At 30.8% G+C, this 72,089-nt stretch overlaps 7 protein-coding genes across 9 annotated transcripts in view; 4 read left to right on the top strand and 3 right to left on the bottom strand.

Annotated features, from left to right (window-relative positions):
- Window positions 1–17,749, top strand: part of LOC111713739 (band 7 protein AGAP004871) — a 20,745-nt gene extending 2,996 nt beyond the window's left edge. Inside the window, exons 4-10 of the mRNA XM_023488679.1 lie at window positions 1–33; window positions 1,872–1,941; window positions 4,106–4,161; window positions 11,463–11,541; window positions 13,854–13,955; window positions 16,037–16,138; window positions 16,356–17,749. The exon at window positions 1–33 is cut by the window's left edge and continues 48 nt beyond it. Of these exons, the coding sequence (XP_023344447.1) occupies window positions 1–33; window positions 1,872–1,941; window positions 4,106–4,161; window positions 11,463–11,541; window positions 13,854–13,955; window positions 16,037–16,129 (433 nt within the window). The 3' untranslated portion in view covers window positions 16,130–16,138; window positions 16,356–17,749. The remainder of the gene's footprint in view (window positions 34–1,871; window positions 1,942–4,105; window positions 4,162–11,462; window positions 11,542–13,853; window positions 13,956–16,036; window positions 16,139–16,355) is intronic.
- A 15,651-nt stretch (window positions 17,750–33,400) lies between these two features.
- On the bottom strand, window positions 33,401–36,075 carry LOC111713746 (uncharacterized protein DDB_G0290685). 2 transcript variants are annotated; one of them, XM_023488686.1, is made up of 4 exons: window positions 35,965–36,075; window positions 35,265–35,708; window positions 33,924–34,952; window positions 33,401–33,793 (listed from the first exon to the last, which is right to left on the bottom strand). In XM_023488686.1, the coding sequence occupies exons 1-4, from the start codon at window positions 36,032–36,034 to the stop codon at window positions 33,486–33,488; spliced, it is 1,851 nt and encodes a 616-aa protein (XP_023344454.1). In that variant the 5' UTR covers window positions 36,035–36,075; the 3' UTR covers window positions 33,401–33,485. The 2 variants fall into 2 exon arrangements, with proteins under 2 accessions (XP_023344454.1, XP_023344456.1); XM_023488688.1 differs by having other exon boundaries at window positions 33,936–34,952.
- A 5,239-nt stretch (window positions 36,076–41,314) lies between these two features.
- On the top strand, window positions 41,315–44,240 carry LOC111713745 (uncharacterized protein DDB_G0290685). The gene is made up of 2 exons (XM_023488685.1): window positions 41,315–41,445; window positions 41,940–44,240. The coding sequence occupies exons 1-2, from the start codon at window positions 41,376–41,378 to the stop codon at window positions 44,189–44,191; spliced, it is 2,322 nt and encodes a 773-aa protein (XP_023344453.1). The 5' UTR covers window positions 41,315–41,375; the 3' UTR covers window positions 44,192–44,240.
- A 1,611-nt stretch (window positions 44,241–45,851) lies between these two features.
- Window positions 45,852–48,231, top strand: LOC111713744 (serine protease inhibitor dipetalogastin). Of its 2 annotated transcripts, none has more exons than XM_023488684.1 (3): window positions 45,852–45,956; window positions 47,029–47,145; window positions 48,075–48,231. In XM_023488684.1, exons 1-3 carry the CDS (start codon window positions 45,887–45,889, stop codon window positions 48,200–48,202), a joined length of 315 nt encoding a protein of 104 aa, XP_023344452.1. In that variant the 5' UTR covers window positions 45,852–45,886; the 3' UTR covers window positions 48,203–48,231. The 2 variants fall into 2 exon arrangements, with proteins under 2 accessions (XP_023344452.1, XP_023344451.1); XM_023488683.1 differs by having other exon boundaries at window positions 47,029–47,151.
- A 2,422-nt stretch (window positions 48,232–50,653) lies between these two features.
- LOC111713742 (uncharacterized) lies at window positions 50,654–57,776 on the top strand. Its single transcript, XM_023488682.1, has 7 exons — window positions 50,654–51,779; window positions 52,097–52,157; window positions 52,680–52,813; window positions 53,421–53,599; window positions 54,344–54,444; window positions 55,927–56,007; window positions 56,928–57,776. Exons 3-7 carry the CDS (start codon window positions 52,743–52,745, stop codon window positions 57,054–57,056), a joined length of 561 nt encoding a protein of 186 aa, XP_023344450.1. The 5' UTR covers window positions 50,654–51,779; window positions 52,097–52,157; window positions 52,680–52,742; the 3' UTR covers window positions 57,057–57,776.
- A 57-nt stretch (window positions 57,777–57,833) lies between these two features.
- LOC111713741 (sodium/potassium-transporting ATPase subunit beta) lies at window positions 57,834–65,571 on the bottom strand. The gene is made up of 7 exons (XM_023488681.1): window positions 65,169–65,571; window positions 63,550–63,719; window positions 63,112–63,192; window positions 62,575–62,685; window positions 61,116–61,248; window positions 59,670–59,833; window positions 57,834–58,610 (listed from the first exon to the last, which is right to left on the bottom strand). Exons 1-7 carry the CDS (start codon window positions 65,508–65,510, stop codon window positions 58,565–58,567), a joined length of 1,047 nt encoding a protein of 348 aa, XP_023344449.1. The 5' UTR covers window positions 65,511–65,571; the 3' UTR covers window positions 57,834–58,564.
- A 2,522-nt stretch (window positions 65,572–68,093) lies between these two features.
- Window positions 68,094–70,565, bottom strand: LOC111713740 (uncharacterized; the record flags this gene model as incomplete). Its single annotated transcript, XM_023488680.1, is given in 3 exon segments — window positions 68,094–68,293; window positions 68,572–68,663; window positions 70,432–70,565. Coding segments are annotated over 3 exon segments (325 nt in total), but the record flags the coding sequence as incomplete, so codon positions are not given.
- Between the last annotated feature and the right edge of the window lie 1,524 nt (window positions 70,566–72,089).

Raw genomic sequence — 72,089 nt, 5'->3', positions numbered from 1 at the left:
TTCCACTAGACTCCTAGCACAAACTACACTAAGGAATATATTCTTTTTAATCGCTACCTCAGTTGAAAATTTCGGTTAAAATTGTCTTTTATAGCGACGAAAAACTCCAGAAAAAATAATAATAATAAAAGTAACATAAAACACCAAAATTGCTTTTTAATATGTGCGATTAAAATTACTAAATGAGGAACATTCGTATTTGAGACTTTTTCGAATTCCTAGATTTGTAGTATACATTTCTTCAACAGTTTACATTTCTTCAACAGTATACATTTCTTCAACAGTATACATTTCTTCAACAGTTTACATTTCTTCAACAGTATACATTTCTTCAACAGTTTACATTTCTTCAACAGTATACATTTCTTCAACAGTATACATTTCTTCAACAGTATACATTTCTTCAACAGTATACATTTCTTCAACAGTATACATTTCTTCAACAGTATACATTTCTTCATTTCAACTGTATGCATTTTTGAATCCGGAAGTGTTTTCTGTAAAAAGTTTTGATTCAATTTTCTCTTTATCTTTGAGGAAAGTTTTTCAAAATTTAGAAATAATTTCTGATATCATTGAAACTAGTTTTCCCAGTGCGAAACATGAATTACTTTTAACTTTTGTTTCAAAATTCTTATTAAATTAAATCTGAAATAAAAAGTATTTAAATTGTAAAAACGAAACACCCACTTTTGATAAAAATTTCTCTTGTAAACGCCTACTCCATAAAAATTTCTGGAACCAGTATCTATCCAGGTACAGTTCAGTTTCACTTTCGCTCTTAGTAATAAGATAAGTCGTAGCATAGTAAAGGTTTTAGAAAAAGCCTTTGATAACGATCGATGTTCAAACCCGGATACAATCTCGTTAGCTATCAATATCAATAGGAAGCTCGTAACTATCAATGTCCAATCGAAGGACACGATCCTGTTAGCTATCGGTGTCAATACGGACACTAGCAACTAGCAATAAATTGATCAATGTCTCAAACAGGACACGATCTGCATGCGGCTACAATCCTGTGAACTATCAACACCACTACCACTGGGCGCGATCTCATTTGCTATGTCAACCTGGACAATAGCGATCTATCAATCAATGTCTTAAACAGGACACAATTCACACGGCTACAATCCGGTGAACTATCAACGCCACTACCACTGGGCGCGATCTCGTTTGCTATGTCAACCTGGACAATAGCGATCTATTGATCAATGTCTTAAACAGGACACAATTCACACGGCTACAATCTTTTGAACTATCAACGCCACTACCACTGGGCGGGATCTTGTTTGCTATGTCAACTGGACAATAGTGATCTATTGATCAATGTCTCAAGCAGGACTCGATCCACACAGCTACAATCCTGTGAACTATTAACACCACTATTACTGGGTGCGATCTTGTTTGCTATGTCAACTGGACAATAGCGATCTATTGATCAATGTCTCATACAAGACACAATCTCAATTCGTATGTTTCAATGAAAACCAAATTACTTTCAACACTGTAATCAAAGCAGAGTTTCAGTATCAACTGTATTTGAGTTTTATATGTTACAAGTTGAAGTTAATAGACGAAATTACAATTCATACATCGTTATCTATATCACAAATAAAAAATAACAAATTACAGATTTACTTATATCACTACGGCAAATATCTTCTCTGATAATTAAAAAATAAACCGCGCGAAATTTGAAATTAAACAATATCATAAAACACACATAATAATAAGATCCATTCCCCCTGAAAATCAAAGCCTCCACTTTTACAGGGGGGCTGAGCCCTTGTAGCCCCCCCACTAAATACGCCTCTGAGTCCACCCCCCTGCTCCCTCCCTACTAGAGAAAAGAATGTATGTGGTGGCAGAAATATACTTGGTACGAAGAATCTTCATGAAATCTTATCAGATAGAGAAAGTATTTCCGGAAACATGCAGGTACAGAGTTCATTGAGTACATACAGTTCATAATGTATATAAAGTTCTTAATGTACATAAAAGTCATAAAGTTCTTACAGTTTTTAAAGTGCAAACTTTATCGAAGACATACTGTTTATGAATTATAAATGTTCAAAAAGTACAAAATTCACAAAGTTCATACAGTTAGTAAAGTACAAATTTCAAAGAGTACATAAAGTTCATAAAGTACAAAGTTCATGAAGTAAGAAAAGTAAAAAAGGTACATATAGCACAGTTATTCACGAGTACAAAGTTTATATATGTATATGCATATGTATCATAGAGTAGAGAAGAGTTTATCGGAAAAGGAATTCAGAGTTAATTATGAAAAGAATAGTTTACAGAATGCATAGGAGTACTCGATTAAAGGGACTGTGAGCGTTATTTCAAGTAACTCAAATGCCTGATTTACCACGATACCCTTGAAACTTTAATCTTATAAATTATATGGAAGAAACGTTTAATTCTGAATTTCTATTTCTAATTCTTCTAATTTTAATTCAAGCTTGATTAGACAAAGCTTTTAAGGCTATACTTGAAATTGAATTTACAGTACCTGTAAGTACCTTTAAGTACTTTAAGTAAGTACTTCATACTACTTACTACCTACATTAAGCTTATTGCAGTAAGCCCTATGATTTCGGCGTAATCTCTAATTTCTATATTTTATCTCCTTAACTTACAAATCACGGAATACAGATTAGAAATTAATTATTTGTTATATCCAATTAAAAAATTCTGGAAAGTTGAGGTCCAATGTTTTTGGACGTCACGTGACCCCAGAGGTGTAACTATTATACTTTATGCAGATCATGCCACATTTACTCCGTGAAAGTAGGGTTTCTAGCGAACAAAACGTTTCGCGAAAATGAATGAAGCGAAAAATGCGAAAACAAAGCGAAATTATCGCGGAATAAGATTATATATCTTTAATGTGCAGATGATTTAGGATTATATATCTTTAATGTGCAGATGATTAAAAATTATATATCTTTCATGTGCAGATAATTTAAGATTATATATCTTTAATGTACAGATGATTTAAGATTATATATCTTTAATGTGCAGATGATTAAAGATTATATATCTTTAATATGCAGATGATTAAAGATTATATTTCCATAAAACGGAAATGGTGCGAATGTAATATCCTGGAGTAAATAAATATAAAAGACTTAGCATCATAATAAGGAACAGTGTGCGGGCAAACAAACAAACATAATTAAGAACAGACAGACACCATCTTACCAACACAAACATAAACATATACCATAGTCGGTAACTTTTGAATTGATGGAACTGGTTTAGATTACTTTTATTGATTCAAAAGTTAAAAAGTCCAAATAGATTATCAAGATACAATTTAGGTGGCAACAGAGAAATGAACCAATTATACACAAGTGTCAAATATAACAAGGAAAACGAAATTATCTCACATTAGTTGACATGTTTTCTATGATTAATGAAAAAGTGTAAAAACAGAAACTAAAGAACACATAAAATTGCACTTATTTTACTGTAAGAAAAGCACTTTTTTCTAAAATTATCACTATTTTTAATAATTTTGTCGGACACATAGAAAGTGGTCTGTATTTCAAAGTACTTGGGGGACGATATGTTGGCCGCTAGATGTCTCATGCTAAATTCTTATCTGATAGATAGACATTTCTCCGTACATTTCACAACCAATTTTGGAGACGTCAAGTTGTCGACCAATGTAGTTTATGGAAGGAACGGCCTCTGAACATTGAATTTATTTTAATAGGATAGAATATAGAGTTTATAGAGTACAGAGTTCATTAAGTATTGAGTTAAGTATTGAGTTCATATAGAGTATAGAGTTCAGTAAGAGTATAGAGTTCAATAAGAGTATAGAGTTCAATAAGAGTATAGAGTACAAATAGAGTTATTTATAGAATCAATAAAATACAGGCTTAATTAACAGATTAATACAGATTTTAAGCTTTAATTTTAATCTTAATACGGTTTTTAGGGGTGTGCACAAAAAAAATCGGCGTGCTTATGCGCATCAAAACTTCACCCCCATAGGCTAAACCTCCACTTCACCCCTTTTCAATAAATTACGTTTTTTTAATTCAAAATGAGTTTGAAATTAATTTTTTGTTAAAAAATTGTATTTTAGATTGTTTTGGACGAAGCAACTGAGCCGTGGGGAATAAAAGTTGAGCGTGTGGAGATGTAAGCAAATTTAATTATTTAACCTCCAGGGTGTCCCAAATTCTTCAGAATGCTCTTTTTTTAACTTATTTTCTCAGCAAACGAAAGTTTTTTGGACATCCTTTTCTTAAAAAGAATGAGCTTAGATTTAAATAGGTTTAGATTTTCTGCTTTTTGAAAAGAGTTTTGTGACACTCTGTTTAGTTTTGGGGGTTTATTTAGACAACAAATCTCCGACTTTTTTCATTCAACTTTGAGAGTTATACTGGACACTTCTCAATATTCTCCGACTCAAATATCAGCTTTAAAACATGCATGTTACGGTTTTCAAATCTTACATCTTGGTAACAAAATTCCTTTAACTTTGGTGGAAAAAAGTTTAATAAGTTATGATTCACCGAGTCCCGATTTTTAAGAAAATCCTTTGATAAAATGTCGTCTTTTAAGTCTTTTATTTTAAGTCTTTTATTAAAGGGATTGTCCTATTTATCTTTGAAAAAGAAAGACGTATTGATATCGACGTTTTTCTTTCTGAAATTGAACAAACTAGTCTACTAGTCTACTAGTCTATTAATCTACTTGTCTAATAGTCTACTAGTCTATTATTCTACTAGTCTACTAGTCTACTAGTCTATTAGTCTACTAGTCTACTAGTCTACTAGTCTACTAGTCTACTAGTCTACTAGTCTACCAGTCTACTAGTCTACTAGTCTTTTAGTCTTCTAGTCTACTATTCTTCTAGGTATACTAGTCTACTAGTCTACTAGTCTATTAGTCTACTAGTCTACTAGTCTACTAGTCTACTAGTCTACTAGTCTACTAGTCTACTAGTCTACTAGTCTAATAGTCTACCAGTCTACTAGTCTACTATTCTTCTAGGTATACTAGTCTACTAGTCTACTTGTCTATTAGTCTACTAGTCTACTAGTCTACTAATCTACTAATCTACTAGTCTGCTAGTCTATTAGTCTACTAGTCTACTAGAATACTAGTCTACTAGTCTATTAGTCTACTATTTTTACTAGTCTACTAGTCTACTAGTCTACTAGTCTACTAGTCTACTAGTCTACTATTCTACTAGTCTACTAGTCTACTAGACTACTAGTCTAATAGTCTACTAGTCTATTAGTCTACTAGTCCACTAGTATAGTAGTCTGCTAGTCTACTAGTCTACTAGTCTACTAGTCTACTTGTCTACTAGTCTATTACTCTACTGGTCTACTAATCTACTAGTATACTAGTCTACTTGTCTACTAGTCTACTACTATTTACTAGTCGACTAGTCTACTAGTCCACTAGTCTACTAGTCTACTAATCTACTAGTCTACTAGTCTACTATGTACTAGTCTACTAGTCTACTAGTCTACTAGTCTACTAGTCTACTAGTCTACTAGTCTACTAGTCTACTAGTCTACCACTCTACTAGTCTATTAATCTACTTGTCTACTAGTCTACTAGTCTACTGGTCTACTAGTCTACTAGTCTACTAGTCTACTAGCCTATCAATCTACTTGTTTACTTGCCTACTAGTCTACTAGTCTACTGTCTACTTATCTACTAGTCTACTAGTCTGCTAGTCTACTAGTCTACTAGTCTATTAATCTACTTGTCTACTAGTCTACTAGTCTACTATTCTACTAGTCTACTAAACTCGTAGTCTAATAGTCTACTATGTACTAGTCTAACAGTCTACTATTCTAATAGTCTACTAGTCTACTAGTCAACTAGTCTATTAGTCTACTAGTCTACTAGTCTACTATTCTACTAGTCTACTAGTCTACTAGTCTACTAGTCTACTAGTCTACCAGTCTACTAGTCTACTAGTCTTCTAGTCTTCTAGTCTACTATTCTTCTAGGTATACTAGTCTACTAGTCTACTAGTCTACTGAATTTATTTTTATCCATCTAATCCCGGTCCAATCTATGCAATTATCTCAAGCAATTTTATACGGAAGCCATTTTAAGCATTAAAACCTAGTTTAAAAGTTTTATTCTCTGTAAACTTTAAAATCCGGGAATAAAACTGAAATTTTGAGTTCTAAATGTTTTCATTTATTTCTACCATTTGACTACGTTAAAGGAGAAGGGGGGAAAGGGCCTTAGTGAAAGGAGAAGGGGGGGGAGTGGTGAGAATTTGAAAGGAAGTATTTAATTCAGCACAAAAAGCACTCACCGCATGTTAACTATTTAGTGAGCAACGAATTTAAATATTTTCAAAGAAACAGATCATGTTTTTTTACTTTAAAAATATTTCAACATCAGCCTTAAATAGAACCATAGTTTTATCATTAAAAGTTAAAGAAACTATAGTGAACCATATTTATTTTGGTAAAATTTCTGTTTGGTTTGGTAACTAGAGACTAGAGAGGATCAACTGTTTAGTAAGGATTGTCGTCTTCCAGTCCAACTACAGAGGGCAATGGCAGCTGAAGCCGAAGCTGCAAGGGAGGCTAGAGCTAAGGTATAAAAATAAGAATGTTAACAACTACCTAATTGGTTGCTGACAACAATATATCTGGAAGGTGATCGCTGCTGACGGAGAGCAGAAGGCTGCGAAGGCTCTGCGTGATGCCGCTGAAGTTATGAGTCAAAGTTCGTCAGCACTTCAGCTTCGTTATCTTCAGGTTCATTTCCTTTCAAGAGGAACGCCATTTTGTATTTTCTTTTATCAAAACAAGTTTTTTGTGTTAAGGATAAATATACTGTAAAAAAAATGAAAAATGAAGTGTTCTCTTAACTTTTGCCTTGTATTTTTAAAAAAAGGTTTTATTTTTGGCGCCTTAAAAAGAAATTCTTGTTCAGACCTTGAGTTCTATCAGTTCTGAGAGAAACCATACAATTGTATTTCCGTTTCCTATGGAGGTTGCACGATACCTGCTTCATGAAGATTAGGAGTCTCCTTAGTTATACATTAAACCATGAACTATTCTTATTTAAACACATATATCATCTAATATCTATTTACACAGATATACAAAAAGATCTAGGTATACAAAAAATACAAAAAATACTTTGTTTAAAATTCTAGAGCATTTTATCCTTCTGTTGAATTCAATGCAATTGAAATGTTGTAATCCTATATTTGTATCCGTTTCTATGGCAAGCAATGAATGATAATCTAAAATTTTAAAAATATACTGCAGGAAATTTTTCAATTTAATGATAAATATGTGTTGTGAATTCAGTCTGTGGGTTCAATACATGTTTTTATTTGTCTCTCAAGGTTTAATTAAATATTATTTTACTTGATCTTTTGCAGAATTTTGCTAGAAGAATCTGAATAATTGAATACAGATCTTATGCTGCTGCAACCAAGCTTAAACTTCTAATTTACTGAGCTTAACTGAGAAAAGGAAAGATTAGGATATCATAAACTGTTGGCTCGATCTTGTGGCGTGACATAATGGAGTCAACACAGATTATGGTTTCAACTAAGGCATGAAATAAAGTTTTAACAGAAAATTTAAACAAAATTATTCATTTTTATTATTTTTAATCCTAGTTTAAATCTTTCAAACAGAAAACAGTGTGCCAACAACGACATGAAAATTATATATTATAAAGAAAAAGCAGTTCTTGAGATAAACAGCTTTCTGTTAAAAAGTTGTTATTGTATTCTTTTGATGTAAAATTATGCATTGTTATTTAATTTCCAGGGGCGTGAACATCGGGGTGGGTGCAATGGGGCTCATTTCCAGGGGCGTGAATATCGGGCTGGGTGCTATGGGGGCTCATTTCCAGGGGCGTGAACATGGGGTTGGGTGCTTGGGGGACTCATTTCACTCCCTAGATCAGTGAACTTGTTGTTTCCAGTGTTCTCCCCCAACACGTCCTGGACGGATGAAAAGTAAGCTCCCCCGCTTGACAAATGCATACGCCCCTGGTAATTTTATACATAAATCAAAACCAACAGTATTTGATTGATCTTAAAATTTTGTCTCATTTTTTTGGCGGGGGGAGGTGTTCTCTACGAAAGCGTGGCTCTGTCTCTAATATGATAATAAAATGTATTTCTGGTTGCCAAATTATCAAAAGAATTATCATTACAGATGATTTGAAGGGACTCCGCTGCAAATACTATTTTATTCCTTTATGTTTGAAACTTTTAACTAACTTATGACTTTATGAGTTTGAAAAAGAAACAATTTAACCTTAAAACACTTTTATTTATGTGCGAACTGCGAATTTATTTCAAAGATGAAGCTGATTTTGAAAAAATTAAAAACCCAACATTGCCATTTTTTTCTCGTGTCATTTATGTGAATTTCTTACATTATTGAAACAGTTTTTTATACTTCTGTTGTGTTCAAGCTTAACGTGTAATCATTTAGAATATATGTAAACACATATCATAATTTTAAAGAAATAAATCTCTATTTGGTACATACATATATCTTAATCTTAATTTTTTGTTGGGATTTAAACAAAAAACTATTTTTTAACATAAAGTAAATTAGGTATTTAGAACAAAATAATATTTCCTGTATTCTATATTTAACAAGAATTGTATCTGATGTTGATCCAAAGTTAGATCTTCAATACTCCGATATGGAAACTAAACAATAACCTTACAGGAACCAGGAATTGTAGATGTTTCATTACCCCCAAACTGAAATTATATATATTATCTGTTGAAACGTTTTGTGAGCACGTTTTAAGTAAGAACTGCGATTCCTAACACATTATCTGCTTTAGTACGCTATTGTGACCTCATAGAGCTCCTTTAGATTTGATTGTACGTCCTTGGGTCGAATTTAAAGAATTTGAGCCGCGTCTCAAACATTCCACTTGAAATTGTTTTCAGTGTTTCGAGATTTGAGCCGGCGCTTAATTGGAACCAATTTTCAGCGGTTCAGCGACACGATTTAAATTTATTAAATTCGGTCTCAAGTTTCAGAAAAGCTTATTTGTATGCATAGTAGAAATTTCCTACTTTTATAGCTTTTCAATAAGAAGAGCTGTGATTGATTTCAAAAAAACATGAATTTACTTATTTTTGACCCTCTCAATAGTTCCCCTTCATCAATCAGAGTGATGTAAACAGAGTTTCTTTGATTTTTTCAGATGTAAATAATTTTCTCATCTTAATAAACATGTTTGTGAACTGTCTGAAATAAAACTACTTATACAGTGGGAGCCAAAAACTGCGAGACAGGAAGAAGGGCAGCATAGGCTGAATCTAAAGAATTTGAGCCGCAGCTTAAGTTTGAGACGCGGCACAAATATGGTTGGTTTCATTTAAAAATGTATTCATGTTTTAGGATTTAAGCCGCCACTCAATTGAAATCGGTTTTTGGCGGATTTGAGACACGGCTCAAATTCATTAAATTCTTACTCAGTTGTGTTGTACTGTTTAATTTTCAATCTACAAGTAAAACTATTTGTTTGAGAACAACATCAAATAATATTGCTTCATCGTCGAATTCTTATTCCACAATTTTATGGCTCCCACTGCAAGTTACCTAACCGATATTGTAAGAGTAGTGATTAATTAAAACATTGATAAAAATTGCACAGATTCTGTTTTGTGAATAATTGGATTATGCAGATTAAATTAATCGTTGTAGATTAGCGCTAGTTTACAGTAGATTAGCGCTAGTTTACAGTAGATTAGCGCTAGTTTACAGTAGATTAGCGCTAGTTTACAGTAGATTAGCGCTAGTTTACAGTAGATTAGCGCTAGTTTACAGTTGATTAGCGCTAGTTTACATAACAGTTTTCACCTCAGAATTATTTTTCCTAGTTTAACCACTTAAAGCTATACATGCAGGTTTAAGACTCGAGAAGAGGAACTGAGTTGTTGCCATGAACAATGCTCTTTTAATCCCAATATCTATGCAACCCAATGTCGTAGACCTTAGATAGGTTAAGCTATAAATTATGTCAGCTCAAATGATTAAAGTTTGATATATCAAAGGTTTACGTCAACAGATTCCAAAGATATAGGGATTAGAAAATTTGAGTTTGTAGCAACAACCTCAATTCTTTTCTCTGTAACTAAGATTTAGATAAATATACTCAATCCAACTACAAAATTCTTCTCCATGGTAAAAGTCTTGGTAAGTTTATTTATGTTTAATAAGATTTTTAAATAGTTTTTTTTTACACAAAAATATTTTAATTTGCTAATCTTGTTTACTGCTTGACTAACAAATATATTCTGCACACTGCATGCTTTAATTATAATTCTTTTCATCATATTTTATCCATATATTTAAAAATTATATGATATGACCACCATTCTACTAAATGTAATTTCAGCTGACCTTCCATTTAAGAAAGGGTCGATTTAAAACAGTACTGTTTAAACCTGATCAAATATGTGAAAGATGTCGTCAATTTTCTAACCAAAAATTGTTAATTTTGACATCTTCCTCCTTTGTCCATACGCAACTCACTCTCTAGAGAAGCCACAATAAAAAATTTACAATTATCAGAGAATTTGATGAATATCTCATGGCATTCTTGGTCAGACATAACTTTTAAGGGTATCGTTGAGAATTGGTCATGCCAACTCTTTCAATGGAGAGTAGCTTTGTTTGTAGATTTATGGAATATTCCTTTCCAAATATATTTCTTAATTATTTTTGCAAATTTGAAAATATTGAAGTACGTTTAAATATTTTGTTTTTAAGAAAGGAATCCACGTAATACAATAGTTTGAAGAGAGGAGAATGTAAATAATACATTGAAAGTTTAGAGTGAAGTTCAGAATAGATATTTAATCTTAAAGGGAGTGTTCGCGAAAAACTAAAAGGGGGTAGTTTTTAACCATTATCTCCTTTTAGACGCAACAAATAAAAAGCCGGGAACAGCCTATACCCCTTTTCATTTTTCGCGAACACTCGCGAAAGGGAATGTTCATCATTATTGGCATAAAACAAAGAAAATTTGATATTCTTTAGAAATCAGAACTTCTGTGTCGTCAGTGGGATATAAGTTGACCCTCCAGCTAGAAAGTGATTTCAACAATTTACCACTTTCCCCTTCAAATGTTTTCTATAAACTTTGATTTTCCAATCCGTATATCTTTGGAACCCAATTTTAAGATATTTCGAAATATGACCAAATAATCTAGTTTGAATTATCAAAGATTTACAACAGTAGGTTGCAAAGATATGGGGATTCGAACATTTGGGATTGTACTGCATCAAAGACTGGATTCCTTTCTGCAACAAAATTGTGAATTGTAAATTGTTGAAGACACAGTTTTAGGTTTACTTAATATCCGCTTAATAATCCCCCATACAGAAAACAGAAAAAGGAAAATGTATATAATTGGGAATAATTGAATGGTTTATGACCTCGACTTCACTTTTTAGAAAGGATGCTAGACTCCCAGAGCAGCTTCAGAGAGCCATGGCAGCAGAAGCAGAAGCAAGCAGAGAAGCTAGAGCAAAGGTAAGAAAAGGAAGGATCAGAAGCAAGCAAAGAAGCTGAAGCAAAGGTAAAAGAAAGCAGAGAAATTAGAGCAAAGGTAAGAAAAGGCAGAAACAGAAGTAAGCAAAGAAGCTAGATCAAAGGTAAGAAAAAAGCAGAATCAGAAGCAAGCAAATAAGCTAGAGCAAAGGAAAGAAAAAACAGAATTAGAAATAAGCAGAGAAGCTAAAGCAAAGGTAAGAAAAATCTTAATCAAAAGTAAACAAAGGTAAAAAAAGCAGAAGCAGAAACAAGCAAAGAAGAAGAAAAAACAGAATCAAAAATAAGCAAAGAAGCTAGAGCAAAGGGAAGAAAAACCAGAATCAGGAGTAAATAAAGAAGATGGAGGAAAGGTAAAAAGCAGAATCAGGATGAAGTAAAGAAGATAGAGGAAAGGTAAAAAAGCAGAATCAGGAGTAAGTAAAGAAGATAGAGGAAAGATAAAAAAGCAGAATCAGGAGTAAGTAAAGAAAATAGAGGAAAGATAAAAAAGCAGAATCAGGAGTTAAGTAAAGAAGATAGATGAAAGGTTAAAAAGCAGAATCAGAGATAAGCAAAAAAATAGAGGAAAGCTGAGAAAAATCAACTTAAAAAGCAAAGCTAGAAAAAAAAGAAAAAAGAGAATAAGAGAACATAAAGCAATTTACTGAAAAACCTAATAAATAGAAAAAAGTAAAATTAAAAATAAGGACAAGAGAAGAATGGGGAGGGGGGGGGGAGAGATAAGAATAGAGGAAAGTTGATAAAAGTTATTTAATCCATCGGATTTATTTAAAGGAAACATAAGGAGACACTAAACAATGGAGCTTTTGTCATGAAAACTTTTTAGCCTTTAAACTTAATATACAGCTAAATAACTTTAATTAAACTTTATATCCAGCTAAATAACTTACTTTATAAATCCAGCTAAATAACTTTAACTAAACTTTATAAATCCAGCTAAATAACTTTAACTAAACTTTATAAATCCAGCTAAATAACTTTAACTAAACTTTATAAATCCAGCTAAATAACTTTAACTAAACTTTATAAATCCAGCTAAATAACTTTAACTAAACTTTATAAATCCAGCTAAATAACTTTAATTAAAGGGAAAAACTAACAAAATTATATTCCTAGAAAGTTTCCTAAACAATATATTTGGCAACATTATTATCAAATTATCATCTAGGAAGACAAAATATTTGCCAAAAAATATTAATTATGCATTCATTTTTTCCCATGTTTTTATATATCAATAATAATAAGGAAGAACTATGGACTATGGAGGGAGCGAGTAAGGGTTGTATATACATTTTATTATCTTGGTTTTGTGGTAATAAACATCAGAAAGATCTTTGTTTATAAAAAATAATAGCCCCTTCGCTGCCTTAACACGTCACAATGAAAATGTCAACAATTCATAACTTTTTAGAACACACATCTTGATTAAAATTTAGAATTTTATTTCTACAAATATCAAAAAAGTTCCTTCAAGAAAGCTTTGCAAAATTTTTTTTTTTACATAAAGATATTTGATATTTTGATAATATTATTTTTACTTTACACGTGTTTGTGACTAGATGTCTAAGTTAATATGGTTTTAAAAAAAGAATTAAATGCTGTTCTTTTTTCTACAGATCTTTCACTTAACACCCTTGAATAAGTATATATGACACCTTGACATAGGACGTTACTTACAAAATTTATTTTCTTTTCTACATTACTTATTCTTAACACACCTAAAGCATACCTACAGTATACTATACTATAACTACAGTATACTTTACTATACCTACAGTATACTATACAATACCTACAGTATACTATACTATACCTACAGTATACTATACTATACCTACAGTATACTATACTATACCTACAGTATACTATACTATACCTACAGTACACTATACTATACCTACAGTATACTTTACTATACTTACAGTATACTTTACTATACCTACAGTATACTATACTATACCTACAGTATACTATTACTATACCTACAGTATACTATACTATACCTAAAGCATACTTCACTATACCTACAGTATACTATACTATAACTACAGTATACTTTACTATACCTACAGTATACTATACTATACCTACAGTATACTTTACTATACCTACAGTATATTTTTACTATCTTTCTATTCTTTTCTAATCTAATCTATTCTATTCTATTCTATTCTATTTTATTCTATTCTTTTCTATTCTATACTATTCTATTCTATTCTATTCTATTCTATTCCATTCTATTTTATTCTATTATATTCTATTCTATTCTATTATATTCTATTCTATTCTAGGTTATAGCAGCTGATGGAGAAATGAGAGCCTCCAGGGCTCTACGTGAAGCTTCCAATATAATAGAACAAAGTCCTGCAGCTCTGCAGCTAAGATACCTACAGGCTAGTTCTATATTCTTCTATTATAGAAATTTGAGGAACCGGCGGTTGTTTTATCATCAAATTCTGTCACCTTAAAGAAGTTGTTGGACGAACGATCAAAATTTGTTTTACAAACCCTTTTATTCGACAAAATTGCTTAAGTGCGGCTGGAATATTTGAAAAAACTTATTAAAATAAACAGAATTGTACGAACTTTTAGTTGGCTGAATTTAAAGAATTTCTGTACAACTAGTTTGAGTCCTGAGCATGGCCCAAGCTTTAAAGCCACTTTGAAGAAAAAAAACCGATTGTTCTTTCATAATTAGTGAATGATTTCGTTCGGAATTAGACGATTTATTTTTTATTTGTTTATAAACTGAAATCCTAACAAAATTCTTAATATCTCCTGGTAATCTTAAAACCATAGAGAATAGAATATATAGAGAGGAATTAAAAGAATCTCTCGGTATGAATTTTTTCAGTCCCTTTCAGCCTGAAAGGGAGTTCAAAGTGTACAAATCATGTAAATGTTCACAAATTATATGCAGTAGAGTACATTAATACAGTATGTTCCCTAGACTATTCATTTCAATTTCGAAATTTTTAAAGATGTTAAATAAACTTTATAATGAATTAGGTGAATAAAAACATTATTTGATTTATAGTTAAAACGGAAAATCATCGTTTGTAAAGTGGATGGCATAGAGTCTATGTGAAATGATCATTGGTCAATTATGAAACCAGCCTATTTCATAATTTGGTTTTCTTTTAACAATAATTTTAGATTTTCTATAAAATGATATTCCAGGGCCCAACAGGTTATATAGCATAAATATGTGAAGTACACCTGCAGTATGGAAACAGTACAACAAAATGGCCGTTTTACACTTTTTCTAGTAAATTCCTCTCTATATATTCTATTCTCTATGCTTAAAACCCAAAAAATGGCAGACCACATTTTGGAAATGACAAGGACTGTAGGTTTTTTTGTGATAATTGTTTCATAGAAAGGTATTTATACTCAAATTAGATTGAAAAATGCTGCAAACTATTTCTAAAGCCAAACACGAATCAAATGCCTTGAAACAATTAATAAATTAACCGGGTTATTTATAACAGCACTTTACCTAGCCGCGAGTAACTATGACTATGAATATTATAATATAAACCTGGACAACACCGGGTACCCCAGCTAGCTCTACTTCTCACTTCTCTAGGAGATAAGTTTCAGAGAAATTTTTACTTCGCATTAGGGTATTATAGAATATTTTACAAAGAATAAGTAGAAAAAGATCGTTGGGACTATTTTCTAACGAATGTTGTTGCATTTTGATTTTTCTCAATTTTTCTCACTTAAAGGGACTGTAAGAGTAATTTCAAGTGACCCTTCATGCAAAGATGGCAATTCACAACGATAACCTTGAAACCTTTATCTGATCAATAATGTGAAAGATATTGTCGTTTTTCTAGTTTAATAACTGTTTACATCAGATAATTCCTATATGTTTTCCTGCAGTAGAAATAAGCAAATCATGCTTTCGTAGAGAAACCACAATTGAAAATAAACAGTTTTCTAAATAAAGAAGTTTGATATCTAATTCATACTTGATCAGACAACGTTTTGAAGGGTACTGTTGTGAATCAGGTCAATTGAAATTACGCTTGCAGGCCCTTTAGTTGTTCGATTCGTAGAATAGCTAAATCATAAACCCTGCCTGTTTAATTTGTTTGTTTTAATGATTCCAGTTCCACCAATATACATTATTATGCATTTGGTGCAGTCAAATTTTCAAATTGAATTTTGCAGTGGAGGGAGGGGGGGGGGTAAACCAATAGTTTATTTGTGAGGAAACCAATATTTTGCTATATGAATAATATTGAATCTCTTTCAGATATANAGACTCTGAACTCTATGTTTAGACTCTGAACTCTATATTTAGACTCTGAACTCTATATTAAGATTCTGAACTCTATATTAAGACTCTGAACTCTATATTAAGATTCTGAACTCTATATTTAGACTCTGAACTCTATATTTAGACTCTGAACTCTATGTTTAGACTCTGAACTCTATATTTAGACTCTGAACTCTATATGTTTAGACTCTGAACTCTATCTCCTCTGAGAAGAACTCTACAATAGTATTTCCTCTACCAATAGACATGATCTCATTGTTCCAAAAGAAAAGTGATTAAACTAAAAAGGTAAAATTTATAGTAACAAATATTAGTATTTTTTTCTAATTTATAGAATTCAAATTTTTATTTAAACTAATAAAATACGTTCCAAAAATATTGAAAAGTGATTAAACAAAAAGTTTTAGTCTAAAGTATCTTTTTATTGAAATATATCTAATTTAAGAAATCTCAGTTTTGATTTCAAAGTTTTAGAAAACTAATATTTTTAATATTTTTTTTCTAGAGCATGGCTTCAGCTTGAGTTCGAGGAAACAGAATTTAGAATTAACATTCGCCTAGGGAAACTAATCATTTTGATATATTTTACATAGAATTGAATTAATTATACCACTGTGCACTTTATTCTATATGATTTAATTATACCACTGTGCACTTTATACTTTGAATTTATTTAGTGCTCAGCTAAATTTGCACATTTTTTTTGTAAAAAGGACTATTTCGAAATAAATAAAGAATTTGTGGCAGGCCATGCTTAAGCACAGCTTTGGACTTATTATTTAATATTTTAAAGATTTTAAATGTTATATTAATACATATACTGTATAAGTACAGTGGTCAGCGTTATATCATTTCAATGAAGACGACTTTTTATTAATAATTTTTTTTATCCCTGACAAGCGTTTTTCAAATTACATGTTTACATGTAAACAAAAAGAAGCTGTTAATTGACAACTTTGTTTTACTTTGTGTCGCTGCTGATTGAAAGCTTAGTAGTAATCAAAATTGAAATAGAAAGTCGTCTTTATTGTATTAATATACACGACAATGACTGTACCAAGCCATTTATATAGGAACACTGGTTTCTAGAACGTGGACACTGGTCACTATACAGTGGACACTGGTCCTTATACAGTGGACACTGGTCCCTAGACAGTGGACACTGGTCCCTAGACAGTGGACACTGGTCACTATACAGTGGACACTGGTCCCTAGACAGTGGACACTGGTCACTAGACAGTGGACACTGGTCACTAAACAGTGGACACTGGTCACTAAACAGTGTTCACTGGTCCCTAGACAGTGTCCACTGGTCCCGAGACAGTGGACACTGGTCACTAGACAGTGGACACTGGTCCCTAAACAGTGGACACTGGTCACTAGACAGTGGACACTGGTAGACAGTGGACACTGGTAGACAGTGGACACTGGTAGACAGAGGACACTGGTCACAAGACAGTGGACAGTAGACACTGGACAGAAGGTAGTACCTATTAAAGATTGTTTATTACAATATTCAAATTTAATTTTGATTTAGAAGAATTACCCAAAATCTTTAATTCTCTAATCAATAATCTTTATTTCAATTCAAAGCAATGACATAAAGAGAACTATTCGATATTTTTTTCTACCCTGGCAAACCATAAATTAAAGACATTAAACCAGTCATGTCATCATTTTTTATTTATTCCCAGATTTGCTGGAATGCATGGCAAATAAACAAATATTAAAAAAAATAAAAACATAAAAATTGTAGAAAATTTGTTTCATTCCTGTCATATCAAATTGAACACTATTTTAGATGTTAAATCATGTTTCAATATTGAATAAAATGTAAAATATTCTTAGTTTTTCTAAATATGTGAAGTGGTCTACGATGGTTTTGACAGTTGTATTTGTACAAATGTATTATTACAAAACCAACTCAAATACAGGGCACACAACATTATAGTATAATAGTTCGTTGTTTTAATAGAAAAGATAAAATAAATATATAAAGTTCATTTTAAGAAGATTATCATTTATGGAAATCATTAAGTTTTAAAGTTCGCAAAATTATTATGAGCCTAGAAAATAAATCGACATAGACTTAGAGAGAAAGATACTGAAAATCGATATCTAGGATATCCTCTAAATGCTGCAAAATATTTACTGCCATCAAACGTTACAATATAAATTTGCATCAACATTATTTTCAGCAAGATTGCAGTAAGATTCAGAAAATGGTAGGTCCAGCGCTCGGCCGCATACTTGTCCTGTCCGCAGCGCACAGTCTCCAGATAAGTTCAAGCTGTCGTGCTGGGTCCCCATTCTCTCCTTGCAGTGGCGCTTGGTCAAAACAGTGTCTCAATCTCAGCAAGCACAAAATAATGTCTGAAAAAATATGTTTTGCATACATCAACAGAATTGAGAGCTTTTGTGTTGTGAATCTCAGGATCAGTTATTGATCTTCATCATTCAAACCCACGGATTATTTAATTTCTCTTCGGTATCCCGTGTTGGCTAGCTTACCAAAGTGTAGGGGTCGCACCCTGCAGGGATAAAATTAATTTGAGGGATCAATAATTTATCTTCAAATTTTAAAGTGCCCACATTGGATATCGATATAACGTAAAACTAACTACAATGACTGTATCGGAAAATTTTCAGCTATATATTTATCTCTCATTCCGTCAAGAATAACGTAAACCCCCTTACATGCTTAACTTTTTTAAAAAGTATAAGCTCTCAAAAAAGTACGAAAAATGTACATTTAAATTGTTCTCACTTACTGGACTTACTCCACACAAAATTTCCTACCACAGTAAACATTAGTAAACATATTTGGTTACAGCAGTTTCTATCGGATTACCTTATTTCCTACCACAGTAAACATTAGTAAACATATTTGGTTACAGCAGTTTCTATCGGATTACCTTATTTCCTACCACAGTAAACATTAGTAAACATATTTGGTTACAGCAGTTTCTATCGGATTATCTTATTTCCTACCCCAGTAAACATTAGTAAACATATTTGGTGACAGTAGTTTCTATCGGATTACCTTATTTCTGTATATTCCAAGAAGAAGACAATCTTAAATTTGAATTTTTAATATTTCCGCAGTAGGTTTATTTATTTATCTAGAGTAGACCTCAAGGAATAAAGTCAGATTTTGTCTGAGGAAGTTGTAAAAAATGAGTTAGAATTTGTTCAAACAATCGGCCATTGATGATTAGTTTGGACACTCCCTTCTTTGTCCTCACGCTTACAGTAATTTATTACCCAGTTCAATTTTGAAATGATATCTTTTAAAACACTTTTTCTTGATGGTCCGGACATTTACTTTTCTTGATGGTCCGGACATTTACTTTTCTTGATGGTCCGGACATTTACTTTTCTTGATGGTCCGGACATTTACTTTTCTTGATGGTCCGGACATTTACTTTTCTTGATGGTCCGGACATTTACTTTTCTTTACCAATTTTGGCTTGTTTGCCAATTTAAAAGCTTTTTAAAACTGTTCTAGAAAATTATTCAAAATATTTGATAGAATTCAACTTTTATTGATGTCTCGTGCCCCCTCTTCTTAATAAAAAGAGTACACAAGTTTTGTGTTGAGGGTATATTGTGATTACATTATATTGCGAAGTATTAGGTTGAAAGTGAGGATACTTTAATCTAATACAATTTACACTTTTACAATAATACAATACCACACATAAATTGTATTATTTACACTTTTACAATAATACAATACAACACATAAATTGTATCATTTACACTTTTACTATTATACACACAGATGTTGTATTACAATTCAATTTTTAAGCATGACGTCTCAAATAGCCGCTTAATTTTTTTACCATTTTCAATGAAATCTCAAACAGTTTGCTTACCTGTAACACTTTCTTGCTCTATAGAAACTGCTCACCTCAGAAATGCAGTGGTTTTTATAAGGATAAAAGGTGTTCACCTTCACGGTTCACTAGGAGAACATTTAGTATCGGAGGTCTCAATCATGTTGACCTCCATCGATTTTTCACCTTAATTTATACAGAGGCGCAACAGGGGGGGGCGACCGGGCGCACGCCCTCCCCTAGCACCTGAGAGGGGGGCGCCCACCCCCTGCAGAATGAAAAGAAAGAAAGAATGGCAAAATCTGTATCAAAGGAATAAGAAAACCAATGGAGTTTTGTAGAAATTTTATAATACTATAGTTAGTTTAAAAAAAAAAAAAAATTTTTATCTTTCTCAATTCTCAAGGCTAAAGGCTATTGTAAACATTTAATGTAAAAAAAAATTCTGAAGTCAAACTTTGAATTCTTTTGGTAAAATATTCCAAGTTTGAAAAATGTTTACACTACTCGGTGCAAAGATTTAGGGATTAGAATGTTTGAGTTTGTGACAAAAACTCAGTTCCAAATCTAGAGAAAATTCTGAACCTGGCAAATTTCTAACTGATTATCATATTTGATAACTAACAAGATTTATCTTCTTTGACAGAAATTTTATAAAATCGAAAATGAATTTAGATTATGAATGTTGGTTAGATCAATCATTAATTCAATAACTTCAAGAGAAAAGGTAACGTTATCTGTCCTTTTTCAATGTAGATGATTGAATTTATTATTTACTTATGTATTTTTATGTTGTTTTTTTTTCCAGAAACTATAACTTGCAATTTAATCTGTATTTAAACCAGGTACTTAAAAAATACTCTTTTGCGATTCACACACATATTCAATGAATTGACTCATATCATTCATTTTACAGCTGTAAAAACACAAGAACAAAAAATAGATTTGAATTGAACACAGCCAATTTCCTTTTTTTCGACTTCAAACCCTTAAAAAAGCACCTTTGTTTTTGAAAAATTTTCTAAAAGGGGGGATAACCCCCCCTTAACCCCCCCCCACACAGACCCTTACAAATTAATATATTGCTCCCCCTAGCAAAATTCCTAGTTGCGCCTCTGAATTTATATAATTGCACTAACATAAACAGTAAACAAATATGTATGATGACCCCCAGTTTGACCTCTTTCCAAACATGTTTATTTCATTTCACTTAAAGGGAGTGTTCTCGAAAACAACGATCTTTTTCCGCTAGGTGTCTCTGCCACATGGAATCAATAAGAGCCTCGAGAGTAGAGACACCTGGCGGACAAACTATATAATTGGCATTGTATATAAAACAAATACAAAATATTATGAAATATTAACTGTAGATGAATGTGTCGAAAAATAATCGATAACTATATGTTTTAATATTCAAAGGATTTGTTTTATATTAAATGGATTTTTTAAAACCTGAGTTGTATGTTGCAACTTTCTCAATTTGTATGGACACTACGTTCTTCGGCACAAGTAGTCCTTAACAATTCTCTCCTCATAGACGCAACAGTTAGAAGTAAGATTAGTAGCAATCAAAAGCGATTATTTTTCGCCGTAAGCCTATACCCTCTCTCATTTTTCGCGAACACTCCCTTTAAGACATTAAACGAGCTTTCTTTTTTACAGACCTTGAATTTTCTTCAGCGGAAATTATTTTTTTTTCCGAATGACAAAATGAAAATGGTGAATATTATCTACTCAGATTATTTATAAATGATACGTGTAATGTAAGCTTTAAAAATGGACTTTAGAAACCTGGAAAATATTATTTTTTAATTTAACATTAAGTTTGAAGACACAGGAATAGTGCAGTCAAATATGCATTTAAGACAAGTATAGCTGGCAGAAATAAAATATTACTTGCATTAAAGGAAGAAAATTCAGGATCTTTGTATTATTTATAAAACCGGAATTGTTTCAACCTGCAGTCTTTAGGAAAATTTAGATAAATAAAAATATTTCAAATAATATAAAGAATACAGTAAAATAACACACTCTGTATCTAGGAAAATGTAAGTGAATGAAAATATTTCAAATAATATTAAGAATACAGTAAAATAACACACTCTGTATCTAGGAAAATGTAAGTGAATGAAAATATTTCAAATATTATCAAGAATACAGTAAAATAACACACTGTGTATCTAGGAAAAGGTAAATAAATGGAAATTTTTCAAATAATATTAAGAATATAGTATAATAACACGCAATTAAACACTTGTCCTAAATGTTTTCAGCACGAAACTCAGGTTGCAAAACTTGTAAGCTTGTATACAAATTGTTTACCATTTAAACCATTTTTTCCGGTTTTTTTTCTCTGATTGAAGTAACAATCAATTATCTAACTTTTTAAAAATAACTTAATTTCTTTTCATTTGAGAAAATATTATTTCCTTGATTAGAAAAGTCGATATTGACGAAGCCATGGGAAAACATTAATTTAGACGATTTAAATATTATTTTTCCTAAAAATAGTTTAAGTTTAAGGTCTAACCTCCTATATGATGCAAATATAAAGAGTAGCGGGTTTTTTATATAAGCCACAATGGTGTCTCATATTTTAAGATTTTTATATATTTTTTTTACAGATTTTAAACTCAGATTTATTATATTCTGTATCTCTGAACTCGATGTCGTTGATATTTGATATTTCAAACTATGAATTCTGTCAGATCAAATAATGTAAATTTGATATATCAAAGGTTGCAAAGGTTGCAAAGATATAAGGATTCGAAAATTTGAGTTTCAAGCGAAAACTTGATTCCTTTACGCGTATGACTTGACTGAGCCGATATAATTAGGATACTTGGATTATGTATCCAAAGTATCCTTTGGAATTAAGGATACTTTGCATAATCCAAGTATCCTTAATTCCAATTTTTCTATTTAAAAATGTATTTAACCCTTATACAAATCTCTCAAAAAAATGTAAACGAATTTGTTGTAAAGCTTTATTATTGAACACATGTAAACTATTTTGTACAATTTAAATAAGGAGACAATAAATATCTAGATCTTAAAAAAGATATAATTGAAATAAGATAATATATTCTTGATTCCGGAAAATGTAATTCTTTTTTTAATACTCTATTCTCAGATGTAAAAAACTAATAATGATATCCAATATGGTATTATTTACAATTATATAAATAAATGGTTATTTTTATCCTAATATAGTTTATTAATTGCTTTATATTGCCAATAATTCTAACAAAAAACTTACACAAGACAGTATGTATAATTGGCTTTATTAAAATTCGGTGATGGTGATGGACCAAACCTCTCTGTGGAGTAAATAAAAGTAGATGTTAGTTCCACATTTTATTGAAAATATATTTCGGTCTGGGTTGACCCTCGTCAGTTATTTTTTCTGTCTCGAAGATTAAAAACAATCAAAATATTGGCTTTACAAGAGATTTTTCTAAATGAATACTCGATTGTTAAAAAGATTTATAATGTAGTTGAAAATAATCACATTGGGGAATTTTTTTTAGTGTTTAAAGAGGGTGCCATTGGTAACCAATTTTAAAACTATAATCCACCAAAAGTTATAATTGTAAAACTATTAGATTGTTTCTCGGTGCAATCTTTTTAATATCTACATTGCATATTTATTTTTTCCAGATTGAGTCTTTCTCACAAGTTCAAATGTTATAATCTTGGCAACCTGATGGTATTAAACCTTTGACATTTGAAACTTATATTATTGCATCTAACAGAAACATCTAAGGTCTGTACCATTGGGTTGCAAAGATATAGGGATTAAAAAACAGTATTCGTGACAAAGAATCAATTCCTTTCTGTCGAATATCACTAAGTGTCATCGTTGTCCGTTAAACCTTCCATGGCAGGGGGGGGCCGTCTTGAGATAAATAAAGCCAACAGTGGGGGGCAGTGGGGAGGCCGTCTTGAGATAAATAAAGCCAACAGTGGGGGGCAGGGGGGGGGCCGTCTTGAGATAAATAAAGCCAACAGTAGGGTCTAATTTCTAATTTCCATATCTTTGCAACCTCATGGTGTAAACCTTTGGTTTATTTAACTGTTTTATAAAACAGAATTTATGGATAGAACCGTAAAAAGGTCCACGACATCGGGTTGCATAGATATATGGATTAGAATATCAGAATTTGTGGCAAAGACACAATTCCTTTATTTCTAAAAATATTATCCCTAAAGTTTAATAATTTTTTTTTTTAAATGCTATGAGTAAGTTGTAAAATTGTTCAGAACATTCTTTAATTTAGTTTTACAATTAATAAACATATTATCTAACTATGTAGTATATAATCTTTAGTCCTGAGTCCAAAACTAAAGAACGAAAAGTTTTGACTTAAATTTTAAGTTCATGGTTAAATGCCACTTCTGACTTAATTAAAACCCGAACTTTAACCGTGAGGTTAAATATTTAAACCTGTGGTTAAATATTTAACTCGCCGAAATCGACGAGTTAAAATTAAACACAGGGTTAAAATCTTGAAATCCCGCAATCCCTATTTGTCTATCATTATTCAGCGGTAAGTGGCATTCAACTAGTTACGATTCATTTAGAAGTTAAAACCTTGATTTAATATATTTCACGTTTTAGATTAAATAATGTTTGAACGTAAACCCAAAATACTGTTATAACTGGAATTTGTTTTCCGTCACGTAAATAATTTAAAATTTAAAAAACAGCTGATTACCGATAGTTACGTAATAATTCTCAGTAAATCCTTTTCTCTTGAATGGTTCAGATTTTTCCCGGGAAATTCAAATTTAAAATTAAGAAAGTTTAATATTTAAGTAGCTACTCATTATTTTACAGAACTTTTAACATCAAAATTAAAATTCGCGCATCCTTTAGTTTTAGACTCTGATATTTGTTTGTTCATTTTGATGTCCGATCATAACTCATGAACCCCTGACTGATTTACCTCAAATTTTGATTGGAGAACTCGTTCGAATCATGGTAATGTTCTTTGCTTGATTTAAACGGGAAAGCTTAGTTTCTAGACATCGCTGGGTTTCCATGCTAGTACAATATAAATGTATATTCAGTACAATAAAAATGTATATTCAGTATTAAAAAATTGAAATTGAACCAGATTAAATCTGAAATTGAACTGGGTTAAATCTGAAATTGAACTGGGTTAAAAATCGAAAATTAAACTGGATTACAAATCTGAAATTTACCCGAATAAAAAATCTTAAATTAAACCGGATCAAAACTCTGAAATTAAACCAGACTAAGAATATGAAACTGAACCGGATTAAAAATCTGAAATTAAACCAAATAAAAAATCTGAAATTAAAACGGATGAAGAATCAAAAAATTAAACCAGATTACAAATCTGAAATTGAACCGGATTAAAAAAGTTTAATTAATTATTATTTGCATAATTGTCGATTAAACCTAGTTCACTAATACCCTGGGTTCAGTTAAGCATGAAAACTTATTAAATAGAGTACTTGGTGAATCCTGATTAACAATATTCATTACAGACACTAGATTCACTTTCAATATTGTTTTCTGGAACTTTCTTAGACTAAAACTCTCAGAATTTTAATATTTCTAACATTTACAACAGTGAGAACCATAAAACTCGTGAAAAGGAAGACGACCTTTTGATTCAAGGTTCTACTTTAAATAGTACAATGAACATGAAACAATGCAATTGTTCAGTGTAAACAGACCAATCTTACTTAAAAAGAACATTGTTCACTTATAAAACTGTTTGCTTTGTAACAACATAAAACATGCTTAATTATTGCTTCAATATCTTCTTCCTATTCCACAGTTTTCTGGTTCTCACTGTAAATAGATTAAAAAGATCGAAAAAAGATTACTGAGCCGACATATAAAATTACGAAATACAAATAAAATAATCATTAGAAAACCATTTTTTTTGGAAACTTCTTAATTTTTATATTCTTGTTTAGCTTTGAATTTAAGTTTAAAGAAATAAAATTACTTCAGATGTAATTTCAAAGTTATCCTCCATTTAGAGAGTGACATGTTGAATTCACAACAGTTTCCGTAATGAATCTGCAAGAGCCATGCTTTCATAAAGGAACCAAAATTAAAAATAAATAAAATTTAAACTAGAAAAATAAGAATTTTTCGATCTTCATTGATTAGACAAAGGTTTGTGGGTCAAAAATGTAGGGTCACCTCACTCTCCCCTAGACAGAAGCCGATTGGTAAAAATGGTCATATTGCCCCTCCAGATAGGATTGAAAATATATAAGAATTCTATTTACCGAAAAATTTACTTTAACTTGATGTGATTTGAAACTAAGTCTCAGTCTCTCAAGCACAGTGTTAAAGGGTTATCCAAGAATATTTTAAGCTTTCAGACTTCATGTCCAGGGTGTCCCACGAAACATGACAGTTGGTAAATAGTTTAGAATGTCTTCTTCCACAATTTGTTAAGTTGTTTAATACCAAAGACAATAATAAAAGTATCATAAAGGAGTCATATTACCATAAAATTAACTTCAAAGTAAAATATATTTGAGCAAAATATTTTTTAAACGAAATAAACTGCAAACAGCCTATAATTTCTAATACAGTGTATGGAAGACGACATTCAAGACTATTTACCAACTGTCATGTTTCGTGGGACACCCTGTATCATATTTTCTTGATGAATAAAGATGGATGGATTCCCACTATGGATATCAGGATAAAGTGTTCAAGTTTAACAATATTCACCAAAAAGCGTCGACATCGTTAAGATGTCGAAGGTCGTGTTCCTAATTACTAAACTGGTAAACTATGTGTATTATTTTAGTTCAGTTTTAGAAAATATAAACAGTAATTTTCTTAGAAATTGTTCTTTTAGAAAGATTATTAATATTTATAATAATTGATAAATCTGCGAAACTCTTGAAGAAGAATGTTGGGTTAATTAAAAATCGATTAATTCATCACTGGAACTACATGTAGAGACAACTATTTTATAATTACATATCAGTCATCATTGACAAATCATCATATAAGAAGAACAATCTATCATAACTTATCAAATAATAAACATTATAAAAACAACAACTATATAGATATTGTATAAGATAAGATAAGACATAGTTTATTGCTAAAAATACACATACAAGTTATAATGTTACAGGCAAAAAATCTTTTTATTGTTTACTATATGTATGTATTATAGTAATTAGTTGGAATTAGCTATTTGATGTTTTGGGTATTATCCCCACCTAAGTAATATAAAAACGTTTATAATATGATGAATATTACTAGGGTTTGAAGTTTACAAGAAGTCTGGGGTTTCTTGTTAAATTTAGATAGACCGAGGTGCATAGGGTTGTTGACCGTTTTAGAAAACTATCGTTAAACGATCGTTTTTTGTTTCGTTTTCAATCGTTTTAAAAAACGATCGTTTCGTTTATGGAAAAAAACGATCGTTTTTAAAAACAACCCACTCGTTTTGAACTTTTAAAAAACGAATAACGATTTTGAAAACGATTGTTGTTTTAAAAACGATTGCTTTTGAAAAGACGATCGTTATTGAAAAAAAAGTTTTATTGACAATTATGTTTACGATTGTAAACAAAGGGTCGTCGTTAACGATCGTTAACGAAGGGTTGTCATTAACAATCGTTAATGGACCGAAGAATTTTATAAAAACGGTCGTTTTTGGAGAAAAAAATTACATGCAACTTTATTGAATGTCGTCTTACATGAGGTTAAAAAGTTGTGGGGGAGCTAAAACTTCTTGATATTATCTTTAAAACTACTCAATGTTAAGTACAGATCCATTCAGGTCGGTTTCCTCTCTTCGTTAACGAAACGAAGATTTTTATAAAAACGACCGTTTTCAAAAGGATCATCAAGATTTATTCCCACAAACTTAAATGATTCATTTTTACAACCAACTACAGTATATTACAAAATACATACAGAAAAAAAAATTGAATTTTAACAATTTGCTTTATAAATTTTAAGATTTTAATTAAATTATTTTACATGTACACTTATACACTTTTAGAGCGTTTTAGAGTGACTTTTTCTAGAACAAATTTTAGCTCATTACTCAGAAAGAGAAATATTATTTTAGTTTGTTGAAGTTATCGAATTATTGTTTTCTCAAATATTAATCTATAATCTAAAAATCTTGTGCTAAATAAACTTAATTTAAACAGATTTTCTTATAGATAAGAACTTTAAAACAGCTGTGTGCAGGGATTAAAGGACGAGACTGTAAAGACGACTTCAAACTCTTCAAACATGACGATCCTGCAAGTTTAAATTCAGTTTTTCTCTTGGAATGTGATCTTTAAATGGCTCGTTTAATGGTTTGGCAAAGAAAGATAGAAGTTTATAGCTGTATATAAGGAAACAAACAATATAAATTCCGTACAGTCGTCTCTGAAGCCTTTGTGGGTAGCTCTGTAGCTTAAGACCTTTCATAAATCATCGTTTCTTGAAAGCAAGCCGGAAACAAAAAGCAACACCGACAAGTTTGTTTTTTATTTGTAAATTTTTTCTTCAAATTTTACAACAATACAAGATTTATTTTGGTTCACACTTCCAAGGAAAGTTATTTCAGAAGTGTACACATCTTTGGTACTGCAGTGTCTTTGGGCGGTGAATTATCAAAATTATCAAAATTTAATTCTTTTAACCTCCTCGGATACTAAACTTACACTGATGCATCTATTCTTGTTTACAAATTCCGCCCAGAGAGAACTGTTTTCAATATGTACGCAGAGTATACGCGACCGCAATTAACTTTCCTTCCATTACACCCTTGCACACTTCAAGGTACTATCTTAGCATTGAGAGAAAAAATATGTAGTCATTTTCATAAAGTTCTAATGTTTTTACTTTCCTATAAGCTCAAATTTTCTTATCTCTATTTCTTTTCAACCTGACTGCGTAAACAGATTTCATAGCTTAAAATAACAAAGATTTACGACATTGGGCTGCAAATATATTGAGATTAGAAAATCACAGTTTTAGGCAAAAGCTTAATTCCTTTACGTTTTAGAATGAAATGTACGACAGGGGGCTTAGTCGGACGTTAAATTTTCCATGTGTTGAACAGTTTATTTATTAACACGGACATTTTCCTTTGCATTTAACTTTAGATTCACATTTTGCTAAACAAGGATTGTTATAATTATTCCCATCTGCTCCACACACGGGTTCCAAGTTCCTTGGACATGGACAGCTCTTTCCTAGATTAATCCATAATTAGTATTCATTTTTACATAATTAATACATAGTAATATATAATTTTTTTTATTCAGGGAGGGAATTGTTCTACATAACCAAGACAAGCGTAGTAACACTCTCTGTAACTAGCTCAACTACGCAAGAGTCACAAAACATAATTTATACAAATAACTACGAGATTAATACTTATACTATACTAGAACTTAAGAGATGAATATTATATTGATCAGAGCTCCGCCCCCCTTGACGTCGGAGGAGGACTTAGATGGTTGGTGGAGTTTTGATTCATATTCGACACTACTAAATCTATACATTCAGTTTGTCCGTTTGTATTCAATAACCCCCAAAACCGCAAAACTGATCTGACCAAAATTTAGTTTTGAACCTCACATGACCTCCTCAGTGAAGGTTATTGAATGCTAATAATTACAAAAGTTTGTGTCCAAAAATTTTTGATTTTTGTTAAATTTTGAAAAAGCGCGAAAAAATATTGTTTAATCCGTCAACTTTTTTTTTGTCATTGTTTTATATTATACAACGAGAAAATGCTCACAGATTAAAAGTTGAATTGCCCTAAAAGCTCATAGTATTGGTTAAATTTAGAAAGTAGAAATGCAGCATACCTTTACAAGGACAAGGGCCTATGCATTGAACCTTAGATTCACATCTAGCAAGACAAGGATTAGAGTAAATCTTTCCATCAACCCCACATACTGGTTTCAGCAGGCGCCCACACTTGCATGTTTTACCTTTACAACCAGATTTACAGGGTTAACCACATAGGATGAGACTGTAAAGACGACCTCAAACTCATAAAATATGACAATTTTCCTTAATTAATTGAACCTAACACTAAATTCAAATTTCGGATTTATTTGAGGACTTAAGGAAATAAATAAAATATTTTCATTCAGGCTTGGAGCAAATGGCCCTGAATTTTCTTCTTTGAGCAAGACAAATAAAATATTTATAATTTAATACTTGTATTTTGTAACCTGAGATTTGTGACGTGCACAGACAAAGTGCAAAAAGAAATAAAAAATTCCACCTCCTAAGAAAGCACATGTGAAATAGAAACTAAAAATTGTATATTGCAGAGAAATTAGGACCTGTTAGTTTTATACTGTAATATGAAGTATCAAGTTCACAATTAGTTAGCTTAGGTTTTTAATTAATTTTTAAAGCTGAACTAATATTTTTAAATCATAAAAATTTCCATTACCTTTGTTTTACAATTTTTTTTTATTTTTTTTTCTTATTAAAAACTAGTTTTTTGTCTCTAGCTGGATTTTTCAAACATTTTTTTAGATTGTGAAAATATCATTAATTGTATTAAAAATTATGAAAATGTCGTCTTGTATTTAAAATCCGCAAAATTGTAGTAATTAATATTCTCAAAAGTTATACTTGCATCATATAGAAATATACTTGCATATAGAAATATACTTGAATCATATAGAAATATACTTGAATCATCATATAGAGATATACTTGCATCATATAGAAATATACTTGCATCATATAGAAATATACTTGAATCATATAGAGATACACTTGAATCATATAGAAATATACTTGCATCATATAGAAATATACTTGCATCATATAGAAATATACTTGAATCATATAGAAATATACTTGAATCATATAGAAATATACTTGAATCATATAGAAATATACTTGAATCATATAGAGATATACTTGCATCATATAGAAATATACTTGCATCATATAGAAATATACTTGAATCATATAGAGATACACTTGAATCATATAGAAATATACTTGCATCATATAGAAATATACTTGCATCATATAGCAATATACTTAAATCATAAAGAGATACACTTGAATCATATAGAGATATACTTGCATCATATAGAAATATACATGCATCATATAGAAATATACTTGCATCATATAGAAATAAACTTGCATAATATATATATATATATATATATACTTGAATCATATAGAAATATACTTGAATCATATAGAAATATACTTGCATCATATAGAAATATACTTGCATCATATAGAAATATACTTGCATCATATAGAAATAAACTTGCATCATATATAAATATACTTGCATCATTTAAAAATAAACTTGCATGATATAGAAATATACTTGCATCATATAGAAATATACTTGCATCATATAGAAATATACTTGAATCATATAGAAATATACTTGAATCATATAGAGATATACTTGAATCATATAGAAATAAAAGATGCATGGAGAACCAGAAATATGTTGAATATAAAGACTGCTTTTAAAAGCAATAGTATTTGCTTTTTTTAAATATAAATGCATAAAGATTGATTAATTGTCATTTTACTGTTCTAAAATGTTCTGAGTCCCACCTATATGTTACCTACATTCGAAAAGTTGCCATTTTCCAATTGCTTTAGTTCAATTGCTTCAGTCTTTTACCCTTTTCATAAAGTAACTCTAGCAGACATAATAATATTATGCCTTTAGAAATTAGGTACTACAATACTAATTCATAACAAAGACGATATCGAATTTGTCACTGAATTCACATGTTTATTGGAACACCCTGTATCATTACACAGAACGAACAAAATTTATTCAAGGAAGGAAGTGATGACTTTTGGAAAACAGACTTTGCTATGCCTCATGACTTTTCAAAAATACAATATCTGCTAAATATATTTTAGAAAATGATTATAAGAAAGAGGGTATATATTATATAAGGTTAATCCTTCTTGCTCAATTTATTTAAAGGTATGGTCATAGACAAGTTTGAAATACAGAAAATTATTTAACAAAAATTCTGAAAAAATTTATTGCACATCTATGAAACTAAATAAATTATGCATAATATGAAATATTCTTGATTTGTTGAATTTAATTTATTTTAAAAAGGTCGCTAAACTTCATATTGTCGGTTCAACTACTTCTCAAGTGCTCACTGGGTCAAATCCTGATTCAAAGATTTTGAACAACCCTAATTTGAAGTCAGCTGATGCAGAAAATTTGCTGAAAATTCCAACCAATCAAAGTGCAAAAAATTTAGGTTAATCAATCTATTGGCTGAAACAGAACTTGGCCTGAAGTCAATAGTTTTACTTCAAAAATTAAAGATACATGGTTCAACTGTCTCTATGTAGTTCAACAAATTCTTGCAATTCCATAGCATCTGGTGCCTGTACTTAAATTTAAACTTTTTATCCTATAATCTATGAAATGCATATTCCACAAGTTAGTTGTTTTAGGCCCAGTAAAATAAAAAATCTTTTAAAAATAAACATAAACACCTAGGCTCAGAATTCTGATTGGAAATCAATGATTTAGATGGTATTTCAAATATTGCAAATATTACTTAGTTAAGCCAGAGTAATTCTTTATCCCTGGCCTTTTCAACATTTAAATCCACAGCTATGTTTACCTAGTTTATTATCTCATTCCTTAAATTGAAATCCCCACCTAATGGGTTAAGTTGTTGATTCACTTGAGGGTTTTAATGTCCATTATCTTGTATAATGGACATCTCGATACTCTTGAGGGTTATTTTGTCTATTTTCCTGTGTATATACCTCTCTATACTCTTGAGGTTTATTTTGTCCATTTTCCTGTGGATATACGTCTTTATATGCTTGAGGGTTATTTTGACCATTTTCCTGTGGATATACGTCTCTATATGCTTGAGGGTTATTTTGTCTATTTTCTTGTGGATATACGTTTCTATATGCTTGAGGGCTATTTTGTTCATTTTCCTGTGGATATACGTCTCTATATGCTTGAGGGCTATTTTGTTCATTTTCCTGTGGATATACGTCTCTATATGCTTGAGGGTTATTTTGTCTATTTTCCTGTGGATATATGTCTCTTTATGCTTGAGGGCTATTTTGTCCATTTTCCTGTGGATATATGTCTCTATACTCTTGAGGGTTATTTTGTCCATTTTCCTGTGGATATGCGTCTCTATATACTTGAGGGTTATTTTGACCATTTTCCTGTGGATATACGTCTCTATATGCTTTAGGGTTATTTTGACCATTTTACTGTGGATATACGTCTCTATATTCTTGACGTAAGTTGACCATTTTCCTGTGGATATACGTCTCTATATGCTTGAGGGTTATTTTGTCCATTTTCTTGTGGATATATGTCACTATATGCTTGAGGGTTATTTTGTCTATATTCCTGTGGATATACGTCTCTTTATGCTTGAGGGTTATTATTTCTGTCTTTCTATAAATGTAAGCTTCCATTCCCTAAAGGGTTATTTTGTCCATTTTCCTGTGGATATACATCTCTGTACACTTAATTGAGTCAAGGTTAGATTTAGAGTAATTTAGATGACCTTGCACAATTTTTTTTCCAAAAGTCAGAATTCCAACTTTGGTTTTCGTATTAGAATTACCAACAGAGTTATTGTCTTTTAATTTACATCAATATGATGCATAAAAATTAATTAATTAGATAATTAAAAATAAGTATATTTACAACTTAATATTTAACCTTTATTTTTTGCTTGATTTTATTTCTATTTTATTTCTCTTTTCCATTATTTTTCTTATTATATTCTTTTCCACCAGCATTATCTTCTTATTTACGCTTTCCTTCTGTTTTATAACCCTTTCCTCCTTTCCCATTCTCCTTACTTTCTTCTTTTCCTGCTCTTCCACCTTTACCTTTGCTACCTCTGTAACCCTTTCTTCCTTTCCCTTTTTTACTTTTCATTTTTTCAGAATCCCCTTCTTCATTTTCTTTTTCATTCATCTCCCCTTTTCCCTTTCCTCCTTCTTCTCCTTCATTATTATTCTTCCCATCCTCCTGATCTAGATTTTTCTTTGATTTTTCTGTTTGAGAATTATCTGCTTCTTCACCATCTTCATCCTTAACTTTATCTCTACCTGAAGCAGAATTGTTAATGTTTAATTTTTCATTTTAAGTATGATGAATATGATTAATCAGTATTAAATTTGTTAAACGCTAAAATAACTCCATTATATTCATATATGTGCCTTTTGAAATTTGTATTACCTGTTTCCTCACCTGCTTTATCTGGTTTCTCATTTTTCATTTCATCTTCTGTTTTGCTTTTTTCATCACCATGCATTTTCTTTTCTGTTTTATCTTTTCTATCATGATTCAATTCTTCTTCTGTTTTGTTTTTTTCATCACCATGCATTTCATCTTCTGTTTTATCTTTTCCATCATGATTCATTTTATCTTCTGTTTTATCTTTTCCATCATGATTCAATTCTTCTTCTGTTTGTTTCTTTCCATCACCATTCATTTCATCTTCTGATTTATTTTGTTCATGGTTATTTACTTCATCTTTTGTTTTATTATGTTTATTACTGTATATTCCATCATTAATTTTCTTTTTTTCATTTCCTTTAGTTTCATCTCCAGATTCCTCTTTTTCATAACCTTTTGTTCCATAATCAGTTTTATATTTTTCATTATCTTTTCTTCCATTATCAGCTTTCTCTTTTTCATCAACTTTAGTTCCATCTTCAGAATCATCTTTTTCATCATATTTTGTTTCATAATCAGTTTCTTTTGTCTCATCCCCATTTGTTCCATCTTTTGTTTGCTCTTTTTTATCATCTTTCACTTTATCTCCTCTATGGACTGTTACATCACTTTTTGTTCCATCTTCAGTTTCTTCTTTTTCATTTCCTTTTGTTCCATCTTTTTCATCACCTTTTACATTATCTTCAGTTTCTTCTTCTACATTTTCTTGATTCAACCGATATTTTGATTCACCTCCAGAAATAGTTTTATCATCCTCTTCACCTTCAATTATTACATCTATAATATGGTTGGCTTTCTTATCTTCCTTGGCTTTACTTTCCCCCTCATTTCCTTTATTTTTCTTGGCTTTTTTATCCTCATTTATCTTTACTTTTATTTTTATAGTTTCATCATCTTTGGCTAAACAGGGACATAACCCGTCACATGCTTTCTCCACCCCAGCACATCGTGCTAGACACTCATTTTCATATTGCTTTCCATCATTAGCACACACATGAGAAAATAGTTTCTCACATTTACATTTGTCTTCTAAATATCAATATAAATAGTAATTTTTAAATTTTGACTAAATGTTTTAGATATCCTTAGTCTTGAAAGCTTGACGTTAATTTTTTTTTAAATGTCTTAAACCAAAATTTATCCCTTCTTTCTGGGACATCACTATTGGGTATTGAAAATGAATTAGATTATTCCGTAATTTTCCATAAGATAGATATTAATCTTGAGATTCACAACTTAAAGTTTTGACTTCAGAGCATGTATTACTTGCTTTGTTGGGTGTGCATAAAAGTGTTATGGAATATCTTTTATTTTAAATTGAAACTTTAAAATGCATCTCACCTCCTGTAGCCTCAGATTCTTTACCATCTTGATCTTTAACTTCTCCCTTGTTATCTTTTTGGTTGTTTTCGTCCTTATCTACTTGATAATTTTCTATCCCTTGAGAATTATTATCTTCTTTATCATCTTGATTATTGTCACTTGAAATATTCTTTTCATCATCTTTTCTTCTTTCATTTTGATCAGCATTGTTTTCACTTTTCTTTTTTTCTTTATTATTGTCTGTATTTTTATCTGGATTCTTGTCTGTATCTTTATCTTGATTATTGTCTGTGTTTTTATCATCATTGCCTGTTCTCTCATCTAAACTATTATTCACTGAATCATCATCACCAACTTGGTCATTGTTATCGTCTTTACTCTTTTTCTTGTCTGCTAAATATTGCCTTTTATTACCCTTTTCTTTATCAGGTTTTTTATTTTCTTGAGTGTTTCTTTGTACACCTTAAAATAATTCAAATAATGAATAAACTTTTAACTATTTAAATTAAATGTTATTTTACTATTCTTGCCTCTCTTTCTTATCGCTTTATATCGATTAGATTTCCATAAATATGCCAAAGTAAAAACTATCCCAAAGCATGAAAGATTCTGCATAAAATACTTACCAAACCAAGCCAAATTTTTATTTTGAACAAACAAAAATGTTTAGTATTTATTTGTATTTATGAAAGAAGGCTGCTTGATAATTATTGAATACCTCTGATTGGATCTGCATTTAGAGCTTGAATACATAGAACTAAAATTAAACAATTCCGCCAGAAATACATTGAAATAAATCTACAACTAACTGTGCAGCTTTATTTAAAAATAATTGATATTAATAAGTTTTTCATTTCTTATAATTTGAAATATTGCTGTTAATTAATATACAAAAGGGTGAATCTGTTACAGAATTTAAATATAATTATAACATCCATTTGATTTAATCCTTGTTATTATGAATGTTTACTGAAAATTATGTTAAACTTTTTGTTTGGCTTTTTTTCCTATAAGTTCAAATATCAGTAAACAGAACTGAAGAGTATTAATCAAAGTAGAAAAAAATTAATTTCGGAAAGGAAATTATTTCCAGAAATCTAATCTAGGAATTATACATGGGATATACAATTCGGAGATTTTTGCAATGTTAATACTATTTTTCAGTTTTTTGGTTTTCCATTTCTTTATAAAAATATCTTAATTCAATGTGCGTTTATTCAATGTTTATACTTGTATTTTTGCAGCATCATAAATAGTGTTTTTTTTAATATGTTCATGTGCAATATGGCCCCTTCAGTCCCAAATGTTTACATCTTAATTCTAAACGTTAATTAAAAATGTTGAAGGGAGTCATGTAAACCCATAGCATAACTTTTCTGAAAAACAAACTTAAAGGGAGTGTTTGCAAAAAATGAAAGGGGGTATAGGCTTACAGCGAAAAATAATCTCTTTTGATCTCTACTAATCTTACTTTTATCTGTAGCGTCTATAAGGAGAACATTGTTAAAAACAACTCATAAGTTGCAACATTCAACTCGAATTGTAAAAAAATCAATTTCATTCTAAACAAATCAGCCGAAAAATAATCAATTACTGTTGTTTGTAATATCTGATTGTTGTACATCTGATATTGCAATATTTCTTTGGAGGGTCTCTTAAAATTTGCTTACAGTCCCTTTAAGTAATTATCAGTTTAGTTGCATCAACTGATATTGAAAAATAAACCGTTAACAGTATAAATAAGAATAAAAACATGCATGTCAGATTCACAATGGCAGTCTTAGGTTCTTTGTCTTATCCAGTATGAATTAAATAAATCAAGCATTTTTATATATATCTAAAATAGGGAAGCAGTATTCATATTTAATTGGGATTAGTATTATATAAATTTTAAAGCTTCATATTCTTGTTATTACTATTCTTAAATAATACATATAAAAGTTTATTTAGAATTAGTATGTAAATTACATTAATGTATATCTGGAATATTTTTATCATCCTTCTCATAATCCTTAATACCCTTTGTGCTAAACAGCTAAAGGTTGTTAAAATATAACAGATCAATTTTTTATTTTTTATTTCATGCTAAGCTTACTAAACTATTTAACACTATAAAGGTGAGGTAAGTGGTAAGAATAGAAAAATTAGAAAGGTTGGTAAGAAGGTGTGGGAAAAAATATAAAAGGCCAAGAAAGAAAAATAATAAGTAATTATTATATAAATGGAAAAGGCTAAAGAATGATGAAAATGTGGATAATAAAGTTTTTTTAAATTGATAAAGATTATGATTTTAGTAGATGTATCTGTTAATAAAGATAGTGATGATTTGGATGATGATAGAGAAGCTGCTAAAAATGCAGACTATAAGGCAGTTGATGAAGATGAATATCATTATGATGGTAGGGCATATGATGATGAATATAATTATGGCAAGGAAAATAGACCAAAAATTCTTCTGGATAATGGCAAAAATAAACCTGATGCTAACAGATAAATATGTTGATGAGAACTATAAACAGTATGACCTTCGAGTAAATAGACAAAATAACCCTCAGGCCAATAGACAAAAAAACCCTCAGGCTAATAGACAAAATAACCCTCAAGCTAATGGGCAATTTACTGGCCAGGGCTCTGCTGCAGATTACAATATCAGCAATGCAAAAAATGTTCATAAAGAGAAAAGCAGTAAAAGAGGTAACTTTGAGCTTTATTTCGAGAATTTTTTCACTTTGATGATTATAATAAACACAAGATTAAGTTTTATTTAAGTTGTTAGACTTTTGGAAAGAACTAACTGAAATGATATGTATCTGAAAATTTATAAAAGAATTATAAATAAAATGTTTTAGAACCAAAGAAAAGAAAAAGAAAATGTAAAGGAAAAGAAGAAAGAAGAATACATAATGTTGGAAAAACAAATTAAAAGAAATAAGTTTACTAGGGAAATAAAGAAATATTGAAATAACTTTATTCTTACTGATGGCATTTGTACTTTAAAACCTTAAATTTTACAGTAAGATATTGCATACACTTTAGTGATGTTTTGAAGTCTCATCATTGAAATAACTTTATTCTTACTGATGGCATTTGTACTTTAAAACCTTAAATTTTACAGTAAGATATTGCATACACTTTAGTGATGTTTTGAAGTCTCATCATTATGAGATTTTACAAATACAGCTTTTATTGCCAAATCTTTTAAATTTGATCTTCATGATTTCATTTCAACTAAAATATCATGTTGTATTTACAATATTTATGGGCTAGCATCAAGGACAAAAGGGAAACATTAGAGATGTAGATGCAATGCAGCTTAATATTAATAGATTTTCTTTCAATCTGTAATAAAATCAAGAAAATCCACATACTAAAATTATTAAAATAAATTTTTTTAAAATAAATAATAATAAATAAATTGTTCTGGGTAAAATAACAGTTGAAAGAGCTTTTTTATCATTATTTATGAATAGGTTATTTTTATGCATATAGTTTCACAGAAAAAAAATCTACCTTCTGTTTTATCTATTTCTGTTGACTTTACATTAAGCTGAGAGTATTGTTAAATCTTCTCAGAGATTGATATAAAATGAATATTTAAAAATAGCTTCTTCAATATCAATATCCTTTCTTGCTAAGAATTTTGCTTATGATTAGTTTAGGTGTAAATTGTCCATAATGGAAAAAAGTCTTGAATGTTTTTAATGTTATTAATCTGATAGATTGCCCTTCTACATGTCCACTGTAACAGGATAATTTAAACTAAATTAAATAGAATTTATCCTTTAAAAGTCCTTACACCTGTCACTCTAGTCCAGTTTGAACAAGTTCTCTAGAGTTTGGTTTAGTCATCTGTGAGAAAGTCTTTAATGTCACAATTTTAGAATAAAAATAAACAGAATATTTAAATGTTTTTAAATCTGAAAACAATACATTTTATGTTATTTTTTTCATGTATGCCCTGTAATTTATTACTACGCCTTTATTGGTCAAATAAAGATGTTACAAATGATGTCTTTTACTTCATTCATATTTATAATTCATTCATAATACAAATAAAAAAATCACAATTTACTTTGTAGTTTGGACCCGCCTAACCAGAGTAGGTTGTTTTAATTGGTTGGCCCACTATAAACGAATGAGAATTGCAGATAAAAACAATGTACATTGTACATTTTAAACATAAAAATGATAATAAATCAGGTAAAAGGTAAGGAGGAGGTGAGGGAGTATAAAGAAAATAATAATAATAATAATAATAATAATAATAATAATAATAATATGTTCCAGAGTTTAGATGTTTAACCATTGGAACTAGTGGAGAGGTTGGATGGATCCATTGTAATATCTATATATATCAAAAAGGTTCACAAGAACATTTGGATATTTAATTAGTTATTAACAAAATTATATTCTATCTAATTGGTCTGAGAGGAGGTGGATGGTGGATAGGGATAAATCCCTGCTCAGATGGGATAGATCTTTGCAGCAAAAAGGCATGAATCCAGTGTTGGTATAATCTCAACTGCCTGGACTCGGCTGGAATTCTGGTTAAATATAACTTTCTGCAAAAGATCACTCACTCTATTCTTTAAATGATTAAACAGAATCGTTGAATTCCAACCAACAAATTAAACAAATTACTATTCTATTTTATAACAGAGTTAGAATGTCTATTGCTTGAAATCCAAGCCAATACTGGTGGCCAATGAATAAGGTCAATACATTAAAGCTCTTTGCTCATAAATATCATTTGAATGTATGTACAGGGTGAGTCAAAAAAAAGTGTGATTTGTGGTGCCTGGTGCAAAATTGTACCTTTTTGTGCAACTCTCCTGTATGGTGTTTTTCACTGTTTTTTGAAAAATTTTTATTTTTTTCTATTGCCCGAAAAAAAAAAATCTGCAAACATTTTTTTCTCTCAAAATTAAAAGTTCAGAAAAACAAAAATGTGTAAATAAATTGTTTCTATTGAAATCTGAAATTTTAAAAAGATTGATTCACAGAATCTCAGAAAATTTGCAAAATTGTAATTAGAAAATTCACAATTTTCAGTTCTGGTATAATTTTTACGGAAAAACTGTTTTTCAATGGTTCTTACGGTTTCAACTGAACAGGGTATATTTAATACTTTAGAATATACTAAGAAGAAAGGAACAAGAGAAATAAAAAAAACTTTGTCTTGAAAATTAGACCAGAACTAAAAATTGCAAATTTTCTCATTACAATTTTGCAAATCTACTGTGATTCTTTAAATCAATCTTTAAATTTTTTTAGATTTCAATAGACATAATTTATATACACATTATGTACTGAAAATAGGCCAGTCCAAGAGTCCGGTATCTTGAGTGTTGTATAAAAGTTATATTAGCTAATACTGCTCTTATACCACTCTTAACACTAACACCTGTGTTTGGGAAATACGGATTCATGCTGCCTAATTTGTGGCAGAATTGTCTACCCTACAACAGCTGATGAACAGACTTACAGACAACTTTTGAATAATACATTTTTTTAAAGATAAAAACTTCTAAATCTTATATATTTTAGCAAAAAAAAAATTTATTTAAAAATGTTTTCCTCAAGAAAATTGTTTTATATTCAAGTTTGATTAATACAGTCACTTAGAGAGGGGTGGGGGTTTATCATTTTTCTGAATTAAGCAATATAAGAAGTATTTCTTTGTTTCTATGCATCTCTATATTTCATGAAGTTGCAAGGTTGTAAACATAAACTGGTTTCAGTATAAACAAGGGTGTACTGCAGACTGCTGCTGCCAAGCTGTGCAGTGTCACAAAGGCAGTATACACACAGAGCTGAAAACTTTAAAATGAGATATCCTTAATCCCAATTACTTAATCTGAGTATCCATAATCTTAATGGTAATAAAATCACAAAATGTCTCTAAAGTGACAATTACTCTGAAAGTTTAAAATAGGTTTTATACAACCGCCTTCAAAGGTCTCATGTCTATAACTTTTATTTTAAATCCTGTTTTTACCTTATGCATGTATAAAAGTTTTTAAAATAATAGTTTATTAAAAATAATTGAAACATATTAAATAACAGGACCTGATTGTCTGATTATTTATATTATTCAGAATTGTAAGAGTTAGTTTGTAAAGTAACCAAATGTATTACAAAACAATTTGTTTTTTCCTATTCATCCTCTTACATCTACTAAGTGCGAATCCAACTAAAGGTAAAATAACCTTAAATGCATTGCCAATTTTTAGTCAGTACAGGATATCATTTTGTTTTGCAAGATTTGTGTCTAATATTATTATACTTATGCACATTTTTTATAACAATAATGATAACATAAAATCCTTTATTAGGTTTTAAACCATAAAATGTAACAAAATAATTATTTGATTTTCATTATTATTTTTTTTGTAAAAAGAAAAACTGTTAGTACTTTTAGCACTGATAATGAAACTTAACTTTGAATTGCTGAAAGCTAAATTTATTTTCTCTTTGTAAAACACACAGTGAGGCTATGGGAAATTAGTCACCTATTTTGCACCCTAATATTATAGTACTGTTATTTTCTGAAACTTCACAGTTTTAAATAATTCTAAATAAATTCTTATATGGGCAAACATTAATATTGAAATTTTACATTTAGATACAGCAAAGTGGGTAAAAAAAACTTAATTTCCTGTAGCCCTACTGCGACCAAATCCTGTTTCATAGGTGCACAAAGTAGCAACAAATTAAGCCAATCGCAAGATGAGGAACAAAATGAAAAGGACAAGGATCAATTAAATGAATTGAATGATCCTGATAGTAGAAACCAAAATGATTCTCAAAGTGAGAGAGGACGTGAAAAACAAAAAAATAAAGTTAAAAAACCTGGTTGTAAAAAAAGTCACAAAAAAGGTGATACAGCAAAAAAATCACCACAGGCAAAAGCCTTAAGTACTACTAAAGATGATAAAGATGCATTAAATGATAATAAAAAAGACAGGAAAAAGAATGATGTTGAAGACGACAAAAGAGATTTGAGTGACAATAAAAAGGATGATGAGGAAGATGATCCAGACAAGATAAAAAGTCTAGTAAAAAATCTCTTGGATAAAGACCAAGGAGATAGAAAAAGGACTGAAGAAGATCTTTTAAGAAATAATAAACCTGGAAAGAATAAAGATGATAATACAGAAGATAAAAAGGATGATGATGGTGAAGATGATACTCATGATTCCTCAAAAAATAAGAAAAGAGGAAATAATAAAGATGATGAGATAGATGATTTAAAAAGGGATGAAAATAAAGACAAAGAAGATGATGAACAAGATCCTCCAAAAAATGATAGATCCATCGATGATATAAAAGAAGGTGAAGAAAATTTAAAAGGAAACAAAAAGAATAATGAAGGTGAAGATGATGCACAAGATCCTTCTCAAAATAATAAATCCGGCAATGATAAAAAAGAAGATAAAGAAGAGTTGAAAGACCATGAAAAGAATGATGAAGATAATAATAATACACAAGATCTTTCTCAAAATAATAAATCCAGCAATGATAAAGAAGAGAGAAAAGAAGATTTGAAAGACAAGGAAAAGAATGATGAAGATAATAAGAATACACAAGATTCTTCAAAAAATAATAAACCCACCAATGATAAAGAAGAGAGAAAAGAGGATTTGCGAGGCAACAACAAGGATGATGAGGGTGAAGATGTGACACAAGATCCTTCTCAAAATAATAAATCCAGAGATGAAGAAAATGATAAGAAAGAAGATTTGAAAGGTGATGAAAAGGATGATGAAGGTAAAGATGCACAAGATGATTCGCCAAATAGTAAACAGAACATTGATGAAGAAGAAAATGAAGGCAGGAAAAAAGACAGAATAGAAGACGGACAAAAGGATAATCAAGGGAATAAAGAAACCAATAAAAATGAAAAAGCATTACAAGATACTCTAGCTGGAAATGAATGTGAGTGTGAAGATGAATTCTCCCATGTCTGTGCAGTAAATGGTCTTCAATTTGTAAATGAGTGTCTTGCTCATTGTGCAGGGACACAGAAAGAATGTTATGGGCTTTGTCCCTGTGAAGGAAAGGAAAAAACGACAGAAATTGTAGAAAGGAAAGACAGCAGAGCAAAACCCAGTAACGAAAGAGAAGGCACTGGTGAAATCGAAGGAGAAGGAGCAAGAGATACTGAAAAGGTAGAAAAAAGAGGAGAGACAAATTTTGAACAAGGAAATAGGAAGGAAGGGAAAATATTGTCAAATAAAAAAGGTAAAAATAACAACAAAGGCAATGCAAATGGGAAAAAAGGGATCGAAAAAAGAAACACTGAAAAGGTCATAAATGATGATGATTATCAAATTCCTGAACCCGGTGAAGAGGCAATTTATGAAAATGATGAACAAGAAGTTTATAATATTAATAATTACCATGAGGAAGAAGTAGCCAACTATGGACCAAATGGAAGAGGTCAAAATAATGGGAAAAATAGCAGCAGAAAAAATAAACAAAGAAAAAATCCAAAAAATAAAAGAAACAACAATATAAGAAAAAATCTACCAAAAAATGGAAATAACAATAGAAGAAAACGTCTGCGGAACAATGGCCAAATTAATGAACAAAATTATCCTAATGTTAATGGACAATTTAATCCCCAGAATAAAGGACAAAATAATCCTCAAGTTAATGGAGCCTTATATCCCAAGTATGACGATGAGTATGATTATGAGTATGATGAAAAGTATGACGATAAATCCTATTATTCACAGTACAATGGACAAGCTAATAGACAAAATAACGGACAAAATAATGGACAATTTAACCCCCCGGATAATGGACAAAACAATCAACAAAATAATGGACAAAATAATGGACAAAATAATCCTCAAGGTAATGGACAAATTGATCCCCAGAATAATGGACAAAACAATGTTCAAAACAATGGACAAAATAATCTTCTGAATTATGGTTAGATAACAGTTTAAATCTTTAAAAATAAATATTTGATGAAAAAAAGTTAAATTAAATTGATTCTTGGACTAAAAAAAACTACAACCTAATATGATGAAATTATTTTTTATGGTCAAAAAATTATCAGATTTTGTTACCCCTCAGACCCTCAGCTCCAGGCTTAAACTTGTTTCTAAAAAGCCTCAACTTGTCTTTTCAACAGTTAATGGTTATTTCAACACTGGGTCAATGAAATGATGCTTTAATTTCAAAACCATGATTTTTAAGTATATTTGTGGATTGATTTAGAAAATCAATAAAAATGTTAAAAGTTTTTTAACACACTTAAATGTACATAAAAGTTGCGGATTACACTCAAAGGTGAGAAAATGGTAGGCTAGGCTTTGGATTTGGACAGGCATCCTTTGAAATCAACACTAATGGAATTACATCATTTTTAAAATACAAAGTAAAAGAAAGGAACTGATAACTTGCCTCAAACTAAATTTTACAACCTCTATACCTTTGTGACCCAAACCTGAAGACCTTTGATATTTCAAACTATGAATTCAGAAAAATATCAAAAGTGTACATTGTCACCTACAAAATGAGTCTATCCAATTTACTATATGTGTCAATCCGGTTGAAGTAAATTGGGAATTCAACGCCGGATTAGTGTACCACAGATGTAGCACAGGGCTGATCTAAATTTAGCGCTGCTTGTGTCCAAAAGAATGTTTTTTGAAACACTCTTTAGAAAATTTTATAAGAAGTGTGAGAAGATGCGCTATAAGCACTTAATTTCCTAGAAAAAAATAAAGTATGTTTTTTCAAATTATTTCTTGGAATTTAAACAAATTCAGAACACAAATAATTTCCAGGTGTCTAGGAAATACTTTGCACTCAGTTTAAACGCGAAACCAACCCTTTTCCCATGTTTTTATTTAAATAACAGACAAAAGGAGATTTCAAGAAAATTTATGTTTTTAAGTAAGTAGATTGCTAATATCAAAAAAATATTCTAAATCCAATATAATTATAAAATTACAAAATAGCATCGAAAGGATGCTCTGAGCTTTAGAACTGTCTTTTATGTAGAAATGCATACTAAATTGTAAATAGATAAAAAGGATTTCATGGGGACAGAATTTAATGAATTTGTCTACCAACGGTACAAATATCACCAATGGTACAAATATCATCAATGGCACAAATATCACCAATGGTACAAATTGGAAAAAAGACAACTCTCATATCTTTGTATTATATGTCTTAGAAATGTTAATTTATAAATATTTTTTATAAATATTGTTATAAATTTATTTATCAACATATTTTTAAGTTGTATGTTTTCCTTAATCGAGTTACAATCATGATTTACAACGATTCCCTTTAAACCTTTCTCTGACTCTGAAGAAAAAAGGGACAATTGCGGATTTATGTTGTGGAGAGATAAAAAAGGAAACAAGAATATCTTTTTCAATTTTTGAAGTTTACAATCCGTGTCGAAAATTGGATATTTTGATTTTAATTTTTCTTAACTTTACGTTGACAGTCCCTTTAAATGATGAAAGAAAAAATTATAATTTGAAGATATAGTGTCATCATGAATTAATAAATGTGAACTTGATACTTTACAATAGATAGAATACATACTGTAATTTAAAACATTAAACAATTTTCTTTTTATTTCTTTAACAGTAATCAGTGTCTCTTAAATGTGCTTTCTAACACGTTGGATCTGCTTGTTTCTATTTGCAATTTTTATAATTTCTTCTTCTATTTCAGGTTTATATTATACTTGTTTAACAATTTCCTAATTTTGAAAAATGTCCATAAATGCTTCAAATCATATTATGGACTAGCTTGGGAACCAGCGTTGCCCACGTTACTCATAATTACTCCCGTTGTTTACCAGCACTTGTACGATTTCACCAAGTAACTATATGTTTGCTATAATAGTATATTCATTCAAATAAGACTCTCAAAATCAAGCTCAGAACATTCCAGTGGTTCGCCCGAATCAAGCTAAGAACATTCTCATGGTTCGCCCGAATCAAGCTCAGAACATTCCAGTGGTTCGCCCGAACCAAGCTAAGAACATTCCCGTGATTCGCCCAAAAATTTGAGGAAACCGTCCAGGGGTTCTTGGGTTATGATCGAACAAACAGACAGACAGATAAACAGAGATTACAACTTATATTCTTATAATATACGTTTACCTATAATCACTAAATAATAAAGCTCTTTTCTCATATATATATATATATATATTATATATTTGTAAATATGATAGCTATAGCTGACCAAACGGCTGATTTTTTTATGAAACCCCATGGTATCCCGTTGTTGTTATGGTATCCCGTAGTTAACATAGATTTAAAAAATAAATTATTTTTAATTATATTTTTTTCAAGTGTTTTCAAATTTCACGGGCAACGGCGGGCACTTCAGCTAGATAGATTATAATCATCTCAAGTGTTGCTTAAATAAATATCTATATATCTATATTAACAATTAAAATTAAGAAAATAGGCCAGAACTTATTTCAAAATAGGCGTTTCTGTAAATGATTTTTTTGAGGAAAGTAGGTAACATAAGGTTGAAAAATTAGATTTTTTAAAATCATCAAGTAGATATAAAGGGTGTTTAAAAATCATCAAGTAGATATAAAGGGTGTTTAAAAATCATCAAGTAGATATAAAGGGTGTTTAAAAATCATCAAGTAGATATAAAGGGTGTTTGTAAATCATCAAGTAGATATAAAGGGTGTTTATAAAACCCAACACTTTACACTTTTTTCTATCAGAGGCTTAATGTTTACACGATCAAAATGAAATTTCTATGACAATGTCTCTAGGGCAATGTCCCCGCCTGCTGAGTCCAGTGTGTGGGGCGGATGGAAAGAGTTATGATAATGCTTGTCTAGCTGAGTTCAAGTCTAGTGTTCAATGTGATGGACCTTGTCCTTGTCAAGGTACAGGTAGGTCTGGGCATGTTAAGACTTTTTTCAAATAGTTCGTTCCACTCCGTTCCGTTCGTTTCCGAGAAAAAAAATATAGTTATTTTTTTAATAATTCGTTCCGTTCCATTTGTTTCCCGCAAAAGACCAATCGTTCCCTGGGAACTACTCCTAGCCTTAGGTGAAGTCTCCTTACAGACATTTTTTTCTATCGTTAAACCGTGGCACAGGAAAAACAGCCCCAAATTCAAAGTTTGGGTTTACAGTGAAAACCAGAAAACTCTGGAAAGGAAGCCGACACTTTGGATTCAAGTTATGACTGAACCCAGGCCCATTTAACTTAACTTGTGATTTAATAACTTACTAGTAAAGCTATTTACTTTGTAATAACATCAAATGTACTTCAGTATTGCTTTAATGTCGTCTTCCTATTCTACAGCTTTCTGATTATCACTGTAGTGCTGTTTTCTCAGTGAAATAATGAGCCGTACACAGGAGCACACTGGTTCAATTTCAACATTTCAAATAAAATCTTGACAGCATGTTTTTTGCATCTATAAAATAAAATAGTGCTTCTGCGTGTAACGTGCTCGGAATTGGCCAATGCCCCCCCCCCCCCTATCCCCCGGCCCATGGTGGTTTAATTGTCCGTTCCTTTCTTTAAACGATTGCTCAGCTTAGAACTATCTTCAGATAAATTTTCTGTATATTTTTTTAACTAGATTAGATCTGTATAGTGTCATATCAATTGGAGTAATAATCGATTGGACAAACGTTCAAAAGGACTATAGTCCTTATGAACAAATATTTGCTCAATTGAACTAATTTTTACATTTTTAAGAACTAACCTCCAATCCTCTTTTTCAACAAAAATCGAGTTAGTTCATTTGTGACTGAGCGCTATCCCGATCAAAAGTTATCGCCTTTGATAAAATGTGTTTTAGAAGAAGTGTGCGCCTGCCCCAAACATATAAGTCCAGTGTGTGGTGAGGATGGAAATGATTATCATAATCCTTGTTTAGCTAAATGTAAAACCAAAGTTAAATGCAAAGGAAAATGTCCTTGTGCCTAGTTCTGACTTCAAATAAATTTTTGAATTTATCTTTAGTTTTTATTTATTTGGTGTACATATGATACTAGACGTACACTAACTTGTATATAGTCTATCTAGCTTTTACTTTAAGTATAATTCAACTTAATTCAACTACTTTTAATTTTTCCAATTTTCATTTCCTAACCGACCTTAAAAAAAATCTAAATTTTTGAATTATCCTTTTTGTGTGCTTATACATATATATACACAGTTTTAACCATATCTTTCTCTTTATTCACATCCTGTAACCAGCCATAAATCTTCCCGCTCTGATTAATGATAATGGAAGGTCTTTGGTTTGGTGATTTTTACGTTTGTGGAATACTTAAAAACAATAGATTGTATCGATTGAAGATGGAAGAAAAATTAGGAGAAAGACTACAAATTAACTGGAAACAAACTCTGATAACTTTTTACCCAATATTCATATTTGATCATTTTAAACTATAATTTTTCTTAACTTTCGTAATACTGTGGTGTAAGCTTCAAGGGGTTGAAAAATAAAGAAGGAAACGTTTCTATTGAATTATAAATAATGATATCAAATATATATTTACACCAAAGGCAGTATCGATTAAAGCTTTTTTAATGAAACTTTTTTAGTTAAGGGCAAAAGTGAGATTTTAAAGTATTTTTTGATATATGATGTTATTATACTTAAATGGAACACATGCGTAATTTCAAGTGACCCTCCATTTATAGAGTGGCATGTCCGATGTACCTTTAAAACATTCATTTCTCCATCGTTTCTGAAGAAAGCAATGCATCAGTTACTTTTGTATAGAGAAACCACAAAAAAAAATAATCAGGTTTTAAGATGGGAAATATGAATATTTATTGCAATACTTGATCAGACAAAGCTTTGAAGGGTATTGTTGTAAATCAGAATTAAAATTATGTCTGCAGATACTTTAAAGTTTAAACCTCTCCATTAATTTTATATAAATTATACTGCTTTGTAGGTTAGTGAACTTTGAAGATATGGATATAGAAATCATGCGTACCCCCCCCCCTCAGGGGGTGGGGGCGTGTACTTTGCCCAGTTGTCTGCCCCTAACTTTGCTTAAAAAAACAAACAATAAAATGTTCTATTCATTTACATTTTTCTTTTACAAAATGATAAATAGATAAAGAAGAAAGTATAATCTTATATTATATTGCTATGAAAGCAATGTATTCTTTTAAAAATAAACAATATTTAATAAATCATATCATTTATATTCATAAGAATCCTTCAAGCTTTGAAAATATATTAAAATCTAAAAAGTAGATGAGAAAAGACTGATATGTGAAGACTATGACTGGGAAAATTCAGATCTTTTTCAAATAGTTTGCTAACGGTTAAAATTTGTATCTTTTCGTTCTCTGATAAGACCTAAACGTTCCTTTCAGACAACAGTTTTTCCTTTCAGACAACAGTTTTTCCTTTCAGACAACAGTTTTTCCTTTCAGACAACAGCTTTTCCTTTCAGACAATAGTATTTCTTTTCATACAACGGTTTTTCCTTTCAGACAACAGTTTTTCCTTTCAGACATCTGTATTTCTTTTCTGACAACAGTTTTTCCGTTCTTTCTTAAAAGTTACTGCTCGTTAACTATCTCAAATTTATATATAAATAGCATTAACTGTAAATGTAACTTTATATATAAATAGCAAGAAAATATATAGACAAGCAAATTGTGAAGTAGGAAGACGACATAAAAGCAATCCTTAATTGCATGTCATGTTGTTGCAAAGCACTTATAGTACTACGTCTAACTTATAAGTTAAATGGGTATGTTTGTTTACACTGCACAATTGCGGTTTGTCATGTTTAATGTACTGTTTAAAAAGTCATAACTTGAGTTTACAAAAAAGTTGTCTTCATTTTCCAGAATTTTCTGGTTCTCATTGTCGCAAATTTGTCAAATTTTCGTGCCAAACACAGAAATTAAATCAAAGTGATGAATCTCAAATAAAATAAAAGATTTGGATATTTCTATAAAGTAGGATGCCTAAGTTAAGATTGACAATCATGATTCTTTAATTTAATCTTGAACTTGTAATGAACCTATCCTAGTTTTCCAATACAAGACCTTTACTCAATGTCGGGATAAATACTAGGAATAGTCGTGAGAATCTTAGAGTAGAACTAGGTTTAGTTCTCTCCGAGTGGGTTCATCATCATGTTCTACTCCGTCCTAGAGTCTACACAGAGGATAGATAGATATTTCCATATAGATATAATAGTGAACGCCTTGTTTCAGCAGTTCCTATTTTAAATATTTTTTATCTTGGATTTAGCAAAAATACGCTTTTAATTGACTTTGTGATATTTTAAAGAGAGGACATTGCTTATAATTTATAAATACGATATAATATAATTAAATCTAAATGATTTGGAATTTAAATAGATTTCATAGGTAAGACACTACAAAATAGAGCTTAGTCTAGATTCTTATTTTCTGAACAGTCATTAATAAATCTAATTTTAATGTTTTTACATTTTCCACTTTCAAACAGTGCACTCAATTAGGAGTGGATGAGTAGGATGAGTATAGGACGAAAATTACGAGAAAAGGACGAGTAGGATGAGTATGGGACGAGAAGGATGAGTAGGATGAGTAGGACGATTAGGATAAAAAGAATGATTAGGATGAGTAGGATGAGTCGGAAGAGTTGGATGAAGAGAGGGATGAGTAGGATAGTAGAATGAGTAGAATGAGTAGGATGAGTAGTAAGAGTAGAATGAGTATGATGAGTGTGATGAGTAAAATGAGTAGGATGAGCAGGATGAGTATAGAACGAGAAGGATGAGTAGGAAGAGTAGGAGGAGTAGAATGAGTAGAATAAGTATGATGAGTAGGATTAGAAGGATTAGTATAATGAGTAGGATGAGTAGGATGAGTAAAGAATGAGAAGAATGAGTAGCAAGCGTTGAATAAGTAGTAAGAGTATGAGGAGAAAAATGAGAATAATGAGCTAAAGGAGTAGGAGGAGTATAGAACGAGAAGGATGAGTGGTAAGCGTAGAATGAGTAGTAAGAGTATGAGGAGAAAAATAAGAATAATGAGCTAAAGGAGTACGAGGAGTAGGAGGAGTATAGATCGAGAAGGATAAGTAGTAAGCGTAGAATGAATAGTTAGAGTAGGAGGAGTAAAATGAGAATAGTGAGTTATAAGAGTAGGAGGAGTAGAAGGAGTATAGAACGAGAACGATGAGTAGTAAGCGTAGAATGAGTAGTAAGAGTAGGAGGAGTAAAATGAGAATAATGAGTTATAAGAGTTCGAGGAGTAGAAGGAGTATAGAACGAGAAGGATTAGTAGTAAGAGTAGAATGAGCAGAATGAGTAGGATGAGTAAAATGAGAATAATGAGCATTAAGAGTAGGAGGAGTAGAAGGAGTATAGAACGAGAAGGATAAGTAGTAAGAGTAGAATGAGCAGAATTAGTAGGAAGAGTAAAATGAGAAATATTAAGCCCTTCTTTTACTCTCCTCCGGAACCCCTAATCAACCCTTTAGGAATAAACAAATTAAATCTTATCTAATCTACAGAACCTACTTCTTTTTAATCAGGTATATTTAATTGAATTCAAATAAACTCAAAGATATAGATCAATTGCTTTTGTGCAAAGCTAAATATGTAACAATGACCAAAACTTGTCTTTCAACTGATTTGTAACCACAAACCAATGTTTGCAATCTAATGGAGTAAATCTTTGATATTCATGAACTTTGGCTTCTTAGCAGCTTGCAGATTTAATGCTTTGAAATATTAAGGCTTCACGAAATCAGATTTCAAATATTAGAAACTCAGAGGCGAGTAATCAATTCAATTTGTAAATTAATAGAAATATTGAAAATGACCAATTTTAATATTTTGCTTACTTCAGTATTTTTGCTTACACAGTTCTACACCCTGTTATTCACATTCTTCTCAATTTCAACAATAAGGTCAGTATCAAATGCTGACATCGTAATTCGTAAACAATTTTTTATAATTTATTTTTTATAATTTTTGTAAAATAGTTTATAATTTCAAAGGTTCATCTTTTTTCTCCTTTCTCCATCTGTGCGTCCGGAATTTATTCATGAACAATGGTTTTCAGTCTTTTATCTAATAAAAGAAAATTAAATAATTAAAAACATTTAATCTGAAAAATGAAGAAAAAAATTTATAAATCGTTGAAATTCTTATACTTGGAAACAGTTACAGTAAACTAAATAATAGAATCGCACAAATTAAACTTTCAAATTCAAAAGTTGTCCCTTTGATTACCGTGCTAAGTATTTACTTCTCAGTCACTTTTGTAGAGAAACTTCAATTAAAAAATAATCAGTTTTCAAAATTAGACATATTGAAATCTAATTCATACCTTCCAGACTCAGCTTTGTGAAACAAACATTGCCATCTGTGCATGGAGGGTCACGCTATGAGTCCCTTTACAGGGGAAAATATTTTAATCTTATGCTTAGTATGGTTTACAATCATTTGGAAGACAGACATACATCATCTCTAACACGCTGGCCTGGTTTGTTATGTTGTACATATCCATCAACTTCCTGACAATCTTTCTACCAGAACCTACACTCATGTACCAGACAAATAGGTACATAATCATTCTTGATTCTGTATGTACAAGACATACAGGTACATAATCGTTCTTGATTCTGTATGTACAAGACAGACATGTGAATAATTGTTCTGAATTTTTAATGTACAAGAAGAAAAGTACATAACTGTACTGAATTCTTTATGTACAATACACAATTGTTTGTATAATTGTTTTAGTTTTTATGTAAAGGACAGACAATTTTTTTTTCTGTTCATAACTGTACTAAATTCTATATGTACCAGACAGACAGAGTTTGTCCAGGGGGGGGGGGCTTTAATTATTTTTTCCTTCCATGGGGACTAATCACCCGTTTGGGCCTGAAACCATAAATTTTACTGATCCAGGGGGTGACTGAGCCCTTCCATACCTGTTGATATAAATATTATTATTAGCATAGATTAATAACAATACAGATAGAATAATTGAATCCAGCATGCACGTAACAACGTTAGGTCTCTGCCTCCGTTTTTTAACGAAAAACCTCTAAATCTTGAAAAGACGACATATATATGATATATATCTGTATTGTTATTAATCTATGTATACTAGGAACATTGTGTTTCTTTACCGTTAATATTGTTCTCATTATTCTTATCAAAAGATGGGTTGAGTGGGAGGATGCACTAATGAATGGCAGTATACTCTACGCAGTCACCGATATAGTTGGTTTGTTTCTAAACCAAAAGATGGCGCTGAGCACCGTCTTTCATCATATATGTACTGCAGGGGCTCTACCTCTTATACTCATGTCTGATATTAGAGAAGAAGGACCAAGCAAAGGTGAAAATGGGAAAATAAAAAAGTTTAAAAGAGATTATCAATGTAAGGAGCCTAATTGAAGCAGAGACTAATTGCTACTTCATTAATTTGCATTAAAACAGGTTTCTATAGCTGACAACGGGAATAAAAACATAAAACAACTTTTCCCTCATTTTTTCTGTTTTAGCAATGAGCATGGATATACAAAGAGACGACCGTTTATTATCCTGAACAAATTTAATCAAGCTATTATTTACACCGGGGCTCAACTCTCATGCCCCCCCCCCTCAGAAAAGTGTTTGTTGCTTCACCCTATTTTTCAAAATATGCCCCAGATAGAAGACAGGGGGGGGGGAGCCTTGTGTATTTACAAATTGGATGAAAGTTTTTTTTCTAAATAAATTTAATTAGTTTTTTTCCCAGATTAAATTCGAAATGTTTTTAATTAAAAACCTTGTTTCGTTGTAAATTTTTTAATCTCTATGAGTTTGTAACATGTCTAAAGTAAAAATGAGGTTTATTAAAAATAATGTTTACTGCGCTAGTATAATTATTTAACTTATTGATAGAAATTTAAAAAATATATTTTTGTGCTAAAAATGAAATCCTAATTAATAAAAACCCAAGCTGTAACGGTAAAGAGTTTTGTGGATTTCTGTGTACTGTACTGTACTGTTTCTTTCATGTATACATAGTAAGACCATGAAAAAGTTACCTATAAGTTTGTTCATTATTATGTACACAAATCTACATTACATTGTACAGGACTGTTGGTGTACGGTATATCTACTTGTCTCACCTTCCCAGTACATATATTCTTTGCAAATCGGTTTCTTGTAGACAACAACACAGCTCATAAAATGAAGGTCAGTTTCAGGACTTGTTGACGTTATTTTAACCTTTCAAGTGATCGCCGACATGCAAAGATGACAATACCAGATTTTTAAAACTTTTTGGATGATCAAGTATAAATTAGATATTAATGATTATAATTTTGAAAACTGATCATCTTCAATTGTGGTTTAAATGGAGAGTCAATTCAAATTACGTTCAACTTCATCTCGTGCGGTTGCTGAAACATTTTAATCCTGGATTCTGATTTAATCAAGATTTTCTGGAAACTTAGAAAAATTTTAATTTAAATAATTTTTTTCACATTTTTCTCTTTATCATCTGTGTGTTATTTTTTTATCTTAAAAAACTAAAACAAAAATTTCTGAAAAAGAAAGTCTGCGTAACTTGCCTCATTGCATATTAAAATCACTTGTGAATATTTTTATTACTTTGATTGTAATTAAACAAATCATTTGTATGTGCTGGCACAGATTTACTTATTTATTTAGCTTTAACATAAATTGTTTGATTTTTCGTAGGCAGGGGAACGAATTAGATTTTAACAGAAGTTACTTGCAAGGATTTTTAAATTTTTTATTTGTTGGTACTGGCATGCGTAATGTTTATTTTGTTATTTTTTTGGTACTGACACGGATTGTTTACTTGTTTATTTATAGTTACTGGCACGGAATGTTTATTTGTTTATTTTTAGTTACTGGCACGGATTGTTTAAAAGTTTATTTGTAAGTAAGAGCACGAATTGTTTATTGTTTATTTGTAGGTACTGGCACGGATTGTTTACATGTTTTTATTCTAGGTACTGGCACGGATTGTTTGCATGTTTATTTCTAGGTACTTGGACGGATTGCTATACTTGTTTATTTCTAGGTACTGGCACAGATTGTTTATTTGTAGGTATTGGCACGGATTGTTTACATGTTTATTTGTAGGTATTGGCACGGATTGTTTACATGTTTATTTGTAGGTATTGGCACGGATTGTTTACATGTTTATTTCTAGGTACTAGCACAGATTGTTTACAAGTTTATTTGTAGGTATTGGCACGGATTGTTTACATGTTTATTTCTAGGTACTAGCACAGATTGTTTACAAGTTTATTTGTAGGTATTGGCACGGATTGTTTACATGTTTATTAGTAGGTACTTGGACGGATTGTTTACAAGTTTATTTGTAGGTACTGGCACGGATTGTTTACATGTTTATTTGTAGGTATTGGCACGGATTGTTTACAAGTTTATTTGTAGGTATTGGCACGGATTGTTCACATGTTTATTTGTAGGTATTGGCACGGATTGTTTACAAGTTTATTTGTAAGTACTGGCACGGATTGTTTACAAGTTTATTTGTAGGTATTGGCACGGATTGTTTACATGTTTATTTGTAGGTACTGGCACGGATTGTTTACATGCTTATTTGTAGTGGCACGGATTGTTTACATGTTTATTTGTAGGTATTGGCACGGATTGTTTACATGTTTATTTGTTTATTTGTAGGTATTGGCACGGATTGTTTACGGATTTATTATGAGTATAAACTGGTTTTGGCAAATCTCTTATTTCATTTATATTTCCCTGGTAAGTCCAAGAAATACAAACCAGGAACCCCTTCCCATCGTTGCTTACAAAACATGTTAGCCCAAGGTATATGTATAAACCAGGAACCCTCTCCCATCTATGTTTTAAAAACATGTTAGCCCAAGGTATATGTATAAACCAGGAACCCTCTCCCATCTTTGTTTACAAAACATGTTAGCTAAAGATATATGTATAAACCAGGAACCCTCTCCTATCTATGTTTACAAAACATGTTAGCCCAAGATATATGTATAAACCAGGAACCCTCTCCCATCTTTGTTTAAGAAAACATGTGTACTGCAGTTTCTAGGAAGGAAGGAATGAGCTTGTTTACATATTTCCAAAACAAAGATATTGGAATTTTTGGTATACATATACTAAGCTATATAGGGTTAAAAAAAACAAATAAAGAAATTGACTCTTTGCCACAAACTCTGATTTTCTAATCCCAATATCTTTGAAACTCAATGTCGTTAACCTTTGATATTTCAAACTTATATTTTTTGATCTAACAAAAGTCATAGTTTGTAATTTCAAAGGTTTACGACATTGGAATCCAAAGATATAAGGATTAGAAAATCAGAGTTTGTGGCAAAGAGTCAATTCCTTTGTATCTTAATATTTTATCAAATATTCTTCTTTTATTATATTGTTGGATTTTGGATTTGTTTATTCAAAAATATATTTAAAATGAAACCAATAATATAAAAAATGTATGGTAATAACTTCAATTAAAAGATTGTTTCTTCAATTTTTTTAAGATCACAGATTTTGTTGTTGTTAGAAGCAAACAGGGCTGTTCTATCTAGCAATGGTAATTGCAAAATTAAAATGTTATAAACACATGGTCAAGACAATTTTATTCTTTCATTAAATTTCTAGGTTTATATCTTTTTTAATATAAACTTTTCATTTTTTAGATGCAAGATTCCATATACCTAATACAGACAGGTCTCTATATCCTGATGTTAAGTTTGTGGGCTTACGATGAATATTATCTATATTCCTATCTCTGCTCTTACACTGAACCTAGCAGAACCTATTATTAGTCGTATGTTTGTAAAAATATTTTAAACAGTTCCCTTTTCACTTAATATTGTTGTATAGTAGTTTGAAGCTCTTTGTTAAAAATGTAAGCAAAAAACAAATTATTAAATTTCAAATCTGGGAACTTTTGTGCTGGATACTCATAATCCCGATCCTTTGTGTTGGATACTCATAATCCCGATCCTTTGTGTTGGATACTTATAAACCCGATCCTTTGTGTTGGATACTTATAAACCCGATCCTTTGTGTTGGATACTCATAATCCCGATCCTTTGTGCTGGATACTCATAATCCCGATCCTTTGTGTTGGATACTTATAAACCCGATCCTTTGTGTTGGATACTTATAAACCCGATCCTTTGTGTTGGATACTCATAATCCCGATCCTTTGTGTTGGATACTTATAAACCCGATCCTTAGTGTTGGATACTCATAATCCTGATCCTTTGTGTTGGATACTTATAAACCCGATCCACAGATCTCGATATCCACTGTGAATACTTTTAATTTGAGGATCAAAGCTGCCTTCAAGCTCTGACTAGATACTATTACTGCGGGATATCAAATAAATATTAAATTAATCTGCAGATTAACAAAATATCGAGATCAAACATTGCGATCTCAAAATCCACAATACAAGAGTTCCCAGCTCACTTTATATAAAAAAGAACAACGGCAAAGATTGTAACTTCGACTGTTTCTTTAAACAAGAATATACATTATACATTATAGTTTATTTCTTTAAACAAGTATACATATTATATGTTATACATTAAACATGACAAAAAATAGTTTATTTCTTTAAACAAGGATAATACATTATATCATTACATAAACTGATACATAATATTTATACAAAAAAATTTAAATATTATTTATATTCGTCATTAATAAACTTATTTCTAATGAAAATAAGAACTACTGAGCGTCAGGATATGGTTGATTGATTTATTTCATCAGTGGCAAGATGAAAACCTGGAAGAAGGTTGAGGAATGAAAGCTATTTACAAATACTTCTCATGTTTAAGAAAATTATGTTTAGGTACTTGGTATTCAGTTCCGTTGTACAGATTTATGTACAATTGATGAGTTTGTACATAGATCTGCTTAATCGTTCCGCTGTACAATTGAACAAACGTACATTTGGAAATTTGTAAAGTTGTAAAAAAGTTTTACAGTTGTATAATTGTATTCTGAACAGGACAGTTGTACAATAAATTGTAGGTGAGTAACGCATTTTTTATCCAAATAATACAGTTGTACATTTTTTGTCCGAATAATACAGTTGTACGAATATTGCAGATAAGTTGCTCAATAGAAAAGTACATTTTTTATCCGAACAATATAGGTATACAACAATTGTAGATGATTTGTGCAGTTGAAAAATGAGAAAACTAATGTAAGCAAATCAAAAATTCAACTGATCAACCTAAATAAATTATTTATGAGGCAGCATACAGTCTTCACTTTACAAGAAGTTTTATAAAAAGATTTTAATTTTTTCTGTTGTTTAGTCCATCAGGAGTTCAAAATGTACCAAACCCTCTCTCTTCAACCTAAAATTTAATATTACAAATTACTTTTTCTTTTTTTTCATATATATTCCAACCATTCTGTTTTGTTGATACTGTTCCAATCATACTGTTTTATAGATACTATTCCAACCATACTGTTTTATAGATACTGTTCCAATCATACTGTTTTATAGATAATGTTCCAACCATATTGTTTTATAGATACTGTTCCAACCATAATGTTTTATAGATACTGTTCCAACCATACTATTTTATAGATACTGTTCCAACCATACTATTTTATAGATACTGCTCCAACCATACTGTTTTATAGATACTGTTCCAACTATACTGTTTTATAGATACTGTTCCAACCATACTGTTTTATAGATACTGTTCCAACCATACTGTTTTATAGATACTGTTCCAACCATACTGTTTTATAGATACTGTTCCAATCATATTATTTTATGGATACTGTTCCAACCATACTGTTTTATAGATACTGTTTCAACCATACTGTTTTATAGACACTGTTCCAACCATACTGTTTTATAGATACTGTTTCAACCATACTGTTGAATAGATATTGTTCTGGCCATACTGTTTTATAGACTCAATGTTCCAATCTTATTGTTTTATAGATACTGTTCCAAACATCCAAATATTATTTATTGTGTTCCAAGAATATTGATCCAAAAATACTGTGTGCTATGCATAATTCATAATATAGTGTTCCAAACATACTGTTCCAAACTTGTCCCAAATAAAGTGTTCCAAACAAAACTATTTCATAAATACTTTTTCAAATATAGTTTTCCAAACATACTTTTTCAAGCATAGCATACTCTTTTATGAATAAATCATACTTAGAGGGTTTCAAATATGTTGTTTCAAAACTGCAGTTTCAAGATACTGTTCAAACATTCTGACCCAAACTCACCGTTCCAAAAGATTATTTCAAACAGACGCTTACAAATTAAATGTGTTTAAAATATATATTTTTGTGACAAAAGTACTGCTACAAAATCCTCCAAATCATGTGTAAAACCTACACACGTAGATACATATTTATATTGTAAAGTTGTACAATGTACACACCTGTTATGTCTGATATTTCTGGCCCAGGCTGTACACTCAAGATTCATGAGTACGGCAGGGGTCGGGTTCTTCAATTGTACCATCACGACCGGGCTCAAGTACCCACGCTGGTTTCTGTACGGGAAAAAGTATCCTGGGAATCCACGGAAGGGAGTGTAGGAAACCTAAATGATAATATTTCAAATTAATATTTTTATTTATTCTCCATTTCTTAATTTTCATTTTTTTCTAAAATCATACTTGTGTTTAGGCTTGGATCATACTTGTGTTTAGGCTTGGATCATACTTGTGTTTAGGCTTGGATCATACTTGTGTTTAGGCTTGGATCATGAAGGCTCCCCCTTTAAATAAAGAGTCTTACCAAAACTTACGCTTCAAGTAAAAAATGAAACAAAAAATCAAGTCAAAGATGTGAAATAGAATAAAAAACCTTTTTTAAAAACTTTTTTCGAGGATTTTCACACAAAAATTACTGTGTATGTATAGTGCGCTGTTCAGGATTCTGATAAAGTTCTAACCCACAGAATTTATTTAACTTCACAAAGAACTGGGATAATTAGTTCAAAACTTAAATATTCTTTTACTTAACGAAAAATTCTGTTGATATATTACTACTATGTAGTCTGTACTTGTAGTCTGCACTTGTAGTCTGTACTTGTAGTCTGTACTTGTAGTCTGTTCTTGTAGTCTGTTCTTGTAGTCTGTACTTGTAGTCTGTACTTATAGTCTGTTCTTGTAGTCTGTTCTTGTAGTCTGTACTTGTTCTGTACTTATAGTCTGTACTTGTAGTCTGTTCTTGTAGTCTGTACTTTTAATCTGTACTTATAGTCTGTACTTGTAGTCTGTAATTGTAATCTGTATGTTCAAAATAAAAAAATATTTTAATGTCTTCACTGTTCACGCTTAATCTTATTTAGCCTGTACATGTACTGCAGAGCTTGCTCTAGCCGCTAAACAGTCGGCCCTGTATTTGAAATGAATCGGTACAATGCTTCATGTATAATGTCGGCATAAATAATTTATATCTTTAATTTATGAATTTTATATCAATCAACTAATACAGGGCTACAGAATCAGACTTCAGAAACGGAATTTATATATTTACTTTCATCGTTGCCTTAAACTTTTAACTGTTTTTTTTTCTTTGCAAATTGCTATGTTTTAAAAGATTTTCGTCGTCATTAAAGGGATTGTTAACGGAATTTAAAGTGACTCGCCATTTATAGAGTGGCAGGTCGGATTCACGACAGAAAGCTTGAGACATAGGGTCAAACACTTTGTGAGATAGAAAAATGAATAAATCTTCCACATTATTGATCAGATGAAAATTTTAAGGGTAATGTTGTGCAACGGACATCCATTCTTGAAATGGAAGATAACTTGAAAACACAATAACAGTCCCTTTAAAGTCTTTTTCTTTTTGTTTAACCCTGTATGTCTACTGACCAGTCCTAGGTTCTCTTTATCCGGGTCGTCCTCTCCATCACAGTGCAACCAGACCATGTTCAGGTAGGGACAGTATTTATTAGGATCATCATCACATTTCTCCTCATAGATCTTCTCTATATCATTCTTCAACCTAAACATTATTCTTCAGTCTAAACATTATTCTTCAGTCTAAACATTATCATTCTTCAATCTAAACATTATTCTTCAGTCTAAACATTATCATTCTTCAACCTAAACATTATTCTTCAGTCTAAACATTATGATTCTTCAACCTAAACATTATTCTTCAGTATAAACATTATCATTCTTCAATTTAAACATTATTCTTTCTAAAAATTATCATTCTTCAATCTAAACATTATTCTTCAGTCTAAACATTATGATTCTTCAATTTAAACATTATTCTTTCTAAAAATTATCATTCTTCAATCTAAACATTATTCTTTCGAAACATTATCATTCTTCAATCTAAAAATTATTATTCTTAAACCTAAACATTATTATTCTTGAAACTAAACATTATTTTTCAGTCTAAACATTATCATTCTTCAATCTAAACATTTTTATTCTTCAATCTAAGTATTATCATTCTTCAATTTCAGCATTAACATTCTTCAGTCGAAACATTATCGTTCTTTAATCAAAACATTATCGTTCTTTAATCTAAACATTATCGTTCTTTAATCTAAACATTATCGTTCTTCAATCTAAACATTATCATTCTTCAGTCTTAACATTATTATTCTTCAATCTAATCATTATCATTCTTCAGTCTAAACATTATTATTCTTCAATCTAAACATTATTATTCTTCAATCTAAATATTATCATTCTTCAATCTAAACATTATCGTTCTTCAACCTAAACATTATTATTCAGTCTAAACATTGTTATTCTTCAATCTAAACATTATCGTTCTTCAATCTTAACATTTTCTGTTTTTAATCTAAACATTGTCATTCTTCAATCTAAATATTATTATTCTGTTATGGATTATTATTACATATCACACCATTGTGTTTTCATATTATAAAAAATTAATAAAAAAAGCACAAAATTTAAAATCTGGCTAGAACTGTATTTGTTATTTTGACAGAAATTGGCAATCAATCTTCCCTAAGGATAAACCGGTAGAAATAATTCCTGGTTTGGAAATTTAAGGATTTAAACGATTCAACCGCTTTTTTAAGTGATTGCAAGATTTGCGTACATTATATTTACACTACTAGGAGGCATTGAAAGTACAATAAATAAAATAAAAAATATTTGTTTAAATATATTAATACTAGTATTTCAAATCATAAAATATTTCCTTTAAATCCAGATATACCTAAGTATGATTGATGGGTTGAGTACAGAAGATGAAGTGGTTCATTTTAAATTTGCATTTTCTTTAAATAAGAAATAGAAAAAAGTTTCAATTTTTCAACTTAGCAATTTCTTAAAGTTTACTTACGACAGCGGCATTGTAGAATGGTTTCTGACTTCATTAATATCATAGGGGTCAGGAAACCAGTCGTAGATACGGTTCAGCTTAATCAGGATACAGGGCTTCCCGTAGTAGTACCTAGATACAATATATTAGGATACAGGGCTTCCCGTAGTAGTACCTAGATACAATATATTAGGATACAGGGCTTCCCGTAGTACCTACATACAATATATTAGGATACAGGGCTTCCCGTAGTAGTACCTAGATACAATATATTAGGATACAGGGCTACCCTTAGTGAAAGGACTAAACCTGGCCCCGACCTACCCGTAATGTTCTGCACTAAACCTGCGCCATGGACCTACCCGTGGTTTACAACTAAACCTGGACCCTGAAGGGCGAACCTTCCAGGTAATGTTCTGCTTTAAATCTGGGTCCTGGACCAACCCGTAATGTTCTGCATTAAACCTGGGCCCTGAACCTACCCGAAATGTTCTGAACTAAACCTGGGTCCTGGTCCTACCCGTAATGTTCTGCACTAAACCTGGGCCCTGGACCTACCCGTAATGTTCTGCACTGATACACTTGATGTCGGCTCCTTGATCACTCAACCATTCCTTGTTAAACTCACAACTCTCATCTCTAAAATAGAAAATTTAAATTGGAAAATATAACAAAAAATAAAATATAATAAACTCCATTCACATTTTCTTTGGTTTAACGATTGGTCAAGAAATAATTTTAAAAGATGTTTCTTATCATTTTTCTTTTTTTCCGTTACGACTTGAAATTTTTAAAGTTATTAGAATTACTGACACAAAACATAAATAGATTGAATTCAAACATAAATGTCAAAATGTTCAAATTTAATCAATAAATTAACATGATTTATGTATAGATTTAAACAATTTATTTTTATTTTATTTTTGTCAAAAATATGTAGATTAGATGTTTTCTCTATAATTTCTCAAAGAATGACTCTGATAACTGATAACTTACGTTAACTTAGGTTTTGATTCAAAATCACATTTGGTTAGTGAAGCTCCCTGATTAGCGAAGAAGCCTGGTTCGTATTCTTCAAGGAATTTATCCAGGTTCTCTCTTAATCTGTCAAAGTTTCCATCTCCTCCGTGTCGAAACCAGATCAAGGAAGAGTAAATACTCAAACCCTGAAAATTGAAAATAAATATTTCGGAGTTGGGAAATTTTTAAAGAGAGATAGAGGTAAGGGTGTTAGGTATTTTTCCTACAGTATTTTCCAATGGCAACTTTCCAAGTGACAATTTCCCAGCCGGGAACTTCTCAAAGGTTAGGTTAAGCTACTTGGGAAAATACTCTTGGTAAAATGCACAAATGGGAAGTTGCTATTTGGAAAAATATCCATAGGAAAATGCCTTTTGGAAAGTACTTAACATCAGAGGTAGTAAAACAGGGGTGAAATTATGTAAAATATTTTCATGAATCTCATTTGCTTAAAAGTTGTATAGATTTCCTGACCTTCTGAAGGGAAATGAAGACTCACCACACATTCAAACTTTTCATTCCTATATCTTCGCAACATGATGTCGTAGACCAGTATTTATTTAAATCATTAATTCCGTCTTGATTTTAAATATCAGAGGTTAACACCATCAGGCTGTAAAGATATAGGGTTTTAAGAATTGTAGCTTGCCTTGAAGACTTTATCTGATAAATAATGTGAAAGATATTGTCGTTTTTCCAGGTTTAAAAGTATCTAATTCAGATAATTATGAAATGTCGTCTTATTTATAAAAAATTGATGTATAATTCATACTTGTAAAGGTGAAAATCGGACATTTCCATTTTTGCATTCTCGCTTTTAATTACACTTACAATCCCTTTACAAAAATAAGAGTAATTGAAAGAAAAAAGAAAACTGGCAGAGGTTTCATTCAAAGCTTTGTTACAGCTTCTGTCGTTGGAGAAATATAATATGATTTATTGATGAATATTAAAAAATATCTGAGATAAGTGAGATAAATAAAAATTAAACTTAATCTCATTAGTTGCAGTCTTTTATGAATAATATTATATATAATTTTTATTAATACAGTCATATAGTTTTAGACCTGTCTTGTTTCTGAAGGGAATTGTAAACATTGTCAAACGAAATTAACTATTGACAGGAGGATGAGGTCAATTTTTATACGACTTGGTGACCTCGTAGCTAGTCTATCTTTGATATTACGCACACGCAGGGGTGTAAAACGTGGGGGATATGATATCGATGAATTGGGGGAGAAAAAATGCAAATTTTTTCAACCTTTTTTAATCATTTTTCCAAAAAAGTTATTTTCCATTTAAAATTGTTTATTTTCCCCAATTCAGCGAACAATCCTAGTTTCTAGGGAAAAATATAATTTTTAAAGAGAGGAATGAGGGGGAATTATTTCAAAAAAAACATACACACGTAGGAGAAAATAGTGTTTATCCGATTACTTTTTTGTATTCTCTATATAGCTGTTTAATAGGAAGAGTTCTGCTTGAAAACATATAAAATGTTAATCTGACGTGCAATTGACAATTAGTTTGGCGTGCTGTGTAAATGTTGATGTTTTTGACAATTTATTGAACTATTTGTTTAATTTTGTATTTACCTTGTAATCTCCGTTAATAGTTTTGAAGCCTAGTCCCCCTGCTGGTCTGTATCCTAGACCAGGGTTAGAACCTATCATTGAATCTTCAATTTTTAATTTAGGAATATAATAATCCAGAGTCTGGAAGAATATACCCATACACAATCCAAACAGGGTAGACATGACGCCACAAAATATGAAGAAAAATGAGAGAAGTTTGATCCAGGAGAAGAAGTTCCGTCCCATCAGTTCTCCGGTCTTGGAATTGAAGCAGCCCCTGGAGGATTTGTAGCTCCCAGAGCTAGAGGTTTCATATTCTGCTAGTTTATTCTTATCCTGATCGAAACTTGAATCTCCAGCCATGTTTGGAAACTCAAATATCTCTCTCTTACTTAATGTTTCAAGTCTACCTGTTTAAAGATATGTTTTGCTACCTCGGTCCAGTGAGGGTATCTATCCAAAAGTAGACAACAAATTTTAAATAATTTATTTTTATTTTTTAGATTTATCTAGATTTTCAAACGTGCGTATTCTTAACGCTTTGGTCCAAAATTAAATGGATTAATTTTTTTTGCGCAACAATAGCGTAGATTCCTTTACTGGCAGGCTGTAGTATGTAACCCAACCCTGCAACCACCTTGATCTACCTTCATACCCATCTACCTGCCTTCTCTATGCCTACCTATCTATCTATCTATCTACCTGGTATTAAAAATAATTCAAACTAGAAGTAGGAGAACAGAGAACTATACAGTAAATCCATACACCTGAATACAAGAATTCTGAACAAAGCCGTATTGGGGAAAGGGGGTTCCCCTCCCTTTGCTCTTTCAATGTAATGAGTGCACCCCCCCCCCCATCATGACCAATCCGATCCCTATGTTTTTATAGGATAAAAACTGAGACAACTGGCCAGTTATAAATAATTTTCCTCAAAATAATTTTTAAAAAACATTTTTTATTGAAATAAATATTTTATATTTGCACCTACGCGATGGTTAACATAAGATAAATGCAACTTATACCGGAGCTAAACTGCAGTTTTGACAATTACCTCGAAGGTCGTCTTCTTCCCAGTTTTGGTTGATTTTTGATAATACCGCGTAAAACCACGGATTTATCTGCTAGTTTATAATGAAAATAAAAATCTACCAGACTTAAAAGTTGATGCAACATTTTATGTCTGTTTCTGATCTGGATCTGATCTGGATCCGATCTGGATCTGATCTGGATCTGACCTGGATCTGATCTGGAGCCGATCTGGATTTGTCTCTATAACCAAGCTGAAACTTTCGTGGTTGTCTTTTCATAAAAGTCATATCTTACTTGTTAATGGACCAAACTGCATATATGAACGTTTAGCATGGTCTTTTTTTTCAATGAAGTTTGTTAGTTTATTTGACCTAGCATTTTCTTTTAAACTTTCATGGTGGGACCCGCGGAGCCCGCAACTTAAGACAGGGTATCGATATGAAAACCAGTTTTGAAACCCGGGTTTAGGCAGTTTTGTGGATATCAATATTTTTGTTATGAAACATTATTTTATGAAGTTTCTTCATATTCCCCATTTTTTTCGAATCTATTAAATCAAAATCTACAAAATGTTAAGACCCCAGAAAGGAAACTCGGGAGTTTGGTTCAACGATACTCTTTTAAACTTCAGGCTCAGAAACTTACTAGTGTAAACTAAACAGTTGCTGTCTCATAATTTATGGACTATTTAAAATCCTTCGTCTTTCAATTCCACAGTTTATGGGTTTAACGGGGGGAGGACTTTCTATTCTTCTAACGCCATGTCAGGTCCAACACAAAAATCACTCGGCGCTGACAAAAACAACGGGAAACCCAAACATACATTCAGACAGAAGGTTTTAAACAAAGGATATTTAGCAATAGCACTTCTTTAATTGAAGTAAAGATGATAAAATAAAATACATCTTAAAACGAGAAGATGTGAAACCCACAGAACAAAATTCATTCCTGTCAATTCAAACTAAAAACCATGTTTGAAATCCCATCCTAATATTATCTAATAATTTTGATGATGTTATTAGAATTAATATTTAATAGTCAACGTCCTTCTAAATTCCCATATTTATCAAAACTTTTTAAAAATCTGTATTAATTAGCTTTCTTTCCTTCACTTTCTACTTCCACAAGTTTTTTTTTTGTAAACATAAAAGGTTTTTTAGTGATGCATAATCTTTAAATTTATTTTAAAACATTTATTTAAATAAGAATCATATTTCTCATGTCCGTTATCTTTTGTCTAAATCCTCGAAACTACAGGGTGTCCCACGAAACATGACAATATCTAGACGATTTTGAAGGTCGTCTTAGAACTTTGAAATAATTTGCGGCATTTTTTCGAAAACTTTTGTTAGGAGGAAAATTCTAGAATTAATAATCACGAAATACCCCTTGTCTTGGCATTTCCAAATTGTGGTCTGCCTTTTTTGTGCTTTCAATATTTCCGGAGATATGATGAATTTCCTTCAGATTAGGACAATTTTGGTTTTATTCTATAAAAATTAAATCTGAACGAAATTCTTAATATCTCCGGTCACCAATAACTTAAAAGTTGAAAGGCGACTTTCAATTCGTCTTGCTAGTGTCATGTTTCGTGGGACACCCTGTATATTATTAAAGGAACTGTTAGCGTCATTTCCAGTGAACCTACAAGCAAAGATGACAAGACCGATTTACAACGATACCCTAGAAAGCTTTCTCTGATCAAGTATGAAAAAGATATCAATGTTTTTTGTTCATTCACAATGTTTATTTTCATTTGCGAGTTCTCTGTGAAAGTGGCTTGCACATTCCTTCTTTATAATAAGAAGCAATGGAGAAACTCACAGAAATTAACACTTTTCGAGTATAGAAAACAACTTTATCTTCCATATTTTTGACCAGATCAAGGTTTTAAGGGTACCGTTGTAAATCAGGCATTGCAATCTTTTAATGGAGGGTCACTTGATACTACACTTACAGTCCCATTAAAACAGTTTTTTTCCATATTTAAAAAGGAGCGAGTGAGCAGTAGCACATTATTCCATGGTAATTACAACTCTTGGCGCTCTAATTATAACTCGGAGCTCGCTGTCCGTAACCCAGTTCTTTCCCACCATCTTCTGCCAAACTTCGGTCTGAAAAAATTACAAAACTAAAAGACGACATTTAAAAATGTGCTAAAGTGATATTGTAAATAATACAACTAATTTTTGGGATTAGGAAAGCAGTTTATTTCGCCATTAGAAAACGTTCCTGAATCCCAAAACGATCAAATCTTTAGCGAAAATTTCCCTCGCATATTCGTTTGTTTAATTATTCCCCAAAATACGTTCAAGATATTATATAAATCATTCCGTTGTCTCTTTTGATATGAGTTTTGATGAACAATCACTTTTATAAGAATATGTTTAACCTGACAAGGGCATTCTTGAATGAAGGAAGTTCTTTGCGGATCTTGACTACGGAGTGCGGGTGATTTTCCTATCTTCCCAAGTTGTATTTTTCCTACAAAAATATTCAAATAAACATACTTTTCCTACAGAAATATTCAAATAAGCATACTTTTCCTACAAAAATATTCAAATAAGCATACTTTTCTTAGAGAAATATTCAAAAAGAATACATTACCTAAAGGGAAATATTCAAAAAAGCATACTCTTTCTAATGAAATATTTAAAAACGCATACTTTTCCTACAGAAATATTAAAAAAGCATACTTTTCCTGCAAAAATGTTCAAATAAGCATACTTTTCCGACAGAAATATTCAAATAAGTATACTTTTCCGACAGTAATATTCAAATACTAGGCTTTAAGGGCGCTTTGCGCCCATCTTCTATTTCAATTGTGAACATTTTCTCTCTGTATACATTTTAAAACAAAAACAAAACAAAAAGTTTGCTGAGCTGAAAACTTTAGAATGTGATATCCTTAATCCCGATCTGTTAATTAATCTGGAGATTAAATTCATGAGGAGAACAAGCAATATTTAATCTGAGCTGAAAACTTTAGAATGGTGGATATCGGGATTAAGGCTTAATCCACTCTTTTTCTTAATCTCGAGATTAAATATTGCTTGTTATCCACTCATTTTTAATCCCCAGATTAATTATCCGATCAGGATTAAGAATATCCCATTCTAAAGTTTTCAGCTCTGGAGATTAAGAAAAAGAGTGGATCAAGCATTAATCCCGATATCCACAATTCTAAAGTTTTCAGCTCAGATTTTATAACAAAAGTTTGCGGATTTTTAACAAAATTTTGCGGATTTTATTAAAAAATTAACCTTCCCATTGGGACATGTGACAAAATTTGGGTCCCATCAGCTCAGCCGTTTTGACGTTTATTGCATACAAAAAGACAGATGACAGACAAACAGACAAGCATGTAATAGGAGAATTCTTTTGAGCAACCAAAAATAAATCAGCGTTTTAACGGTCGGGCTTTTAATTATATAAATTTAATTTAAATTTCTTCGGGAGAAATCGTAATGTAAAAAGAGGTGGTTGGTCTTAATCAAATTTTATTCTTTGCATCCAAATTTGGCTTCTAGTGTTGACTTAAATATATAAATAATATATTATATGTAGATTAAACTTATTTTTAAGTTTACAGTTAACAATAAACAAATGTACTCTCCTAGACTGTACAAATACCGAGGTGTACTGTGTATACTTACAGTACACGCCTCCGGTTCGTTATCACTTACACACACTCTTTTGGTACAAATACACATACATGACGTTTCCGCCCCCTGTGTACAGGCCAAAATAGCTACCTGCACCCCCTTTATGTGAACAAATTAAATTGTAGAATAATACGCATTTTCTTGTTATTGACTATTTTGCGTATTTTCAATTACCTGAGGACTGAATACCGTTTATTCTAAAGTACTTATATTAAAATCTAATTTAGTAGAATTTAAGATGAAAAAAGACCTAAACTAAGGTAGATCAGTTCTTTTCAAAACTCAAAGCAGATAAATGATCAGACTGACCCGGCTGCCTCATTTCTAGGACTTAACCGTCAGTCAGTCGTCGCCTTTTAAATTCGGAATTGACAGATTCTGAAAAGCTTGCCGTTTGTATTTGTATGTTTAATTTAAAAAAACACTATTTTTTTCATCTGTTGAATAATAGAGTACTCTGAAGGGAAATCTTTAAAAAAATTTAATTTACAAGGAATCATTTACTTTACCTATCAGATTCTTTTTTTTAACGCAACAGATCCTAAAAGTTTGAACAAAGTAGTCACGTGATAACGGATATAACCAACCTGTCACCCAATCCCCCTCCTTAGTTCTGTACAAGTACAGAGTTTTCTCCTTGTTCTTAAACAATGCTGCTTCATTGCAGGTTATAGGCGTTCCTGACTTAGTCTTCTCCATGTAGAAATCTGTACAGTACTCCCTAGATAATAGAAATCGGTACAGTACTCCCTAGATAATAGAAATCTGTACAGTACTCCCTAGATAATAGAAATCTGTACAGTACTCTCTAGATAATAGAAATCTGTACAGTACTCACTAGATAATAGAAATATGTACAGTACTCCCTAGATAATATAAATCTGTACAGTACTCACTAGATAATAGAAATCTGTACAGTACTCACTAGATAATAGAAATCTGTACAGTACTCCCTAGATAATAGAAATCTGTACAGTACTCCTTATAAAATAGAAATCTGTACAGTACTCCCTAGATAAAAGAAATCTGTATAGTACTCCCTAGATAATAGAAATTTGTACAGTACTCCCTAGATAATAGAAATCTGTACAGTAATCATCATGCTTTATATTTTGAAGCCACATCATAGTGTAAACTGTTAAATTTTGCTTTAGACCAAATATCTGACAGTAAAAATTATTGAGATGCGTACAGTGTACACTGTACAGCAAGAAGAATGTACATTGTAATTAGCTGATATAATTTGTACAAAATTATACTTTTCAAATATCTGAGCACTCCCTTTAAAGTAAAAGAAAATGAAATCTAATTGATGAAAGTATCCCCAAAAATTTCTATTATTGAGTTTTGTTTAAAAACAAGGTGGAGAGTTTTAAAGAAGATATTTGTAAACAAAACTTATTCTGTTAGTTAGACTCTATGGATAGATGGAGGGGTAAGATAGAAAAATGGGGGGGGGGATGGCAAAGCAAGAAGATAGAAAAATTATGTGTTCTTTTTATTTGGCATTTTTTTCAGTTTTTATGCATCTTTTCTCAAGTACTATTTTACGAATATGTGAACTGAACACGTAAACCCTATTCTTTCTGAGGATATGGAAACTTTTTTTTGGCATAATTTTAAAAACTAGATGTAATTGCTAAGTATCACTATATCAGAAAGAGTGGTTCATGTTATATCATTTTGAGCTAATGAATAATAAAAAAAATTAAATGCATCTTAGGATGAATAAACAGAATGAATGAGATAGTAAAAAGTATGGATGGGAGAAAGAAGTAATATAAGGTTGAATAAAAAGAATAAATGACATAAAAAAGGTAGAATAGAAGAAAGGATGGATGGGAGAAAGAATGAATGTTAGGATGAATAAAAAGGATGAATGAGATAATGAAAGGTAGAGATTAGAGAAGAAGAAAGAATGAATGTAAGAATAAATAAAAAGAATGAATCAGATAATGTAAGCTAGGATGGAAGATGTAATGAATGTTAGGATGAATAAAAAGAATAAATGAGATAATAAAAGGTAGGATAGTAGAAAGAATTATGTTAGGATGAATAATAATAATAAATGAGATAAGGAATGTAAGAATGAATGATAGGATGAATAATAAGAATGAATGAGATAAGGAATGTAAGAATATATGTAAGGATTGTTACGCGAGCCATGCTGCGTGAAGAAAGTCTGTTTGTCGCCCCTGCGTATTTCTGAGTTTCTCCTGAAGATCTGTACGGAATGTATTGTGAA

This window comes from Eurytemora carolleeae, unplaced genomic scaffold (assembly GCF_000591075.1).
Source record: "Eurytemora carolleeae unplaced genomic scaffold, Eaff_2.0 scaffold1472, whole genome shotgun sequence".
Taxonomy (NCBI): domain Eukaryota; kingdom Metazoa; phylum Arthropoda; class Copepoda; order Calanoida; family Temoridae; genus Eurytemora; species Eurytemora carolleeae.
Note: the sequence above shows the minus strand (reverse complement) of the source record. Positions and strands in the feature narration are given on the sequence as shown.

Coding starts and splice junctions, on each gene's coding strand:
- LOC111713744 (XM_023488683.1), top strand. CDS start 45,887: ATGTGCTTTCTAACACGTTGGATCTGCTTGTTTCTATTTGCAATTTTT. Junction 45,957..47,028: donor AATTTCTTCTTCTATTTCAG/GTTTATATTATA, acceptor CAATGTCTCTAG/GGCAATGTCCCCGCCTGCTG. Junction 47,152..48,074: donor TTGTCCTTGTCAAGGTACAG/GTAGGTCTGGGC, acceptor AATGTGTTTTAG/AAGAAGTGTGCGCCTGCCCC.
- LOC111713741 (XM_023488681.1), bottom strand. CDS start 65,510: ATGGCTGGAGATTCAAGTTTCGATCAGGATAAGAATAAACTAGCAGAA. Junction 62,686..63,111: donor ATCAGTGCAGAACATTACGG/GTAGGTCCAGGG, acceptor TATTGTATCTAG/GTACTACTACGGGAAGCCCT. Junction 61,249..62,574: donor CATTCTACAATGCCGCTGTC/GTAAGTAAACTT, acceptor AATAATGTTTAG/GTTGAAGAATGATATAGAGA.
- LOC111713746 (XM_023488686.1), bottom strand. CDS start 36,034: ATGTATTTCTGGCGGAATTGTTTAATTTTAGTTCTATGTATTCAAGCT. Junction 35,709..35,964: donor AAATGCAGATCCAATCAGAG/GTATTCAATAAT, acceptor AATTATTTTAAG/GTGTACAAAGAAACACTCAA. Junction 34,953..35,264: donor AGAATCTGAGGCTACAGGAG/GTGAGATGCATT, acceptor ATTGATATTTAG/AAGACAAATGTAAATGTGAG.
- LOC111713745 (XM_023488685.1), top strand. CDS start 41,376: ATGTATTACAAAACAATTTGTTTTTTCCTATTCATCCTCTTACATCTA. Junction 41,446..41,939: donor AAGTGCGAATCCAACTAAAG/GTAAAATAACCT, acceptor CCTGTTTCATAG/GTGCACAAAGTAGCAACAAA.
- LOC111713742 (XM_023488682.1), top strand. CDS start 52,743: ATGTTGTACATATCCATCAACTTCCTGACAATCTTTCTACCAGAACCT. Junction 53,600..54,343: donor AGAAGAAGGACCAAGCAAAG/GTGAAAATGGGA, acceptor TACATTGTACAG/GACTGTTGGTGTACGGTATA. Junction 54,445..55,926: donor ACACAGCTCATAAAATGAAG/GTCAGTTTCAGG, acceptor GTTTATTTGTAG/GTATTGGCACGGATTGTTTA.